Here is a 72,089-nt window from a genome sequence, read left to right on the forward strand (position 1 = left end):
GGTATGAAACAGAATTTGACTCTTAATTTGTTATACCTTCTTTTCAGGTGTGAGGTATAATTTAACTTTTAATATATAGGTCCTGAGTTTGAATTGTTTTGTTGATTCAGTTGACTAAGTTGTATTTTACCTTATGGGTTAATTCAAGTTTGTTGGTTTTCTCTTGGTTAAAAAAAAATTCTATTCAATGAATAAATTTTTTTTTTGTTTTTAGGAGGAGGAAGGTGTCATGTAAGTGTAAATAATTGTTTCATACAATCAACTTACCTGTCAGATATATACCTAGCTAAGACTCCGTCGTCCCCGACAGAAATTCAAATTTCGCGGCACACGCTGCAGGTAGGTCAGGTGATCTACCGTCCTGCCCTGGGTGGCAGGATTAGGAACCATTCCTGTTTTCCTATCATATTTTTTCTGTCGCTTGGAATGTAAACAACGGTTTGCAGTTATTCCTGACTTGATTTTGGATTTCATCGCCATCGATCTTCTGGGCTATCTTTTGCAGGGAAGTACTGGATCTTTGGTTCGGCTACGCATATTAATTTGTTTTGATAACTTTGGCTTCGAAAATTTCGAAGAATTGTTTACGTGTAACTACGAACTTTCGGTAGACAATCACATAGTTTGCAAGAAGGAAAATTTTAATATTTATTCATATAACGTGTAGTAAATGTTAGAATTGATTGAGCTAACTTCCTTCTGACGATGTAAGGAAAGAATAGTTACGCTTCCTTTAGAAGTTTATATAGCTCTCGTACTAACGAGCAGTTAGAGCAGTTGACATTACTAGTAGTGTGGTATCCTCATCTCCTTCTTACTTCACAGAATCTTCAAATTCATATTGCAATTTGAAGACAAAGGAATGTAGCTCAAAATACGAGCTATTGAAAGGTAAGAAGTGATTTTACTGTTAGTGCAGTGGAGGGTGCGTTCTGTTCGGCTCTGTTTCGCTCCCAGGCCTAGACCTCTTCCAAGCTCACATACCCAGAGGAGAAGGTAAAGTCGAAAGCCTTACGGAGGTTATGGAGAATCCCCACCGATCAGGCGTCCCCTCGGCAGGATCAGTTAGAACGTCCCAGACTGCCAAGTTCGCCATTGAAAGGCGTCCTAATTAGTAGAGGGTGCGTTCGATCGGCTCTGTCTCGCTCTCAGGCCTAGACCTCTTCCAAACTCACAAGCCCAGAGGAGAAGGAAAGTCTGAAAGCCTTACGGAGGCTATGGAGAATCCCACCGATCGGGCGTTCCCTCGGCAGGATCTGTAAAACGTCCCAGACTGCCAGGGATAGCCATTGCAAGGCAGCCTTTTAAAAAGTGCGTCTGTTCTTCCGTTTCTTCATCTTACATCCGAAAAGACGAAGAATGTACATGTTAGAAGTTCGGACGATCTGGCTCGTTCTCTGAATAAGAGAACACTGACTCACTAAGCGAGAGGCTGAGAGCCAGCCAGCAAGCTAGCGCGAGCCACGTTCCAACAGCCAGCAGCGAGCCGCGTTCCAACAGACTAGCGCGAGCCGCGTTCCAACAGACTAGCGCGAGCCTCGTTCATACAGATAAACGCGAGCCGCGTTCCAGCAAACTGAGTGCGAGCCGCGTTTCCAGAACTTTTTCTTGGCGCAAGGCGCCTTCAAAGAGAAAACAGACGGCTTAACTAAGGAGCCTTATAGTAGAATGGCAATCAGAAGGATGCTTCCATTGAACGTTATTTTTCTGGCAAGAGGCTCGTATAACAAGACTAGAGGCGCTCGGATCTATTAGGGCGCACGGGACCTTCCACGCAAGCGGAACGTTCAGGAGCGAGTCTCCTGTCTAGCGTGCGGAACATTCCAGGCGCGCGGAACTATCCAGACGCTAGGCGCAAGGATCCAGACGCCAGGCGTCAGAAGATTTCAAAAATCTTCATTAGAGAGAGAGGTCAGTCGCGAGACTCCTCTTTGAATTTTTAACTTGAACAACTTTCCCTGGCAAATGTGCAAGATGTCGCACAGGCGGCCGTTGCTTTTGTCAGAAGGATTCTGATACTAAGAGAAGCCCCTTTTCATTTATTCAGAAGACTTCTTTGTTAGGCAGTTCCTCTCAATGCGGACTCTCTCCTTCATCCATGCTCTTCCCTCGTTTTGAGGAGGCAAAGCTTTGGAGTTTTTTCTTATAAGATCTCATCGATGTTTGGGTATGATGGCGGATAGAAAATATCTACTTCCTTCCGTAAACCCTAGTGATGAACAGGAATTCTGTCTCTTCCGCGATTTATGAAGAAATCACGAAGATATAAAGAGTTCCTTGATTAACTTCGTTCCTTAAGGATATATATATATATATATATATATATATATATATATATATATATATATATATATATATATATATATATATATATATATATATATACTCTTTCTATCGTTCTATTAACGAAAAGAACGAAGATAGTAGAAGGTAGTAGAGTTTCTGCTGGTATGAGATACGATACGGTCAATTCATAAACACATACCGTAGTTACTTCTTTTCTGTGGCAACTCAATTACAAGTATCCTTCTACGTCTTTCCTAGGAAGGACTACGCTTAAAGGGAAAGATTGTTAAGACTACACCTACTTAGCTTATAGATTTATATCGAAGTCTTGTTTCGCTTAATATGCTTTAATAAGAACTTCCTGAAGTTCGATAATAATTTTATTAAATTCCTTTATTAATTGAGTAGCTGGCAACTCTGGAAGAGTAAGCGGGGATGACTGCTTTCGCTGAGAGCCTGAGACCAACGCAGTACGCCTATGCCAGTTACTGTCAGTACCATGTATTTTTGGTGTCAGTCATGAGCGGTCGGGCGAATCTCTCTCCTGCGGGATGGAATAAAACTTTCCGTATCTCTCCCCTACAATCGCGGTCTTAACCTCGGATTGAGGGGATAGTTAGCTAACATAAATAAATATTGTATGGCCTTTTGCTAAGAAGCTTTCAATAAGAGAGATAGTACAACCTTTCAATGCGGTTTACCGTAGGTAACATTATTAAAGGATTCTATCGCAGCAGAAAAACAGATTATATTATGTAATGCCTCTCAAGGCTTACGAAAGCATAGCTTATTAGAGTAACCTGCTCAGAAGAAGATGGATGAGTCGGATGGGAAACATTCTCTTTGGGGCAGAACAACTTGTTCCCTGAATGGACTATACTACGTATATAAAGTTTTTTTTCCTACTAAGAACGGAATTGAACATGTGAAAGGATGTCGGGTACCATAAAGGCACAGGTGTTCTGGCACATAACATAAAAAGAATTAGAAGAAAGCGCCAGTCTGGCGCAACGCGCCAGAAGTACCAACCTGGCGCAATGCTCCAGAAGCGCCAGCCTGGCGCAAAATTTGCGCCAGAAGCGCCAGCCTGGCGCCAGTGAGCCAAGAGCACCATCCAAGATTTTCTCGTTTTAGCGAGTTATTAACCTAGGAGTCCAGTAGACTCTCGGACACCAAGCTCGGTAACGGCAAGATTTGTTCCTGATTTCGTTACCCATTTAATCACTTAGGCCATTTTCCACGACACACTCATATCGCATAGAGCATCGAGAATCTCTTTTTTTTGCTCCTATTCGCGTTAACAAAGAGATCCTTCTCGATCGACGATAATAACTGTTAACATGTTTAACATTTATTGGAAAGAGTTGTGAGAAGACGAACAGGCTTCTATAGACTGCTTCCTTTTCCTACTTCTCCCCGATTGAAGATGACGTGGGAAAAGCTTCAAGGAAGATTATCTTGCCGGTACAAGAGCAACTGGCCTCTTTGGTGGGAGTGTTAGCGCCTCGTAGGAAGGACGTTGCGCTTTCCAATCAAGAAGTCTCGTCCTCTCTCCCCTGCGAAGCGAGAGGCATCATGCAGACGTGAAGCTTCGAAACATATCGCAGAGGCTTCGGTTTCGAGAGCGAGATCGGGAGAATCTTACGGAAGACACGTAACGCCAGAGAGACGTGAGACGTCGTCAAGACATGAATAGTCATTTAAAGCTGCTTTTAGACGCGAGGCTCCAACCAAAATTTTGGCGCCAGTTAGGACGCCTTTTGAGAGCAAAGCGGCTTCCAGGCGCGAGGCGTCATCCAGATGTCAGCAGCCACACAAACAAACGGGAGGCGTCAGCCAGGACGCTTGGCTGACTACAAGCGTCAATCCAAGCGGGAAGCGTCATCCATTTATGGAGAGAAGCCTGGGCTGTTGGCGCCTTCCAGGACTATTAAAGCAGGGAAGAGGAAGGAATATCATTCCCTTAGCCCTCTCCTATTAGGAGTTTGTCTCCTCCAGAGGAAAGACGTACTGAATTAGCAGCGGAGACTCATCTAGACCCGAGTTAGAAGTAAACTCGGAGGAGGAGTATCAAGGAAGAGAAGGACTGTCGAACTATAATGTTTTGACAGCCTTGCTTCTAGAGGAGTATGGAGAACGACTTGACTCCTGCCTCTCCTCCTTCTCCGCGCTCATCTCTTTTCTCGAGTGCAAAGACGAAGAAATCTTCGTCTTTTTCTTAGAATGAAGCCCGCCATTTCGATGAAGAGGGCTCTTCAGTCTTTAGACTCTTGGATGAAGTCGAAGAAGGAGTTAGTTAGAACGGTCTTCTGCATGCCTCCAGCGAGACGAGCTGGTAAAAGAGGCATTTGATATCAGACGGAGAGAATATGGGTATTTCTCTTCCGTCTACGTCAGAAGCGGACTTTTCGACCTTAGTTGACGCTTCACGTAGACAAGGTTTGAACTCTGCCCGTATAACTTGGGGCATTTCAGAACTGGGACCATCTCCTCAAGGGACTCTTTCATGTATTGGAAGTTTTCAACTTCTTAGAATTGGTCCCCTTGGTGGGGTGATGTCCAAGAAAGCCCATGATTCTGAAGGACTCGAACCAGAAAGTCCTTCTGTGTATGTCTTGTATAGACAAAGCGGTTCAGGATGGCTCGGTTGAGATCTCCTCTTTGTTTGGAGCAGGTCTTCTTAAAAAGAGGACAGTATATAGTGTCTTTTTAACCAAAGCGGTCTCCCACGCTCAGAGGGCAGCGCTTCTGTACTCGCCTTTGTCTGACTTTTTGTTCCCTTCTCAGTAGTGAAGGACATTTCTCGTTCATTAACTGAGAAGGCGACTCAAGACCTTCTGACACAGTCAGTAAGGAAGAAGAAACCTGCAGACAGCCCCAAGAACACTGTCATTGTCTGATGAGAGAAAGACCGGGCCTACAACCTGACTCAGATGCGCTAGATGCGAACATATAGGAACAGATCAGAGTGTCCGATGTGGACATTGCCAGACATCCTCGAGACTCTACCAAGCTCGAAGCTCCGGCAAGTGGGGAGGAGCCACCCAGGCGCGAGGCGCCAGGCAGGAGCGAGGCGCCAGGCAGGCGCGAGGTACCAGCCAGCGGCGAAGCTCCAGGCAGGCGCAAGGCGCCACTCCAACCGGGGCGAGACGCCAGCCAGGCGCGAAGCTCCAGGCAGGCGCAAGGCGCCAGGCAGGCACAAAGCGCCAACCTGGCGCGAGACACCAGCCAGGCGCGAGGCGCCAGGCAGGCACAAAGCGCCAACCTGGCGCGAGACGCCAGCCAGGCGCGAGGTGCCAGCCAGCCGCGAAGCTCCAGGCAGGCGCAAGGCGCCACTCCAACCAGGAGCTAGACGCCAGCCAGGCGCAAGGCGCCAGCCAGGCGCAAGGCGCCAGCCAGGCGCAAGGCGCCAGCCAGGCGCAAGGCGCCAGCCAGGCGCGAAGCTCCAGGCAGGCGCGAGGCGCCAGGCAGGCACAAAGCGCCAGCCAGGCGCGAGCAGCCAGCCAGGCGCAAGCCAGGCTCTAGGCGCGAATCTCCAGCTAAGACGCGAAGCGTCATCCAGATGCGAGGCGCCAGTCAAGCGAAAGGTACCAGACAAGCGCTAGGCGCCAACCAAGAGCGAAGCACCAGCCAGGCGCGAGGTTCCTGCCAGGCTTCAGGCTTCAGTCGGGTGAGATCCATTTCAAGAAAGCCCTGGTCTTCTTTGAAACATGGAGATCTCCTAAGCACTTCATTAGTGAACTTGATTCCTTCAAACAACTGAGAATTAAAGCGCAGGAAGTGCGCGCTTTTGCAAATTCTTGTTCTTTACATAAACAATATGTCATATAAGACATATTAGCTGTGTTGTACGGTAGAGGCAACTCTGTGTTGACTTCTCATTACACAAAGGATGTCAAGTTAACCTACGAGAGATCCTTCTCTTTTTGTTTATACGTTTCTGCGGATACGTTACTGGATAAGGAGCCGACACTGATCCTTAACTTTGAGTTAAAGTTTTTTAACTTAGTGAAATTATTGGGGTTTTTGAAAGGAGTGTGGGGATAACTCTTTCCAATTTGAGCGCGAACCCTCGTGTTAGGATCAGGTGATCGGGATCGGTGTTGCGCTCCTTCATAAGTTATTGTCATATAAGTGGATCAGCACCCATTGACAAAGTCCTTTCAGGCTCTGCCGAGTAAGTGGATAAGGACCCCCTTCGGCAGACCCACAAGAACTCTTGGCCATAGATCACATATCTCGCTAAAGTTTCTTGAGGTGATGCAGACTACTGGGCAAACACCCACGAAGTCTACCACCTATCAGGTAGGAACCAAGTTTTTAATTATATACCTACATATGTTGTTTACCTGTCTATTCCATATAGTAGCGTCTCTTACCCTCCACCGAAGGGTGCCAATCAGCTATGTATATATCTGACAGGTAAGTTGATTGTATGAAAATGATATTGTTATGGATACAATAAAGTTTCATACATACTTACCTGGCAGTATATACGATTAGCCCACCAGCCTGCCCGCAAGGAGACAGGTGGAAGAGAAAAAATATGATAGAAACAGGAATGGTTCCTAATCCTGCCACCCAGGCAGGACGGTAGATCACCTGACCTACCTGCAGCGTGTGCCGCGAAATTTGAATTTCTGTCGGGGACGACGGAGTCTTAGCTATGTATATATCTGCCAGGTAAGTATGTATGAAACTTTATTGTATCATAACAATATCATTTTTATTTTCAGATCAACCTTGGACGAGTGTAATATTTTCTTTATTTTATGTTTAAGTATTAAGGTACATAGTTTCGTTGTGCATTACTTTGAATATTGTGATAGTGATGCTGTTGCTTCTTCCTCTAGTAGATAAGTTATCAAACCACCCTATTAACGCTTTGTTATTGTTTACTTTCATTGGAGAGTGAGTGACGGGGCGAGTGTTGCGCTGGAAAGTAACGTCGCCTTCCCAGAACAGTTCGGGCCGTATCGTCATCCCAGAAGGACTAGTGCAGCAGCCACCTTGGAATATTTTTTGTTGGAGGATTTACTTCATAATATTCCTCGTTTTGACCCGCCGGTGTATGAAGAGCCACCTGCGGCGGATTTACTGATCACGGCTTATATCTCTGCCTCGCAAGGACTTGTGTCACTTGCGACCTGCCCCCCTTGCTTTTTCACCCCCGTCGGAGGAGTCCCCGGGTAGACAGGGCTGGCGCTGGATCCCAGCTCTGTAGAGAGGCTTCTGCCGTGCCCCGGTGTACTGAGGGTCTTGGTGTTGCTCTGCACCGTCTGGGCTGTCGAGGCTCGTGAGGAGTTACGTAGGGAGGCTAACGCTAGGTAAGGTGTCGACCTTTGTATTTTCCTTCGGGAAACGTCTGCTGCTTATCGGTCTGACCTAGTGTTCAGTAGCTCCCTTAATGTAGCAGACTGGTGGTCCCCAGCGACTCCGTGGACACCTATCTACATCCTCCAAAGGAATGAGTAATTGGTTATTCCTTAACATAAGCGTATAGGATCTATATATAGCCTTACTCATATTGATATATTGTTTTATAATTTTTGATGGTATACCTTGTTATGATTGATTTGTGGTTGTGCGTAAATTTAGATTTATTATTAGTAGGTAATTTTAAGGTTTTCACTTTTATTGAACTCTTATTACTTCTTCTAGCTTTCTTTAGTTTTAGGCTAGTGTATTCATTTTGGGCCCGCTCTATTAGAGCTGTTTTATTTGCTAATTACAGAGTTTTCTATTTATATTACTGGTTTAGGGTTTAGCTTTTTAGTTTTAGGGAAACCTTGTGTTGAAGACATGTTAATCTGTCTTCTGGGCATATAATTGCCATTATAGCTCTCTGGATACTGGGTTCATTTGTACTTGCACAAGGTTGATTTAGTATTAAGTTTTGTTTTTATAATAAATATTGTTGGTTTTTCTTGGTGTTTGTTTACCACATTTCCCATTCATTGTGTTGCATTACTACTGCTACGATCCCTAAATAACATCTTTAAAGATTCTGCAGAACGGCCTCCTAGGGGTCGTAACAATATATATATAGATATATAGATGTATATATATACATATTATATATATATATATATATATATATATAGATATATATATAATAATATATTATCTATATATATATATATATATATATATATATATATATATATATATATAAAATTATATAACTGTAAACCCATCTCTCAATGTACATCGCAGTGCTTCATCTACAGTACTACCATACCAAGACATCTATTTGTCACTACTTTGACGTATGAACAAAAATAAAATGGACATTCTCCTCCTAACTCTTTTTCTTTCTCTACAAGCTTGTCCCTATTTGGGGTCGCTGTAATGGATCTTCAACACATTCTTCCATCTGCTTCGGTCCAGTGCATCCTCCTTGCTCAATCCGAACTCCCTCATATCTACTCTTCACTTATTCTCCTCCTAACTATAAACACAATTCCACGGAAAACTGGGAATTTATTAAAACATTCATGATTTAATAAATTCCCAGGTCATTGTTTCGAACCTCTAACTCCAATAAAAACTCAGACATCTCTGATCCCATGCTGCATATTTTTCTAGAGATATAAATACAGCAATAGGAGGGACTATAGCCGGTCTCCTTATATTCGTCCACCCATGGGTGAAGATGTAGTACTTGCGTATGTGTGTGCTCGAACTCGTGATTGGCTGAAAATCAACGCATTGAAACTTTCATTGGTTACTTATATGAACGTTTAAACAGGTTACAGTAAATACGTGATCCCTACGGAACTTGTGTAATGAGCAACTCGCATAGGAATGTTTGACCACAAGGGCTAGACTGAACACGACGGGACAGTGATTCATCTACAGTTTCGCCATGTTTAGCACTGGCCCCGGTGTTGGGGTGGGGGTTTGGGGGAGGGGGAGACGTCAGATGTATCTCGCTGTGTTCAGTACTATCCTCTTGGGGATCAAAGGACCATTAAACCTTTGTATATAAATCATGAATAAGCCCATTTGTATCGACAATATTCCTAGATCAGAACATGGAAGACGAGCTTGTATCAAGCTGTAAGATCCTGCGCAGGCCCCTCCCACTTACTTAAGTAACTTGTGATCATTTGAAAGTAAATTACTAGCTAAATTTAGTAACAATAGAAAAGTTTTATAAGTTCGCCATTTCACAATAAGTTTCTCGTTTTCTGTTAGGCTTGTGATCTTATGTATACAAAGAATTTCCGCGCATAGCGGACTTGAAAAGTTCGTTTTTTTTTTTTTATTGTTTTATTGTATTGTTTGTTCGAATGAGTTTGATTGCTTGTGTATGATTTGTGGAATGTGTCGGATGTTTAGAAGTATGTGTGTAAAATTTGCATTGTTATTAGTTGCGGGATTGTTGAGTGAAAGATGCTCGGAAGCAGTGAAGGGTTTCCATATCTGTCGCTGCCAGCCCGTCTGTGAGAAGGATTTGTTTTGTGTCGTTGACTAATTCATAAATAGACTTGTGTTTGGTCAAGGCTTTGGTTGTGTGTCCTTTGAATTTGGAGCTATCAACCAACACAGTGAGGTGAATCTACAGGGTGTGCCTTATGTCTTAGGGCTATGTTAATTAGCAACATTATGTACCTCGTGGGGCTAGTGGCGGGGCTGTTTAAAACACTTGGATGAATATTTCAGCCCTTTTTGGGGGCTACAGAAGCGAGCGTGGTGTTTAGTTGTGTATGATGTTATAATGCATGTAACATTTGCCATGATCGTAGCAATTTCATTTTGAGCATGGGACGAGAAGTCAATTTTTGTCATAGAAATTTTGGCCATTATTTCACACTGGGTTTATTTCTTAATTGGATTTATTTTGTGCTTTAGATATTTGGGCGGAGTGTTATCCTAGCGCCTATTTTGATTACGGGTAGCCTAAATGTGGATGCCGTATGTATCAGTGATTTGTGCGTGAATGAAACAATTTGTTTGTTATGGATTTCCTGTTTGTAGAACTAAGTATGAACTTTTTTTTTACAATAAACTGATGTAAGCTGTTTGTTTTCAGCAAATGTCTCTGAAAGTCATGAAGTATTATAAGAAGTTGAGAATTAGGACACTGAGGCTGAAGACATTATTTTGCTACCTAGTAGTCGAGACATAGACTCCTTCCTGCTGTTGATTGCGCTTATTATTATTGCCTACTGTTAGTCTTTTATTTTTAATTCTTAACTTCCATATTAGGCTAAAGAGCGTAGGTTTTTCTTCCACCAGATCACAATATATAATGTTTTTAAGTCTGCAGTTTGATTAAGGCATATTCAAGAATGCATAAAACGCATAATAATTACAAGTAGTTAAGTTCTGAGTGCAATTTGAACAAAGAACTTGTGAAACTCATATGAAAATAGTGGGAATGAGTGTGGAAAATGTTCTGAGTGAATTATCTATTCTTTTTTTTTTCTTTTTTTTCTTTTTACAGTTTATTACGGTTGGAGTATGTAAACCATAATTTTTATGACTATAAGAGAACATCTGCCACTCCGCATGCTCGGGAAAGATGTAATCGCACAACTTTTGAACAACATTCGAGTTCGGCAACGGCCACCCTGCATCTCTCCGGAACGAAAATATCAAAGGACTGCAACATGAAACGGATTTGTTGCTGCCGACACCAAAAAGCTTAAGTAAAAACGAACAGGTGTTACGTTTGACCTGAATCAAAAGCTTTTGAGTGTTTGTAGGGTTGTTTAAAAGCAGCAGTATTTCATACGATGCCATAAGATATCTGAGTAAGTAAACGTATATCTCAACTTCTTAATAAGAGCTTTAATCAAAATGAGATGCCGCATCGTTTAAGTGTTTGTCCACAGTGTCCCCCAAGGGAATCATAATTATGGTGTTATCAGCCACTGTGTCATCTGCGTAAATTCTAATGCTCGGGGGCCACGACTTATATCTACAAGACACTTCCATTATCAACCCACCCTTTATCCTCATTAGGCTTGTGTGAAAGATAAATGACCTTCCTGGCAGCACTCGCAGTTCGAGAGACGCTGGGGAACTAAGAATATATGGCAAAAGAACGTTTGCTCTCACATCAAAAATTTGAAGCTCCTCTGGCATTAATGGGCTTGAAGATCAAAGCAGAGAATAACATAAATTATGGAAACATCAAAATCAAGCTAGAGATGTCTCAAAAGGCCACGTAATAAAACTTGTATTTTTGCCTCGTACATCATGGTAGGAAGAGTATTACCTTCACAAACTAACTAGTGTTTATGAATTATGTTACTCGAGCAGTTTATAGTTCAAGAATATTTTAAACAAGATAATCCTCATCGATTTTAGGGCTAAAAGGACCAGTATTGTTTGCACTCGTTATAATTATTGGTATTGTTATCATCAATTCACTAACGAGTTGTGTTTTAGACCTAGAATAAAAATGAAAGAAAGAATGATGAAACTTTAAATGATGACGCATGAATACGCAAAATTTTATACATTGAAAATATTATTTGATGACGTAGGTCTTATGATATGACGGCCACAGTGGATTTGGCTGGGGCCTAAGACCTTTGGTAGAATATTTTTTTTTATTTTATTCTATTATATATATATATATATATATATATATATATATATATATATATATATATATATATATATATATATATACATATATATACACTATGTATAAAGGTAGAAGCCACGAGGAAAGGGAAACACGCCATTGTTTCACTTTCCTTCGTGGCTTCTACCTTTGTCTATATATTCATTACGTTCCAAATTTTCGTGATTCAATTACACACACACACACACACCACCATACACACACACACACACACACACATTACTATATATATATATATGTATATATATATATATATATATATATATATATATTATATATGTATATATATATATATATATATATATATATATATATATATATATGGTTTAATGCAATCTGAAATAAAATTAGCCGAGCGACCATCTTAATTCAGTCTTGACTAATTATTTGTAAAGTTTGTATAGATGGGCAAATGAGACCGATGACATTCAAATTTGACATGTCGGTTACCTGCTATAATTGTCCCGTAATAAGGTGGCTTCATTAGAAAACAGTGTCAAACTTTCTTGTATGGAATCTTCAAGGAAATAACTACACATATTTTGCATTTTGAGCTGCTCAGTGTATTTCTGGTGGTAGAAGTTCACTCTCGACATGGTTCGGAAGTCACGTAAAGCCGTTGGTCCTGTTGCTGAATAACCGCTTGTTCCATGCAACGTAAAAACACCATACAAACAAACAAACGAACAAATTTTGCATTTTTGTATGTGAATAAGGGAAAACGATATTTGTTAGTTTTGTTTCCCACAGTTTCAAATTAGGCAAGATTGGGTCACTGATTACCTTGCTACTTTTGAAGACCTTGATGTTTGGCCATTCCCACACTTGTCACACAAGTCCTGATAAGTACTAATAGTCTTCTAGTGGCATCAATAAAGAAGCTACTCGATAGGTGGTAAACCTAAACACGCTCATGGCAGACGCGAAATCTCCTAAATAACTTGAGCTCCAATATATCAGTGGACGGACTCCAGGAAATAGTCGTACCAAGCCTCGCATTTTCTCTGGTCACTAATCAGATATTTAGTAAATATCACTTTCCAATGAGAGTTCACATTCAATGTTTCAAGGGCGCTACTCCCGTAATGAAATCCATATAAGATTTTTTATTTATTTATTTATTTATTTTTTGGAATCCTGTATTTTTTAACTGAACGTTGGAAAACCTCTTTCAAACAATCAATCGTCCCATTGTGGTCGCCCTTTTAAGACGCTACACCTCTGTCCTACTGGAAAATGATATTGTGTCTCCGCACTGAACCTAATTTGCGATTTCGGTATACACTATTTATGAACGAGTTAATTCGCATTATCGATGCTAGAATGACCTGGATAACACAACAGGCCGTCTTAATTCTCTTCTGTTAATACACTTGTTCATGATACTGTGTCTGGCACTCATTCATACATAGCGTTATACTGCGTGTTAGGGGAAAATGCGTTAAACCCTTATACTGTTTCTGTACTTTTGGCGATTTAGTTATATATATATGTATATATGTATATATATATATATATAATATATATATATATTATTATGTATATATATATATATATATATATATATATATACATATATATATTATAATATATATCATATATATATATATATATATATATATATATATATATATATACATATATATATAACACGCAGTTATACGTTATGTATGAATGAGTGCCAGACACAGTATCATGAACAAGTGTATTTAACAGAAGAGAATTAAGACAGCCTGTTGTGTTATCCAGGTCATTCTAGCATCGGTAATGCTATAAATATATGAATATATAAATATATATATATATATATATATATATATATATATATATATATATATATATATATATATTATATATATATATATATATATCATATATATATATATATATATATATATATATATATATATATATATATTATACGTATAGATATATATATATATATATATATATATATATATATATATATATATATATATATATATATATATTATATATATATATATATATATGTAGTGTTTACATAATAAAAATATGGAATGTTAGTCCATATATATAAAATACTAAAACTAAAGAGGTCAACCAGATTGCTTGCAGGAATGTGATCAGACTAGAGACGCTAAAGATGACGTATACAATAAGTATGTAGGCTAAGTTGACATGCCGTCACCTGTAGTCATTCAATTGTTTATAAACATTAGTCCAAGCTCCCTGCTTGAGACAACTACCCCGACCTATTATTCAAACGGCCTACGTGATCTGTAGCGTGTCTCATTCGATTGTGTGTTCGTATGAAACTATGTCATCTGATAGTATGTTCATATGTTCGAACTACTGTCTGTTCCTTCATAACTTGTAACAGAGATGGTAGACAAGCAGAACAGAGTTAGCTATCGTCATTAGAAGACCTGTACCTCTTTACCTAAGCTTTATCATGTAGAGGAATAGGATTAGCCATTATCATGGGCAGAACAGAGTTAGCTATCGTCATTAGAAGACCTGTACCTCTTTACCTAAGCTTTATCATGTAGAGGAATAGGATTAGCCATCATCATTGGCAGAAGCGATCAAGCTATCGTCATAGAAGACTTGTACGATCATATCTGATCTTCATCATGTAAAACTTCAGAAGAATATATATATTTTTACCTTGTGTTTTCTACAAGAACCTCACCGAACCATGAGTTTAACACATCGTCGTAAAGATAATACCGACTTCGTAAGTGATCTACAAAACCCAGACACTCCATTGAAGATGGAAGTGCAATACCAACCGACTTAGCGTATAGATTATCGCTAGTCTAACATTACCTCATAGGGCGCCTTATCATACAAGGCAAAGCCCTAATAATTGGTGGCCAGCGGACCAGAAGAACTCTACAACGTCCTACGAAGAAAAAACAGAATAATAAATCATGAAGTCAACGACGACGAAAGCAGCAGATTCTTCAAGCAACCTAGTATATCATTAGTGAGCGACTTCAGAAAACAACAAGATTCGTCAAGCAACTTAGTATCATCGTTAGTGAATAACTTCAGAAACAAAACCGACGTGTCTTTTCTTACGACAATCCGGAAGCTTCGTCTCTCATTAGAATCATTCAAGAAAACATCGTTAGTGAGCGTTTCCGGCACTGCAAGAAACAAACCGAACGCGTCTGCAGCATCGGATTTTCAAGGGCTCGAATCATCGAAACAACGCGCACGGGGAAACTGAAGCCAAACCAGGTCGTCCGCTAAATAGAGGAGGACCGAGGGGCCGTGTGTCGTTATCGGAACACCGTGACTTCCCACAAAAGCAAGCTAAGTACAATTTTTTATTCATTTGGAGTAAACTTTGAGTGTTTCCCTTTACAGTCGAATTTCGTTATTCCTGTGGCTGAAGTTACGAGACATTCTTAATCTTACTTTTTACAGAAATTATCTACATCCATTGAGATTTCGCTACTGCGAGTTTTTATCTTTGAGTGTCTGTTTCCAGAAGTTCTACTGAAATATCATAATCATATACTATGTTTAATTTTATCATTTTGGGTGATTATTAATCCCTTACGTAACAAATCATATTAAACAGTGAATATGCGTTTACGCAGTGGACGTCTGTATTTATACAGATGCATGGATAGGGTCGTTAAGCACCGTAGTGATTAGAAAACACACAAAAACAAGTGGAACACCCGTACAAATCTATATAAATTAGAGGTAACACTATTTCGGGTCATGACAATAAATGCTCCTTTGCAAAGTCCCGATCGCAGTTTTAGCCTTGAGTTTTTTTGAGTTATATAAAATATCGAACCTCAATGACTCAACTTAACTTTAAAAATATGGCTGGATTGCAAGGAATAACATGTCTGTAAAAAACTTTCATCAGGCTAAACGCGCTGACCAGGATCCCTCACTATTTCAAATTTTAGCAAAGAATGAAGTACAAACAGTTAAAATTGAATACAGTAGAGATAACTTGTCTTATTAGTAATCGCTCAGTTCCTAATAGTTCATCATTCATTGCTTTATACGTAACCAGCAACATAATGCTAAAAACACAATATACGTTGCCGATGGTAATAAAGAGAAGGATCCTAATTATTACAAAAAGAAATAGAAACAGTAGCCGTTCAGAATCAACAAGCAAACTCGGTTACTGTGTCACCTAGTCAAGCGGTCAAGGTCAGTCGAAAAAAAACTGCCGAAGTGTTCAAGCAAAGCAAATTCCACACAATAAGCGACTCTAGCAGAGTGGGAAAAGCGATGTTGGTTCATACATACCGATATCTTTTTTGAACTAAAAAGGATTTTTCCTATGCATCACACGACAGTATCAAGTAATCAGAGCAGGTTCTAGTAATTTTAATACATTAAGTTATAATAAATACTGGTGGATTAAGCCCGACTGTACGCGCCGTAAAAATTAGAATATCTTATTTATTCCTTTAGTACAATTAATTACCAGTATTTACGGACTCACCGTCTGTTGTTCGAATTCTTCCCTAATGAGAAGTCGGATAAGCGAGCGTTTACAGATACCTCTATAGTTATAAAAAACGTTTGATCTGTGTAGTGTAATTGTAAGATTCATCTAGGGGTATACAAAATATTATCTTACATCCTGCAAAATAAGGCGTGTTTATCAAAGGAAAATCCTATAAACCTTCAAACATATTAAAATCCGTTTGAACAAAAATGAGACAGTTAATCAAATAATAACTTATATAAAGGAACTATACATTTGTCTCATAAATCGTAACATTGTTCAAATGACCCAACAGAATTCTCCCACAACCGCAGTCGTACTTTGCACGCAAAAATCTCGAGAAGCATGCACCCTCGAATGTCTTAGTGCGTGTAAAAAGACTTTGCTGGGAAATGAAATTTTTAATCCTTCCCGGACACTCTGAAATATAAACGATTTCCGCGAACAAAGCCCTAAAAGTATACATATCGTTGGATACGGAAGTTATAAATATCGCATTTTTATTGTTGCTAATTTTTAATCACGCCCAACCAGTCGTGGATGAATCTCTCTGATAATCTATCTAAAGTAATATCCGTAAAGTCATTCAAGCAGAGGTGATTCAGCAGAAATTTTTTTTTATCTTTTACCTGAATACCAGGAAGTTTCTCCACTGGCGAGTGATCTCTGGAAAAAACGGATGTAATTTAACACAAAATACGGTCTAAGGACAAACATAAAGCTATATACGTACCTTCGTGTAGACTCTCAATGAAATTTCAAAATAGAGATAAATGACGAAGTTGAAAAATGTTAGTAATAGGAGCCATTAGGAAATCAAATAAGCCCATATAATTGTTTTTCCCTCAAATGTCATGCCATACAAGATCGGACTTGGCGTATCTGCGTAGATTCTGTCGCTTAAACAAGGAAACGACTTCCGATAGTTTCCAGTGCGATGTACCGACGACATCTTATCTCTGTTAGGTTAGAATAAATTTTTTTCACCAACTTGGACTTACTTAAAAGTTTTTACCTGATACCATTACCTAAGTGATTGTACCTCATACACCGTTTTTTTCAGCACACTCAGGGGACATTATCAATTTTTACGTATGCCTCCGGCTTACGTTGCACCCCAATTACAATATAGTGTTTGGAGATTTTTAGGGGATACCCTACATGCCTATATGGATAATCTTGTAATCTTTTTCTAATACCTTAGAAGTACATTCACATAAAGTAGAGCTAGTGCTACAGAGACAAAGACAAATAATCCTCAGAGTAAAATACTAAATGTGGAGGTTTTTTTAAAACCGAACATGTTTATCTAGGTTAAATGTGTCTGGTCAAGGTCTTAAAAGTAGTCCATGGTAAGGTGTCGGCTATTCATAACTTTCCGGTACTTATTAACGTAAAAGGGGGATACAGCACTTTTGCGCTGTAGTGGGTATTACAATCGTATGTAAATATGTAACTCTTCAATCATGACAGCTCCCTTAACAGATCTTACGAAGAGAGCGTAGATTTATTATGGTCTGAAAAGCATCAACAGGCGTTCGATATCTTAAAAGCGGAAAATGCAGCTTACCTAACTTAAAAAATCCCTGATTTAAATAAGGAATTTTTTTTTATTGCAACAGACGCCTCAGACCAAGGGGTAAGAGGGATACTACTTCAGTAATATGATAAACAGTTCTTCCCTATAGCTTTTTATTCACGTAATTCATTGTTTTATATTTTATTAACTTGAATCAATTCATGTACACCATGAATTTTTATTTACTTATATATACTATATATTCACATAGTGTCTGTATCACACTCCTATAAAGTCAAATGCAAGTCAAGTTTGAGTATATTCAGTAGTTGGTTTTGGTAGCTGACCGAGCTAATGTTAAGTTGTTTACTAATAAAAATATGGAATGTTAGTCCATATATAAAATACTAAAAAACTAAAGAGGTCAACCAGATTGCTTGCAGGAATGTGATCAGACTAGAGACGCTAAAGATGACGTATACAATAAGTATGTAGGCTAAGTTGACATGCCGTCACCTGTAGTCATTCAATTGTTTATAAACATTAGTCCAAGCTCCCTGCTTGAGACAACTACCCCGACGATTATTCAAACGGCCTACGTGATCTGTAGCGTGTCTCATTCGATTGTGTGTTCGTATGAAACTATGTCATCTGATAGTATGTTTCATATGTTCGAACTACTGTCTGTTCCTTCATAACTTGTAACAGAGATGGTAGACAAGCAGAACAGAGTAGCTATCGTCATTAGAAGACCTGTACCTCTTACCTAAGCGTTATCATGTAGAGGAATAGGATTAGCCATTATCATGGCAGAACAGAGTTAGCTATCGTCATTAGAAGACCTGTACCTCTTTACCTAAGCTTTATCATGTAGAGGAATAGGATTAGCCATCATCATTGCAGAAGCGATCAAAGCTATCGTCATAGAAGACTTGTACGATCATACCTGATCTTCATCATGTAAAAACTTCAGAAGAATATACTATTTTATACCTTTGTGTTTTCTACAAGAACCTCACCGAACCATGAGTTTAACACATCGTCGTAAAGATAATACCGACTTCGTAAGTGATCTACAAAACCCCAGACACTCCATTGAAGATGGAAGTGCAATACCAACCGACTTAGCGTATAGATTATCGCTAGTCTAACATTACCTCATAGGGCGCCTTATCATACAAGGCAAAAGCCCTAATATATATATATATAATATATATATATATATATATATATATATATATATATATATATATATGACAAGCCTAGTCTTGCATCAGAAATGCTGTTCCAGGTGCAAATTGCTATATGAATCTCTCTCTCTCTCTCTCTCTCTCTCTCTCTCTCTCTCTCTCTCTCTCTCTCTCTCTCTTTATATATATATATATATATATATATATATATATATATATATATATATATATATATATATATAATATATATATATATATATATACATATATATATACATATATAATTATATATATATATATATATATATATATATATACTATATATATATATATATATATATATAGCTATATATATATATATGTGTGTGTGTGTGTGTGTGTGTGTGTGTGTGTGTGTGTGTACGTGTAGTGTGTAGCACATATAAAGTATTTTCGTGTTGAAAAGGGACTATATAAATTCACTCGTTAAAAGGACAGGAAACACTTCAGATCCACACACTCCTTTTCTCTTTCCTCTTTCATTCCACATATACCTTTTTCACGCAAAATCGTTCTATTCTGTGAAACGTCGTCATAAAGAAGCAGAGCTAAGAAACGGGACTTTGAATAGGTGAACGAGGGGCGAGGGATTACTTCCATTGAATTTCAGAAAAGATGTTAAAAGCAGTATGAAAGCTTCCATAATCATGTTATGCCACGACAGCTCTCTTTCTGGGTAAGCTGGTTGTCTTTGAGTACCACCGTGAAAATCTGTGGTCGGAATTTTTGCATCGATAGAAATTGAAAGTGTGAGATAAAAAAAAATCGAATGCTGTCTTTTATATATTTTTTTTCTGGTCTAGTCATCCTATTCGACTGAGTGGTTTTCATAGTGTGGGGTTCCGGGTTGCATCCTGCCTCCTTAGGAATCCATCAGTTGCTGACTATGTGCTCTTTCCAGGAGCACGCTCTTCTGCATTAGTCCTGGAGCTACTTCAGCATCTAGTTTTTCGAGGTTCCTTTTAAGTGATCTTATTATATTTATTATTATTATTATTATTATTTGGAATTTAATGAACATTGTAGAGACTTAGTATGTAAGAGTAGTTCTCTCGGTTCTGGACTTTAAAATATGAAATGTATTTAAGTGCAAAGGGAAACGAGTAATCTATGAAAACAATGATAGGAAATAGAGACCAATCTCGGAGTCATTTATTAAGTTTATAACCAACAGCAAAGGAAAACCAAACCTTTTCTTTTTTTTTCAGCCTAGGTAACAGTAACAAATTAGTTTTAAAGAGTTAGGTCTATTCTCATTAATTCTCATTGTCTCGTTGCTGTCTAACATCGTTTTTACCGAGGTTCAATACCTTATTGGTTGCAAGAAGTTAATACAAACTGTGACCAAATTATAGACTGATCTTACTTCGTCATGTAAGGTAATCGTTAGAATTTTAGAAGTTCAAAGTGGTTGCTGGCAGTGTTTTAGCCATCCACGTCGACTTACAGCTCCTCTCATGGTCCCTTTGGGCTTACTTGTCTTTTCTATTTGGTATTCCTCAATTTTTTTTTTTTTTTTTTTGTTTTTTTTTTTTTTTTTTTTTTTTTTTTTTTTTTTTTTTTGTCTTCATACCAGATCGCTCACTTATCAGGAACCGTTGGGTTTATAGCGTTTTCCATGACATTTAAAGGACAGGCCACTAATATTCTTTTTTATATGATGTCTTTAATTGAACCGTTGAGGGGAGTCAATTTGCCAGCAAAACAATGGAAACGGTAAACCAGAATCCGCTGAAATGAAATCTTATTTGCCTGGTCTGAAGGCAGCGAATCAAACGAAAATTAAGTTTCCTTGTAACGTAAAGCCTCTGATAGGCATCGCTGTGTGTTCAGGGAATTGGTAAAGGCTCTCAGCGAGCCTTTCATCTCTGAGACCCTGGCAAGCGTTTTTTTTCTGTTTCGTAGTTAATTTCCGGTTTGGATTTGATACACAAAACGCGGGAATTATTTGAATGCTGGATGTCTGTGAATGACAGACTTGCTATTGTTTTCCATATCAGAGATTAGTTGTAATCATTCCGTGCATTCTGCGTATACAATCAAGTTCTACGTGAATTTATAATTGCAGCTGTGCCTGCAATTATACGAACACTAAAACTGTATTTTTTACATTCTGATTCATTTCATGAAACAATGATCCAGTCTACAGCAGAAAAGAAGATTAAATGAAAGATCATTTTCAAAACTGTAGTACCTCGGGAAAATAGCAGCCATCGTGCCATAAAGTTATCTACAAAGGCACAATAGCAAGAAGTATTTGTCTGACATTTCAGTTAAGTGGATAAACTTCCGAAAAGGTTTCATTAGGCTTCATCCGGATGATTGTATAATCCTGTATAAAAAGAACCACAAAAACAAGTAAACAGCACAAAAGGTTTCATGTGGGAACATGTAAAGAATAAAGCTGTAGAGTTACAAATGTTCATGTATCGTAAAATCTTGGCAGGAATTACTTAATGATTTTGTATTTAATTAGTCAACTGATAATAAAATTAAAACTTTTAGACACCAGAAACTTAAAAGATAAGGAACACCCCCCAACCCTAAATACATTAATTCTAGAAAAACTTTTATCCTTGCTAGAGCTGATTTTCTGAGTCAAAGGCACTCTTGAAGTCGGCAATATGTTCTCATATTCTCTTTCTTCCAAAGTTTCTTCTCGTCCCCTTCTGTTCTTCTCTCGGCCTCCTCTTCAACCTCCTCTTCTTTCTCCCCTAAGTTTTTTTTTTTTTAATGCGTGAGATAACCAGCCACCAGCGTCTATTGTTGTGTCTTTACTCAAGGCCTAGGGCCTCCCCACCTTTCTTTCTTTTCATTTTTCTTTTTTTTTGCCCTTTTTTCTGACACCAATGGTGTAGAGCGATCCATAAGTTCTACGATCAGGACAACAGAGGTTTATTGTCTACGGGTGCGCTAAAGGACAGATTCCCCGTAGCCTTAGGGAATGCTGCTTTACAGCAGACGACCAGCCATTTCTAAACCAACTATCCCTGTAAGGCCTATCATGAAGTGAAGATGATTTATATTAGTTTAAAAACTTGTCTGGTACGCTGGTATGTTGGTTAGTGACGTGACATGCTGCTCAGATGTCTCGAGTTCGCCCCTCAACCAACATTCTTTGAAAGCTTGAATTTCAAATCAATGGCCCCCGTGGGTTTGTTCATTGTGAATAGGTTTCATCCACTGAAATAATAATGAGCATAACCTGACCTGCGCTAACGTCAAATCTACGAGGGTAGTACCGAGTTCTTCGACGGTCATGCTTTTCCCATTGTTGCTGGCTGCCTTTCACCATCTCATTGTCTGATTTCTACCAAGACACTGAAATGTTTTTATTTCAAACTATAGAAATTCGAATGCAGATTTCATTCCATATGCATTTCCATTTATTTAACCAGTCCACAAGTCTTTAGTCATTAATTTATACCAGAATATTACTATCCATAGAAAGATAAATGTTAGTTACTTAATTACAAATGGATATTTTCCAGCGTTGTCAGAAACTGCCGTATCTGAACTTGTGGAAAAGAGCAGTCAATTAAGGGTGCGTTCACACCAAATGCGTCGCGTCGAGTCGAGTCACATCAATTTGACTCTACCCTGTTCACACCAAATGCGTCAACTTCAGTCAAGTCTGTACTCATTTGCATTTTATTTCCGCGACAGTGGAACAGTAGCTTTTTATAAGAATGGGTGTAAACTCTCTTGGTGAAATTAATGCTTTGGTGTGACTTTGGCGTCGCAAACGTAAAAAAAGTAAACCTAGAACCTGGGTGCATCATTTGAACACCAAGAGGCAACAATTTGACATCGCGTATTCAAGAACATGACCTTTTTCCCCTTAAAGGAAATAGTCATGGCCACAGCTAAGAGTAAAAATAGATCGACGTGAAATGAAGGGCAACAGTGTGTATTTTATAACTACGAGTATCTGTTTATTTATTTATTTTGTCATTTATTTTTTTCTTTTCCAATACTGATCTTTTCTGTCTGTTTATCCTTTTACCTCTGTTACTTCTGTTACTTCTTTTTTTGAATGAACACCATAATATTCTTAGAAAGCTCGAATTTCAAGTCATTGGACCCTGTGGTGGGCTTGTTCCATATGAATACGGCTCATCTTCTCAATATAATAATAATAATTAATAATAATATAATAATAATAATAATAATAATAATAATATAATAATAATAATAATAATAATAATAATCAAACACAAACTTCTTTCAGTTTTCTTCTGAAGGTTGAAAAGAAACCCACAAAATCACTGTGTAACGTGTTATTTCTAAGTATTTACATTTAATTTTATCCACACTCGAGTACTTTCAGGCCCTATCTGGCCCATTTTCAAGAGATGTTTGGGTTGTCAGCCAGAAGACTGCTGGGCCTTGACCCAGGCTGACAACCCAAACATCTCTTGGAAATGGAGTGTGGAGTAAAATTAAATGTAAATACTTAGGAGTTAACACGTTACACAGTGTTTTGTGGGTTTCTTTTTCAATAATAATAGTAATAATAATAATAAGAATAGACATACATAAAAAAGTGAGGTTATAAACCCTATTCCTTTCTACCTTTTTTTTATTTTTTCAGGCCTGGTCAAGAACAGGACCTCTGGTTGCCCGTCCCAACTACCCCTAAGAATTCGCATGTCAGTCAACAATCATGGCATTGAGGAATGAGAATTATTGGCTAATAATAATTCACTGACACAAAACTCGTGCGTAACGTTGGCCATTTGTTTCTTCAGGGACCCGTAGGCAGGCTCAAGGTCCTGGGAGCTGTGGTGGGACTTACTGCCGTCCCGGGACCTGTGGCAGGCAGGCCCACTGTCCCAGGACTACTGCCAGGCTCCCCGCCGTCCTTGGACCCATGGTGGGCAGGCCCGCCGTCCTGGGACCCGTGGTGGGCAGGCCCACCATCCCGGGACCCGTGGCCGCAAGCCCGCCATCCTGGGACCTGTGGTGGGCCTCCCCGCCATCCCAGGACCTGAGGCTGGCCTCCCCGCCGTCCCGGGACCTGGGGCAGGCTCGCCGTCCTGGGACCCGTGGCAAGCCTCCCTGCCGTCACGGGACCTGTGGCAGGACTCCCTGCCGTCCTGGGACCTGTGGCGGGCCTCCCTGCCATCCCGGGATCCATGGCGGGCAGGCCCGCCGTCTCGGGACCCGTGGCGAACAGGCCCACCATCCCGTGACCACTCAACACCTTAACTTATCTTTAGGTTGGGAATATGCCACTTATTCCTCACATGGTTCCTGGAGCTCCCACAAATCTTATCGATTTCCTCGGCTTCTGGATTCCCCTGACTTTCCTAGGATTTTGTAGATTCTTGGCATTTTTATGTGGCTTCAAACGATAATAAAATATTTGATCATATTTATATCTGTACTATTTCAATATCCATCGAGAATTAACAAAGGAAAGTTATTTCAAAACAATCTTATCCTCAACTTACATGATCTGATCCGTCTTTATGAAGCCACCACAGACTTCATCTCGCCATTCCCTGAAGACGGACACCTGCCTCTGCCCTTTAAAGTTGTCCTCATCCAGGCATCTCTATTTCTCCTGGACGTTCTTCAGTTTCAAGACCAATTTCTCCTCGCTCCTCTCAGCTTTCGATTCTCGTCTTCCGGTTGGTCGTTCTGCTCGCCCTGGAAACGGTCTTCCTCTTCAGCGACTTGAGGCGACGATTTCGTTCCTCTAGAAGGCATGTCAGCTTGTTCCTCTTGAGTTTCAAAGCCTGAACTTCACACTGGAGTCCACACTTCGTCTGTGAGGTCTTCCACTTCTTTCTGCAGGCGCTGGATCCTGAGCTCGAGGTCTTTCCTGTCGGATTCGCGCTTTTTGGTCGCGTAGTTTTGTTCCTGGATGAGCCTCGTCATCCGCGCCGCTTCTTTGGTCTTTAGCTGCAGGTCTTTCTCCTCCTCTCATAGGAGTTTCTCTTGCCTCTCAACCTGGCAGTTTGTCTCTGCCAACTGCACTGTCAGTTCCTTTAGCTTCTCATATAGGGTATCGTTTCTCTGCCCGATTTTCTGTGTTGATCTTAAGGATCTTGTCTTCCAGCTGTCGTTTCTCCCTCTTCTCTTGACCGTTCTATTTCTTCAGAAACAACGTCTCAGCTTCGAGCGAGTGGGCCTTTTATTGCCAGACATGCTGTTGCAACACCTCCTCAGTAATTTGAATCACACGAGTGCGTTCTTCTCTTCCGCCCGCCTTCTGAATCTCTTCATGGTAGTCGACGAGCCTCTGTTGCAGTGAAGATTATCCTGTAAAGTTCACCTTCTGCTCTCTCTCTGGTATGGCCTGCAAGGCCGCAATTCTCTCCTTCAGTTCCTTTTCCTTGGGGTGTTCAGCTCCATCATCAGTAGTCAGGAGAAACCTCACCAGTGAATAGGCAGCCACAATAAGCAAGATGACTGACTATTCCTGCGTTGGAATTTTCTCCAGATGTTTCGAACAACATCTGGACAACAACGTCCCAACAACAGCTGCTGCCAAGGCCAAAATATAGCCACATTTTCATCCAACTGGAATCCATGTCTGAAGTGTGTTACCTGCAGGTTGCAGAAGCCATACGCAGTTCTCCTCTCTCTCTCTCTCTCTCTCTCTCTCTCTCTCTCTCTCTCTCTCTCTCGATTTTTCCTTGATTTTCTATATTTTACGGGAGATATTTCGATTTAACATAATATAGCTGCACATATTCTGATTTTTAATTATGCCTCGTCTCTTGGTGTTATAATCTGTTGAAATCTCTCTCTCTCTCTCTCTCTCTCTCTCTCTCTCTCTCTCTCTCTCTCTCTCTCTCTCTCTCTCTCTCTCTCTCTCCTGTACGGGATCTTTTTAGTTCTCAAGTTTGTACTAACATCAGGGATTTTTATGCAGTACGTATCTTTTCTCTCTCTCTCTCTCTCTCTCTCTCTCTCTCTCTCTCTCTCTCTCTCTCTCTCTGCCGCCTTGCGGGATTTTTTATTTTATCTATTAAAACAAATTTGGGGAATATCCTTTATTTACCTTTTTTTCTATAAATAATACAATACTAATTACAGGCGGGAAATGGGAACCAAGGAAAAAATTTCCATTTTTCTGAAGTAAGTTTTATTTTTATTCAATTTTAGAAGATAACTATAAGATACAATGCTAAATAAATTAGCCGAGGACATCAAGAGAAATAATATATATACAGTATATATATATTAATTATATAATCTATATTATATATATACATATTATATATATATATAGATATGATATATAACAATTAACTACTCAACCATAATGATTTTCAAAAACTATTAGGTAAGTTTAAGATTTAAATTTATATCATATAGATACAAGGAAAAGATAAAACGAAATTTAATCATATGAAATTTTGTCCTATATAAAAGTGAAAATAAGATATAAAGGGGTACAATTTGATGAGAACATAACTTGGTTCGTAAATTGAAATGCAATATAGAAATAAAGTACAAAATCCTAACAACCCCATTTCTATTTAAAGGCAAATGACACTAGACTATCTAAGACTGACGTCAAAAATGACTCGACGCGAGATGACGTCACTCGATGCATTCGATGTGAACGGTTTCTTTCAAAGGCCTATAGAAAGCAGACGTGGTTCGGAAGTCACGTAAAGCCGTTGGTCCCGTTTCTGAATAACCGTTGGTTCCATGCAACGTAAAAATACCATACAAACAAACAAACAAACCATAGAAAGCAGTGTAAAACTGGGTTGCGATTCACGGTGAGTCATGAATTAGCGTGACTCGACGCGACGCGAAGGACGCGACGTATTTGGAACTCAAGAGGAGCGCATTTTTCAGGTCTATGAATCATATACAGTATTACGATTTATGAATTTTAATTACGATGTTAAGTTTGGTATATTAATATATATTTATTTCGGAAGGACTGGAAAGGAAAATCAGGAAGTAATTAATTAAACACTGATATCCTGCATCAGTAGCCTCCAGTATTTCAGTTGAAAGTCATACGCATTTCATATTCTAACTTGTAAACTAGCCTTGTCATGATTTTTCTTGGCCGCAGTTTGTTTAATAAATTGAAAATGCTATATAACGAAATTATTCATTACTGTGTTCTCTAGCAAAAATGTACATCATTGAAATCAAATAATTTTTTGACAATGACCTCACAACATACGGTTTATGTCAAAGTTAGGCCTGGTCGGTGAAGTCGACATCAAACAAGTAACCATTGATAGCTATATCTATCTGTATGTCGTTGGCAAAAATGCAATTATCCATTGGGAGCCTATGAAGAATGAAGGAATGGATTCCAGGGTCAATTATAAGGAAGTAAATTAATGAGGAAAAAATTTATGCAGATTATGTAACTGAATGCGTGTATAACTCGCGCACTCTCTCATACCTGAAGCCAATGAGCATTGCGCAGGATTTATGTGCACGTTAAAAATAGAATACAGTTGTTATAACTGTAGCGTTAATAACGGTATATTATATTTAATCAGAAATAATGAACCTGCAATCCATTGCCACAGCCATTTAATCATCACTGCTTTAAAAACAATTTTTCCATTAATAAATTCACAAACAACTAAATACAAATTTACAATGGTTTCATAGTAGCGAGTGTCGATGAAGTGAATCATGAAAGGCGAGACTGAATTCCCTTCGGAATCATGTAATGACACGATGCCGTGCAAAATAACTCTTCGGCACGCGACTCTGAAATAATTAGTTAGTTGATATCTTGTTCCGACTACAGAAACTAATTGAAGTTCTTGGTATTCTGAAAACTTTGATAATCGTACCAAGAGATTAAAGAACATAGCTTCACTGTCAGCACCCATATTTCATACATATGATACTTGTGTTTTATGAATACTTCAACTTGGATACGTTTGGAGTGTAATGAATTCATTAAGTTTCCTATTCAGAAATTAATGTTATACGATAATAATGAAATGATCATTCATCATACTATTTTGCATTAGTGTTTTAGATACGATAGTTTTTTCTTTTTTCAGGTCTTGCTCCACTTTGATTTGAATACTTTACTTAAATTACTACGCTTATGATTTTGCGTTCTAAATTCTCTCCTCGGGACGAGTTCCATAAGCATGTGGTTTAACGGCTACTTTCAGAAGTTGAAATACTGCGTAACATTTCTCGTTTATCTCTGACACTGACACTCCAAAACCGGTATTTTCATCTCGCACTCCATTAGCTTTCTAAAGAGCGCAGCTTCAGCTGCTATTCCCGGAAAATCTTGCTCATAAAGTACAGTAGAATTAACCAAACATTTTTTTTCGTGGAAATTTCCCGCAAACAGGAAAGTAGATATCATATTTAGTCTGATCTGGGTCTTCTAAAATGAATGCGTGTTTGCATTCCACGCACTAGAACATAAGCACACTTCCATTAAATATAACTTTATGCGGCCGGATGGCGAAATTGCTTTCATTTACGTAAATGAACCGTGAGGGAAGAGAGCAATGTTTCCCATAGTTACTGGTTTCAAATATGCGGCGTTGAATTTTGCCTTTCTCGCTCAAATATACCGGCGGACGTGTCCTTTCTGTCATTTACCTCCACAGAGGTTGATCTTTAAATAGACAAACAAATACAAATATGGAGTAATGGACCGCCCTAAGTGATAAGGTATTCAGTTATTGAAAATTAACGAATAAATAAATAAACACCTGTAGAGCATAGGTATGAATGTAGTGAACATTTGTTTCAAAAAGGAATTTGGATATGTACAATCTACTGTAGACCATTCTTAGCCCCGTTAGTGTGTGAAGTTCTCATTCAATTTAATCTTGGGAACAAAGGCTTCCAGTTCATTTTTCATATTGTCACTTCGGGTCTTTGATAGCAAACACTCAAATTCTACTTACTGTCTGGGAATGAACACTGTGGGGTTAAGACATCACTGGCACCCAGGGAAGGTTGTGGGAAGGGGGAAAAAAAAGTAGAAATTACAGAAAACTACAGAATTAGTGTCTAATCCATAGTTTTTGAGGTTGCTGAGATAAATAGGACATTCAGCTGCAATAAGGAGGTGGGGTGAGAAGCAACTATCTTAACAGGAGTGAGAGAGAGAGAGAGAGTTTATCGGTTGTAATCTGAGAATTCCTGGGTATTGCCAGGTTGGTCAGGTAATATATATTATAATATATATATATATATATATATATATATATATATATATACTATGTATGTATGTATGTATGTATATATATATATATATATATATATAATATATATATATGTTAATATATATATATATATATATATATATATATATATATATATATATATATATATATTATTAGTGAATCAGTTTTAATAATATGGCTATGTATGTAAAACCTTTAACATTGTACATTTCTATTATATGAAGAAGATAATACTGAACAATAAGTAAATCGATCTAAATGAATACTGCTTTTCTTGTGTAGCTAACCACCTACTTGCTATATACTACACATGTGTAATTTGTGTCTCAGTCCATTCATTTTTTTTAACTCTCTGGTAGATGGCCGCCCAGAGCATGTCGACAGCTGAAACGTCAAAGCAAATAAAACTAAGCTAACAGAAAACCAAAAAACCCTGATATACTATTGTAGATTCACATCAGCCGTGCAATTGACGTCTAGGCCAGTCCCTTACGACGCTCCTGATTGGCTGTTAAGCCAAGCCCTGTGATTGGCTTTATCAACGGCCAATCAGGAACGTCGTAAGGGACTAGCCTAGATAGCAATTGCACGGTTGATGTGAATCTACTATAGACTCACGCTGCTGAAAGATTATAAGTTAACCCTTAAACGCCGGAGCAGTAAATAAAAAAATGACTCCCGTATGCGGAGGGGTTTGGGGGGTTTGGAAGTGAGCGCGTAAGCGGAAAAAATATTTTTTCAAAAAATCACAGCGCGCTTAGTTTTCAAGATTAAGAGTTCATTTTTGGCTCCTTTTTTTGTCATTGCTTGAAGTTTAGTATGCAACCATCAGAAATGAAAAAAGTTATCATTATCATATATAAATAATGCGATATATGATAGCGCAAAAACGAAATTTCATATATAGAATTGTATTCAAATCGCGCTGTGCGCAAAACGGTTGAAGGTAACAAGTTACTTTTTTTTTCGTTGTAATGTGCACTAAATTGCAATCATTTTGATATATAACACATTGTAAAACGATAAAAGCACACAGAGAAAATATTATCACAAAATAATGCATGAATTCGTAACGCGCTTACGTAAACACATATTTTTTTCAAAAAATTCACCATAAATCTAAATATTGTCCTAGAGACTTCCAATATGTTTCAGAATGAAGACAAATGATTGAATATTACTATACTGTAAGAATATTAGCTTACAAATGCAGTTTTCGGCCATATCTGACGAGCTAAAGTTGACCGAATGTCGAATTTTTTATATATATATTTTTTATATGCAATTATTTCGGAAATAAGAAAAGCTACAACTTTCAAATATTTTTCGTTTTATTCTACATGAAATTGCGCACATTTTCATATATAAAACTCTATGAAATGCCTAATATGAAACGGAGCAAATATTCCGAGAATGGGACTTACGCATTTCGGAGATTTGTGGCGGAGAATCCGCGCGCGGAGGGAAGGAAAGTTTTTTAAAAATTCACCATAAATTTAAATATTGTGCTAGAGACTTCGAATTTGTTTCACGATGAAGATAAATGACTGAATATTACTAGACTGTAAGAGTTTTATCTTACAATTGCGTTTTCGACCATTTCGGTAGAGTCAAATTTGACCGAACGTGGTTTTTTTTCTATTTATCGTGATTTATATGCAAATATTTCGGAAATGAGAATAGCTACAACCTTCAACTATTTATTGTTGTATTATACATGAAATTGCGCACATTTTCATATATAAAACGTTATGTAACGGCTAATTTAAAATGGTGCAAACATTACCACAATCGCACGTATGATTTTTTCGGAAGAGTTACCGCGCGGACGTAAAGAAAATGTTATTTTTTTCATAAATTCACCATAAATCGAAATATTGTGCTAGAGACTTCCAATTTGTTGCAAAATGAAGGTAAATGCTTGAATATTACTAGAATATAGGCGTTTTAGCTTACAATGCGTTTTTTCGACCATTTCGGTAGAGTCAAAATTGACCGAAGGTTGAAAAATTTGTCACTTATCATTTTTATATGAAAATATTTCAAAATTGATAAAAGCTACAACCATGGGTTGTTTTTAGGTTGGTATTGTGCATGAAATTGCGCACATTTTGCATATATAAAACTTTATGTAAGGCTAAAAACTTTAAAAATGGGTGCAAACATTACCACAATCGCATGTATGATTATTTTCGGAAGAGTTACCGCGCGGACGTAAGGAAAAAGTTTTTTCATAAATTCACCATAAATCGAAATATTGTGCTAGACACTTCCAATTAGTTGCAAAATTAAGATAAATGATTGAATATTACTAAAATATAAGAGTTTTAGCTTACAATTGCGTTTTTCGACATTTCGGTAGAGTCAAAGTTGACCGAAGGTTGAAATTTTGGCACTTATCGTTTATTTATATGAAAATATCTTAAAACTGATAAAAGCTACAATCATGAGTATTTTTTTGTTGTATTCTACATACAAATGCGCACATTTTCATATATAATACTCTATGTAACGGCTAATTTAAAATGGTACAAAAATTATGTCAAAGTGACGAAATAATTTCAGAGATGTGTCACAGATACTTTTTAGTGCGGCAAGAAAGAAATTCGCGCTTGCGCGCCTGCGTAACGATTGTAAACAAAACAACACCTTGATCCGTGAACTCCCAGCATCCCCCAAGGCGCGTGATTCAAGAGTTTTCGGCTGGTAGGCCTAAAAGTATTTTTCCGCGAATTTTTAAAAAAACTTTTGTATGTCGACGTAAAATACGTCCAGTCGGCACCCGAGAGACAAAAAATGTCGACGTAAAATACGTCCAGTCGGCGTTTTAAGGGTTAAATAGAGATGACTATAAAAACTAAGTGCCTGATGAGAATTAGTATTTCTTTCATAAATCTGCTAATCGATTTCCGATTTCTATGCACGAACTTGCATGAAGTGCAGTACGTTACTTTCTCCGTGTGTAGGATAATAATTTCTTATTTAGGCGCTAGATCCGCTGAATAGCCTGAAGCAGAATCCAAATAGAATGAAGAGCTTATTAATATAAAGACCTAAAAGATACACATCTACCACGCGAGAAAGGGAGAGAGAGGGAGAGTGTCCAATAAGTGCTTTTGAAACACTTCCTCTGGAGTGCAAAACGGACTTAACGTGTGGTTAAAGGAGACGGACAGGGGTCCTCATGAGGGGAAGCGTCATGCCCTCTGCAGTGTCCTTCATCAAGACAAAAGATATTTGCAACACTACTAAGGAACCCTTTAGTGTTTAGATAATCACTGAAACTTCTCGAAAAGTGTTCGTTGTATGACGCCTGTTTTCCGTCCCAGTGACCTTGATGCATCTGGAGGCATTGTTTCCTTTGAGTAGATACGCTCTATGTCGCTCTTCTCCAACAGCTCAGTCTGACTTTGTTGCTCATCTCCAATAGCTGAGTCTGTCTTTGTTGCTCTTCTCCAACAGCTGAGTCTAACTTAGTCTCTCTTCTCCAACAGCTAAGTCTGACTTTGTCTCTCTTCTCCAACAGCTGAGTCTGACTTTGTTGCTCTTCTCCAACAGCTGAGTCTGTCTTTGTTGCTCTTCTCCAACAGCTGAGTCTGACTTTGTCTCTCTTCTCCAACAGCTGAATCTGACTTTGTTGCTCATCTCCAACAGCTGAGTCTGTCTTTGTTGCTCTTCTCCAACAGCTGAGTCTGACTTTGTTGCTCTTCTCCAACAGCTGAGTCTGTCTTTGTTGCTCTTCTCCAACAGCTGAGTCTGACTTAGTCTCTCTTCTCCAACAGCTGAGGCTGTCTTTGTCACTCTTCTCCAACAGCTAAGTCTGCCTTTGTCGCTCTTCTCCAACATCTGAGTCTGATTTTGTAGCTCTTCTCCAACAGCTAAGTCTGACTTTGTCGCTCTTCTGCAACATCTGAGTCTGCCTTTGTCGCTCTTCTCCAACACCAGATTCTGACTTTGTCTCTCTTCGCCAACAGCCAAGTCTGACTGTCTCTCTTCTCCAAAAGCTGAGTCAGAAACCATTTCTGCTGCTGAAGTTCGACGTTGCTGAGCTATTCAGCACTAGATGATTAATCTTCGTTCCCCCGTAAACGATGAATTAGTCTTCCTAAAAAATGTCGATGGTGTTGCTTCTAATTTCAAGAGATGAGTCAATGATGCTTAAATGCTCGATGGTTCCATTCCATATTCAATCTGATTGATGAATTCCCAGGTGCTAATCAGTCATGGTTCTATCTCATATTTTTTTATCTATTAGTTTATATCATTATCTATATTCTATATTCCTCTTTACGTCTCTAGCCTTGTTTTTTTACGCTTTATTACAATGTGTAGTATAATCATTTTAGACTTTAGAAGTGATTCGTTGTCTTGGTTCGAGGGAAGAACAAAGAGAAAGTTACCCTCAGCCCATGTTATGATCAGGGGAGGTCCTCCCCACTTGTTGAAGAAATTTAATTAGTCCCAGTTCCAAGTTTCACCCAACTTGACCTCCAGGCATGATTGGCTTTGTTACCTCGCATTGATTGTCGTGTACGAGAGTTTTCTTCTTTTGTTTTAGGAAACTCGATGCGTTGTGTAGTTATTTGAAATATGATAGAATTCTAATCAAGCCCTTCTGATGACTCATTGTAATTCTCGTTTGTTTTGTCTAAATATAAATATGCAATTGATACTTATTGATATATTTATATTTTCATACTTATGGATATAGTCATACTTTTACACTTATGTGGTACATATCTGATCTATTTTAGCACACCTGAAATGTACCTTATATTTTGAATGAATATACCTGTTAGTGAGCGTGTTACCGTTTTTCTCTGAAACTAGCTTATCCCAGAGATTAATGTACGATGAAGAATATAATGATAATTTCAGTTCATTTTTAGTTCACGAGTAACATTACCTACCTGGCTACAACATCGTTTTAAGAGAGTAGAGAGAGAGAGAGAGAGAGAGAGAGACGAGAGAGGGAGAGCGAGAGAGAGAGAGGGAGGGGGGAGAGAGAGAGAGAGCAGTCTATGATGAAAAAAGATATAGTATATATCTGAAGAGCTAGAGAGATTTTGAACGTGTTAAAGTAGATCTTCCTCGTTTCTGTAATGATCTTGAAAGTCAAGCCAACCTAAAGGGTCTTCAGGACGCATAAACAACCGACTAAAAAAAATATTGAACGTGTTTACACGGAAAGCCGTAGACGAGCCTCAAGCACTGGACGCGACTATAAGAGAGTGGCTAGGAAGTGGCTACTCGGTCTATTTTCTGGCCACACCACAGTCGCTCACCACCAGTGGCCAAGGATAAAAAAACGTTATTTCAAATCAGAGTGCGCACACGAAAGATTTTGTTCGAGATACTTTGGCTGCAGTAGGTGATTGACCGGTTGAGGGCACATGCCAATAGTGTCACAATGACATCTAGAGAGATAATTGCCTGTGAATCTTTGATTACGGAGGTGCAGAAAAGACAAGCTCTCTATGATTTTACAGTAGAGGTATATAGTTATAAGCATATAAATGATAGATTATGGGCAGAATATAATGCTACTTCATACATTTAATACGTGTATCACAAAAGCTATATGTACTATCTACATACTATACATGTTGAAAAAAATATCGACATATTCTCTTCCCTTCTCCTCCTAATCAATTATCAATTCCTTTGCATTAAAGAATATATAACATAAAGTACAGTATACAATTGCATAACATATCGTCGTATGTAAGAAGATTATCAATATATTGTGACGAAGTGCCAAGTATCTGGTTACTACACTTACCATTCATTAATTGTTACCTCACAACAGCCAGACACCCGAACCTTCATCACAGGTACTAAACGACTGAATACTCTAAAGGCAACAGTGATCCCTTAAATAACTTACCAGTATTGCAGAAAATCAGATTAAGTTCATCAAAAACAGGTGTGAGGTAATCTCTGGTAATTAAATTAATTAAAGGGCATCACTCCATCAACAACTTTAAAAGTCTAAGTATTTCCCTGATTTCAGAAGTCTAAGTTCTTCCCTGGTTCTAAGTAACTTCAAGTAAATTGAAGGAAAACAGATCAATCACCACTCTATGTTTCTACCTAAACTAATCATAAAAATATACTGGTATAAAGAAACACTTATAAAATTTTAAATACAAAAATTTATTATTAAACCCAAAATTATGAGTGAAATTCAACAATATCAGGGAAAATTACTGTTGCTTGAAAACAAAGTAAAGTTTAATTGATTCTTGAATCAATTAAGTAAATTAAATCAAAATTAATTTATCACAAAATTCAAGAAAATTAATTCAATCAAAATTCAAGTTGTTTAGGTAAAAACTAAAATTTGGAAGTTAATTCACAAGTGCTAAACAACAATGAAACTTGAAAAGAATTCTAAGTAAATGCAAATTAATTCATAAGTGTTAAATTCAATTAAATGTGCAATGATTAATTAATGAAAACAACTAAGTTAATCAAATTGTGAATACAAATGAAAAAACAGAAAAATGTGAAAAATACCAAAATTGTAAAACACTAATCACACAGAATATAAATAAAACACACACTTCAATAAGAAAATGGATAAATGAACTTCAAATGAAACAAACACAAAAGAAAAATTTGCAATGTGTAAAAATGTAGATTGTTTTTTCAGCCAATTGTAAATATTAGTTGCAACAAATAAAAAATAAAACACTATACCTTGGTACCAAATTTTCTTTCTTTCTGCTGCAGCCTGTTCCAAAAAATTCAAAAAAATTCACAATTCATATTTCACCAAAATAGGTGCTGTGCTTTCTTCAGATTCCACAAAACGCACCAAATAATACTAAATAACTCTAAGAAATATCAAATCTGAAAGTTTACGAGTTACGAGTGACCAATTTACATTACGTTAATGTAATCTCAAGTGTGTCGGGAGAGAGAGAGAGAGAGAGAGAGAGAGAGAGAGAGAGAGAGAGAGAGAGGGAGATGTCTGAACGCAATGCAATTCTAAGTAACAATGAAATCTTTTGCTCTCGGAAACTGAACAGTGGAGATGGCACAAAACGTTTTGGGCATGAGAAAGATGATGCAATCCTTCTAGAAGTTTCTAATATGATGTAACTTTACAGGAAAATCGTGAAATCTACACATGGCATTCGGCAAAGACGTATGCATATGAAACGAGTCATGAACGTATTAGCTCAACAAAGACACGTATTCAAACTCGATCGAAGCAAAAGTCCTTATCAGACGCGATGACAGAATTCCCAAACACAACAAAGACCTCGAGATCTCTTTAATCAAACATGTTGATAGATTAGGAAAGCAAATCAGAGACTTTGGGGTCTCTTATCAGCAGGGCGTTTAACATAATAGGGAAACAATTCTAGTTCAGAATGGACAAAGATAATCTCTCTCTCTTTTCATTCTAACGTTATATACTTTCTTTTACATTATGTATTGCGAAATCTGAACAACACATTTTAAGACATCCTAACTCCAAGCTAGCTAAGGAATCTGAAAAATGTTGCAAAACTCTTTATATAACATTTTTTACAGTCTAGGAAAAGATATATGCATTTTGAAAGTAGCAACATATAATAATATAAAATAATAATAATAATATATATATATATATATATATATATACATATATATATATATATAAAATATATATATAGACCTATTATATATATATATACATATATATATATAGAAAAATAATAAATATATATATCATAAATATATATAGTATCACCTCTATATAATATATATATAAGATATATATAGATATATATATATTATACATATATATATAGTAGGTATATATATATATATATATATGATATATATATATATAATATAAAAATATATCATATATACATTATATATACATATATATATATATATAGATATATATATATATATCTATATATATATATATATATATATATATAGATATAGAATATATATATATATATATATATATATATAGCTATATATGTATATATATATATATATATATATATATATATATATATATATATATATATATATGATTATTATTATTATTATTATATGTTGCTACTTTCAAAATGCATATATCTTTTTCCTAGACTGTAAAAAAATGTTATATAAAGAGTTTTGCAACATTTTTCAGATTCCTTAGCTAGCTTGGAGTTAGGATGTCTTAAAATGTGTGTTCAGATTTCGCAATACATAATGTAAAAGAAAGTATATAACGTAGAATGAAAAGAGAGAGAGATTATCTTTGTCATTCTGAACTAGAATTGTTTCCCTATTATGTTAACGCCCTGCGATAAGAGACCCCAAAGTCTCTGATTTGCTTTCCTAATCTATCAACATGTTTGATTAAAGAGATCTCGAGGTCTTTGTTGTGTTTGGGAATTCTGTCATCGCGTCTGATAAGAACTTTGCTTCGATCGAGTCGAATACGTGTCTTTGTTGAGCTAATACGTTCATGACTCGTTTCATATGCATACGTCTTTGCCGAATGCCATGTGTAGATTTCACGATTTTCCTGTAAAGTTACATCATATTAGAAAACTTCTAGAAGGATTGCATCATCTTTCTCATGCCCAAAACGTTTTGTGCCATCTCCACTGTTCAGTTTCCGAGAGAGCAAAAGATTTCATTGTTACTTAGAATTGCATTGCGTTCAGACATCTCCCTCTCTCTCTCTCTCTCTCTCTCTCTCTCTCTCTCTCCCACGCACACTTGAGATTACATTAACGTAATGTAAATTGGTCACTCGTAACTCGTAAGTGTCAACATGGATAACTACTGTTGATGTTGCATGTGTTTGCGCTTTGCTACTGAAGAGAAAAGAAACCGCTGAGGATATTTATAAAATGATCAGCTTTATATTTCACTAACGCTGCAAGGGGTAGTATAATAAGATTTAGAAATATAAATGATTTATTAATTTGTATAAGGAAAAAGAAACAAAGAGGGCACTGTGTATGTGTATGCGTGCATACGTACATATATATATACATATATATATATATATATATATATATATATATATATATATATATATATATCTATACATATATATATATATATATATATATATATATATATATATATATATATATATATATATATATATATATATATATATATATATATATATATATATGTATATATATATATATGTACGTATGCACGCATACACATACACAGTGCCCTCTTTGTTTCTTTTTCCTTATACAAATTAATAAATCATTTATATTTCTAAATCTATTATACTACCCTTGCAGCGTAGTGAATAAATATAAAGCTGATCATTTTATAAATATCCTCAGCGGTTTCTTTCTCTTCAGTAGCAAAGCGCAAACACATGCAACATCAACAGTAGTTATCCATGTTGACACTTAGAAATCCAGCTGTCGCGGGCAGAAATAGTCTCGTTTGCGGGTACACATCAGTTGGTCACTAAGTATGTTGGTCACTTCGTTGCCAACTACTTTCCACTGAAAGTGCCCCGTGTACGGACAGCCTTAAAGTATAACGACGAACATTTCATTCTGGTACTCATTCATTTTAGGGACTTTTCACTCCTCCGTTCATACCCTGAGCGGTCTGGTCAGCCAATCAATTGAACTATTACACCTTGGAACCATTTAGCGACAATTTATTTGCTATCCCGATAAACACTTGACTCTCTTTTCTGAAAGCCTCGAACTGCCATTCTGCATACTCAAAACTGTTTACTTCACCACACAGAACAGTCTCCTCATACGGCATATTACCTCATTTGAATCTTTTAGACTAAGTTTCATTTGTTCATTAAACTTTTCACTCTTACATAACGTCAGCGCAACACCATAATCTAGTTATACTTGCTGAAATTCTCCCTCCCCCACATCCGGTCATCATTTATTTATGCCAGGGTATCATTTCCCCCTTGTTTAAATTCGCCCAAGCCTGCCTGCAGTCATTTATCGGTTTTTTATGTCTTTTGACATGGTGTGCGGAGTTTTGTGTTTAAAGTTTTAATGTGACATTTGTCAACAGAAGCTCAGGTCGTCTTCTGTTCCATCAGGCGACAAGAATATCTTCAATTAAGCCGAACTCTAAAATCTCTCGGAAAACTTGAACACACTTTCTGTTTGAGTTGGGATCATAAAAAAAACAAGTAAATAATGAGCAGAAGTTTCTTCGCTGCAATCGAGTTTTCTTTACAGCGTGTAGTGCTGAATGTGCAGTGGCCCATGAAACGTATGGCTAAGTTTTTAACCTTAATAAAATAATAACTACAGAGGATATAGGGCTGCAATTTGGTATGTTTGATGACTGGAGGGTGGATGGTCAGCACGCCAATTTGTAGCCGCCTAGCCTCAGTAGTTTTTAAGATCTGAGGACGACGGACAGAAAAAGTGCGGACGGACAACCAAAGCCGCCACGAAAGTTTCCTTTCACAAAAAAAAAAAAAAAAAAAAAAAAAAAAAAAAACAAAAACGGCAGAGGAGGTAATGTAACGAAACAGAAATAATCCGCGTCCCTTAGTGCAGAAGACGAGCCTTGCAACGTATTTACCAATTTCTCGCTCCTCTAATCCGCTTTTCCTAACAAGACTTATTCCAGAAATCTTTCTTCATTCGATGCTTACATTTATATCGGTCATCGATACCTGCCACTTCAGATCACTCGGTTTTAACGAGTTTTCATGCGCGATTTTTCTACCTTTAATTGTTCTTTCATTTTTTTATTCGTTCCTCTTAAACGTTCTTTGTCCAATTTTGATTTTGAGGTTTAAAGTCTAAGTAAACAGACTGATTACAATATTGCCATCATAAGGAATATAAACGTCTCTTGTTGTAGGATATTAGAAATTTGTATCTGAAGATTATATTAGTGGTGATGTTCTAGAATGTTCCTTCAAACATGCATTATTTAGCATGACTTAATTTTTTTTATTATATATATACCTACAATTGAATTCGGGGGACTATGCTGATATATCAAGAATAAAATCAAACTTTTTAAACACAGTCAGTCAGAAATGTGTGCATTTTATTCTAGGAGTCAATAAGTTCTGGCATGCGGTGGTAGTAGACCTACTAATTTTTTTTTTTTTTCGAACAGTAAGACGAAAAAACTCTGTCTTATTTTCAAAACAACAGTTGCAAATCCTTTTTTAAGCTTGATTTTTTGTGGGCGAATTCGCATACGAAATGGAAAACAGGGTAAATCCTGGTAATCCGTCACAGTTGTTCAGTTTTTTTTTTCTTAACGAGTAAATATTAAACGGACAGTCGTTACTGGTTGAATATATATGGATCTGTTGTTTTATGAAGCACTCAAGGCCAACTATAAAAGGAAAGTGACGGGCATGAATTAAACAAAAATCCAGCATTTCATAGGTAAAGTTTTAAAACTGTTAAAATCAGCTATGATGATACGCATATTGTGCTGCATAGAGTACAACCTACTTCCACTTGGGTCATGCAGAACGAGTGTACAGCATTTTATAACTAATTCCCTTTATCGCATTTCTATTGTTGTGCCTCAAATAAAGTGAAGGAATTGTTGAAACAAAAATCATCTGAACGGTAACGTTTCAAACTGCATTCTTTTTCAACAAAAAGTTATCGTGCAGCCAAGTCCTAATCAAATTCACGACCTGTACGGAAGGAGTATGATGAAATAATGGATAGGAAAAGGGAAAAATGAAACTATGCAATTATGCACTGGACTACAAAATGTTATATACACATTATACAATATGGAGTGGTTCAGACTGAAAATTTCTCGCTGGGATTCAAAAACCAACTTTTGTGCAAGAACGCTGAGAAAATTGTAGCAGCACGTAACCGCAAAACTCTCTGGAGCAATGTGGTGGGTAATATGATATGAAGGGAGATTGGTGCCACAACTATAAAGTAGAAGGAATTAAAGCTGGAGAGAGAACTTTGGCCAATGAATACATAGAAATCATCTACTGCAATTCGTTTATTAAGATTAATACGCGCACATCCCTCCTTTACATTGAAGTAACGCCTCACAGATGGGAAGTTGATCAGATGCAAAATCGAAAAAGGTTCTGGATAATAATGTGCCATGTAAATGGACCACCACATCGTAGTACATATTAAGTATGGTTAAAGTTGAGTATATCTTAGTTTAACCAGACCACTGACCTGATTAACAGCTCTCTATGGCTGGCCCGAAGGATTGGATATTTTTTACGTGGCTAGGAACCAATTGGTTGCTCAGCAACGGACCTACAGCTTATTGTGGGACCCGAACTACATCGAGAAAATGAATTTCTATCGCCAGAAATAAATTCCTCTTGTTCCTTATTGGCAGAGCGGGAAATCGAACCCGGACCCTGAGATCGGGTTTTTTTTTTTTTAGTCGAGCACGTAACCCCCTAGTTCAACGAGAAACTATTAAGTATGGTAAGATCCCTTGAAGACGTGCTCTGTAATCTTCTTTGTTTAAGATTTTGAAATTCTCGAGCATTAGTATGTAAAAAAAACTACAAGACAAACAGGTAGGAAGCAAACTAGACTTGAAACTTTAGGTGCACCAGTATTTTCCTTCTAGTTAGAAGGCACGACTGAGCTCATCTCAGGCAACATCATAGATATTGAAAAGCAGTTTCCAACTCTGGTAGAGAAGGAAAGGGAGATGATTTTTCGGTTTTTTAATGTTCGTATATGAGTCCCTAGTGTAACGGGTGATATAATCTATGTCATTTATGAAGTCAATGAAAAGGAAAGGCAAGAAAAAAGTGGCCATTGGCAAATCACTTAGGATTAGGAAAAAGCTCCACTCAAGACCATCGATAACCCAGGTCAAAGAGTTAATAAATAAAGGCAATTGTCATAATTTCGATGCCTTTCATCAGAAGACCTGATTGTTGGGGTTCCATTAATCAATTCAGATGATAGAAATCTGCACTGCTAACTTATGAGCCAATGTAGTAGATGAATTGAATCAATACAGATAACTGAAGAGAAAACTGTGTGAGTGTATTAATTCGAAAACAAACAATATGGACCATCTTTACCTCGTATGGCACCCGCCCCTACAGAGAAAAGAAAAAGAAAATGAAAACCCTCCAAAAAATGTGGGTTTCAAAACTTTAAATTGCTGGTAACGAGAATTCAATAGAGGGTGACACGCATGTTGATTTCATTTCAGGAAAGCGATTTTCCATTTATTGCCATATGGCAAAACTTTATTGAATTTGCAACTTTTGGGGGAATGACTGTCTTTAGCCGTGAGTGTTTATGCGTAAGTTCATTAAGACTTTTATTTTCTCTATGACACTGAACTTTTTCTATTTTATTTCATTTTCTATGCATAACAAACACAGACTTATCACGGATCAAGACAAGAAAGCGTCTTTCTCAAATGCCAATCTTTCCTGAATAGATTTTTGTTGTTTGTAAAGAATGAAAAAAGTGGGTTAAGAAAAAGAAGATAAAATAGAAAAAATAATACAAAAAGTTAGAAAAAATAAATATCTATACATAAAAAAGGCACTATATTAATTATGGCCAAAAATTCGTTGCAATAAATTACCGGATTCAATCCCGAAGATTGATGTATTTTTATCTGTGCCATATTTTTCATCAGATCCTAGAAGATTTAGCCAGTATCACATTAAAGTAGTAGTGATATTTCATTCTTATGGCAATTGCTTACCACACATAAATGATTTAAACGGTATGGTCATTTTTGGTGTACATATAACTGTTATAATGTCAATTTAGTGTTTGTGCTAGGTTGTAGTTAGTGGAAAATGCCCTCTAGCTGTCAGTTAAAATCATAGATTTCATTTTCACTTTATAATTTATTGACTGATCATGCACAGTAATAGTAAATACAGCTTTGACTATTGAAACACTGAGAATGATTTGTATGTGAACACTAAAACAATTTATATATAGAAGTCCATGTGTGACTACAGGCATTTCCAAACACCTCACTGCATAAGCAACCGCTGCTTTTAATTTCCTGTTCATATATTCGAGCCTAGATTACACCACCAATTGGCCATGACAGGTTCCGATCTTACTTGTCGCGTCAGAGTCTAGGCACAGATTCGGAATTTGACAGGAGGAGGATATACTACAGTGGAATCGAAATTAACTTAGGTCTCTCGTTGGTGGCTGAATGGAGACGTCTCCGCCATTCGTGAATCAAACCCCAAAAGGCAGAGGCTTGAATCCTGTTCAGAGAATGAATCAGTGAATCGTGAAATTGGGTTCTCTGAATAACGTTAAATAAAACTGGTGCAAAAGATAGATTTATCTATATTAGGTGTCTATAATGATATTCTATGTATTAGTGATGTAGGGAGACCATTTCTGGAAGCTGATTTTCCTCGTTGTTAATTCTAGTTGGGTAAACTTAGAATTATAATTATTCAAAATTTGGGCAATTGGTACGGTATTTTGATATTGCCTATATGCATAATACTTATTTCTGCTTAGCTAAAGTAAACTGCAGTAAAAAATAATAAAATGTAATCCTGTGCATTGTTGAGAGCAAATACGTATTTTGATAGATATCTGGATAGCACAAAAAATGTAGTTTTCTTCCTTTGTTTCAGGCTGTTGTCTTTGGAATTTTAGTCGCTCCAGCTGGAACAAAATTCGATGTGAAAGGATGACCCAAATACGGAACTGAGACGACTTTGCTGTTTTTCATAGAAAAAGTTTGTCCAAGTACCTATTTTTTCTTTGAAAATGTTAAGAATACTAGTTAATTGAGAAAAATGCTTGAGTAGAAGAATAATTCAGTTTAATGACGTACAACTGCTGATACTAAGAAAGTAATGATATTATGGATTTTTCCAGTAAAAGAAAGTGAAAATAATTTTTATCTCTTCTGACTAATTAGTTGGGTAATTTTTTCCCTTGAAAATCCTGGAATTGGACTAAACTTTAGGCAAAGTTTTTATGGCCAGGCCTCGTAGGCGTAGGTGAAGTGTTTGGCACGTGCATTGTAGGCGTAGTATTTTTAGCCATGCAGTGTTGGTTTATGGGAAATGTTTTTAGGGCAATCTTCAGTCGTTAAATTAAGTATGGAATGACTTATAAGTGTATATCTAGATTTTGTAACAGTTTGAATTTTGATGTGTAATTTTGATTTCATTGGATAATAGGTGAGAAAGAGAGGGGGTAAATTCCAGATATTTTGGCCTGGTCCTCTGGTATAGTAGAGTGGTAATTTCGTGGCATGCCACACAGATGTCCGTGTGGGGTCTGCGGTGGGAGGTTGAAACCAACATTCTTTGGAAGCTTGAATTTCAAGTCAATGACCCCTGTGTACTTGTTCCATGTGTATAGGTTTCATCTATTGAAATAATGATAATAATAATGATAATAACAATTATTACTGATATATGTGGAAAACATAGCTGAAGCCTTCAGCCAAACACACTTACTAACAGTGGTAAGGGCTCAGAGCATAAATAGCCTCCTACTTCCAGTTCCTTTGTCTCTCTCCTCTGCCTGGGTCAGTTACAATGTTGAACGCTTCGAATTGGTTCCTGGCTGTTTCTGTGACCCTGTCTCGATGGCCAGACAATGACATTATGGCTACACGTGCCAACGCATGACTACCTTAGGTTCGCTTTGAGTGAGCAAAGAAAGTGAAATTATGTGGCAATTCTTGCTTATTTTCTAGGCCAAGAAATTTGTTGTTTGCATGGCCATGAGAAAAAAAAAAAAATATGGATCTTTCCTAGATAGTGACTCTCAAGGGAAAATTTGGCGGGGTCGTTATCTGGGACTAATATTTTCTTGGGGTCATTACCTTTATGATATTTACAGTCTTTTGTTTATGTTTTGGCGGTCATCCCCGCGGGGCTTGTACTAAACACGCCACAAAGATTCCTAATTGTTTTTCCAGATCATTTACCTGCGGAGCATCTGGCCTCATTCACGCGGGCAATTTTGATCGTACCTTATTAAACTTTATGCTTTGAAAATTTACTAATGTTTCATCCGGAGAATTAAAGAGTTCTTATCACAAACGAGCCGGATGAGAACTGAAAAGACGCGAAGAGGAACCAACAACCTACTTCAGTCTTTTCCTATTTTTCCTCATGCACGAATGTGTTGCCACGAATTAATGTGAAACTAGCAGTGAGTTAGTGTAAAAGAAAACAATATAATAAAGAATTTTTTGCTCCTTGCATTACCAATGGACTCAGGAAAAACCTTGAAAGTGCTATTATTCTATAGATTAATCTATTCTTTTATTATTATTATTATTACCTACTAATAAACTTGATACTAAGTCCTGGGTTATATTCATTGGTCATATAATATATTTTTGTAAGAGATGTTTGGATATTTAGACATGATGTCATAGTTTTAAAAAATTTAGTGCCAACAATGCATTAATCTTATATATTGTTTATGAATAATGCACTATTCATGATACAATTTATATTTTTCGCATCTTTGTAAAGTTCATAGAAGATATCAATAACTCGAAGACCATATTTTCTGTTGGAGGCCAATATGAAAGGTGTCGCTTACTATTTACTTATTATCATTATAATTATTTTCTTTAATAAACTGATCTCTTCTTTCTGTATACCTTATTACCTTATGTTACTTCTTTCAAATGAACACCATATTCTTTGGAAGCTTGAATTTCAAGTCAGTGGCCCTTGTGGCCTTGTTCCATATGCATAGGTTTCATGTTCTAAATAATTAATTCATTAATAATAATTATAATAATAATAATAATAAATTAATAATAATAATAATAATAGATAATATAATATAATAATTGAATAATAATAATAATAAATAATATGATAAAATAAATAATAATAATAATGACGATGATGATGATGGAGAAACAAATCCGCAATATATATATGCACGTATATCTTATTTAAAGATGAATCCACAGATTTACTTTAGATACACGTACATAGGTATGTAATGACAATTACATAAAAAAGGGAAATGTTATACATTCCCTATAATAAAAACAATGTTCTGATCCAGGTCACAGGTCGATCAGGAAAGTCTCCCAAAAATACAGTTCTCAGGCTGCGCGCGAATGCTAGATAATCGTAACAACAAACACACGAACGAACATCCTAGTAGGTTCGGCTCTTACGAGAACTAAATAAGATTGTCGAATCAGCATGTCCTAAAAGAGGGAGTTCGTGTATTCGTAACCTAACTATGTTATCTATTTGAATGTACATTCTAAAACATTGTATCACTTCCTCTCCGACTCTCTTACAATAACGTCCTTCCTGAACGTCTATCTCAAGACGTAAGACTACTTCAAGAAATATATCTATTTTATATAAGTTCAAGAGTTTCCGACATCCTTCTATATTACTGATATGTGAACTAAGAATCGAACTAAGAATCTGACGAAGTCTCTGCGTTACTTGCCTGCCGAGAGAGAGATGGAGAGAGAAAGAGACTGCTATGTCTCAAACACACCGCTGTTCGCTCTTTTGCGAATCTTTAAAACAAGACGACTGTCTCTGATATTTAAACAAAAGTGGGTCCAGTCGTCCACACATATACATAACTGCGGATTTGTTTCTCCATTATTAATATTAGCATTATTATTATCATTATCAATTATTATCATTAATTATGAATCTGTACATATTTATCTTTAGATACGTGCACATATAAATAACTGTGGATTTGCTTCTCCATTTATTATTATTATTATTATTATTATTTTTTTTTTTTTTTTTTTTTTTGCTCTATCACAGTCCTCCAATTCGACTGGGTGGTATTTATAGTGTGGGGTTCCGGGTTGCATCCTGCCTCCTTAGGAGTCCATCATTTTTCTTACTGATGTGTGCCGTTTCTAGGATCACACTCTTCTGCATGAGTCCTGGAGCTACTTCAGCCTCTAGTTTTTCTAGATTCCTTTTCAGGGATCTTGGGATCGTGCCTAGTGCTCCTATGATTATGGGTACGATTTCCACTGGCATATCCATATCCTTCTTATTTCTATTTTCAGATCTTGATACTTATCCATTTTTTCCCTCTCTTTCTCTTCAACTCTGGTGTCCCATGGTATTGCGACATCAATGAGTGATACTTTCTTCTTGACTTTGTCAATCAACGTCACGTCTGGTCTGTTTGCACGTATCACCCTATCCGTTCTGATACCATAATCCCAGAGGATCTTTGCCTGATCGTTTTCTATCACTCCTTCAGGTTGGTGCTCGTACCACTTATTACTGCAAGGTAGCTGATGTTTCTTGCACAGGCTCCAGTATTCACTTGCTATGTGGTTTATGGTTTCATTTTTCGTATTGCACTTCCTACATATGGGAGAGATGTTATTTCCGTCTATCGTACTTTGAACATATCTGGTTCTTAGGCCTGATCTTGTGCCGCTGTTATCATTCCTTCAGTTTCCTTCTTTAGCTCTCCCCTCTGTAGCCATTGCCAATTGTCATCGCTGGCTAGTTTCTTTAGTCTGTCTCATGTATTGTCCGTGCATTGGTTTGTTGTGCCAGTCCTCTGTTCTTTCTGCCTTTCTCCTGTCTCTGTATATTTCTGGGTCTTCGTCTACTTTATTAGTCCTTCTTCCCATGCACTCTTTAGCCACTCGTCTTCACTGGTTTTCAGATATTGCCCCAGTGTCTGTTTTCGATGTTGACGCAGTCCTCTATACTTAGTAGTCCTCTCCCTCCTTCCTTTCGTGTTATGTATAGTCTGTCCGTATTTGCTCTTGGGTGTAGTGCTTTGTGTATTGTCCATTTGTTTCCTGGTTTCTGATCTATGCTGCGGAGTTCTGCCTTCGTCCATTCCACTATTCCTGCGCTGTATCTGATTACTGGCACTGCCCATGTGTAGGATTTATCATATTTCCGGCGTTGAGTTTTGACTTGAGTATCGCCTTGAGTCTCTGCATATATTCTTTCCTTTCCTGATCGTGTCCTTAATCTCTTGGTGTTCTATATCTCCTCCTTCCATTATTCCCAGGTATTTGTATCCTGTCTCATCTATGTGTTTGATGTTGCTCCCATCTGGTAGCTTTATCCCTTCAGTTCTCGTTACTTTTGCCTTTTTGTATGTTGACTAAGGCGCATTTTTCTATTCCAAACTCCATCCTGATTTCCCCAGATACAATCCTTACAGTCTTACCATACAGCTTGATGTCGTCCATGAACATCAGATGGTTGATTTTGTTGCCTCTTTTCTTGAGTTGGTACCCGGCATCCATCTTCTGTAGTACTTTTTGTCATGGGAATCATGGCTACTACGAAGAGTAGTGGGGACAGTGAGTCGCCCTGGAAGATCCCTCTCCTGATATTAACCTCTGCTAGTCTTATTCAAGAGCTTGTAAGTATTGTATTTCCAGTTTGCGCATTGTATTTTTGAGGAAGCTGATGGTATTTTCCTCTGCCCCATATATTTTCAGGCATTCTATTAGCCATATGTGTGGTATCATGTCGAAGGCTTTCTTATAGTCTATCCATGCCATGCTTAGGTTGGTTTTCCTTCTCCTACTGTTCTTCATTACCATTTTGTCTATCAGGAGCTGGTCTTTTGTGCCCCTACACTTCCTTCTGCAGCCTTTCTGTTGGTGGGGGATGGTGTTTGTCTCCTCTAGGTAGTTGTATAGCCTTCACTGATGATACCTGTTAGTAACTTCCACATTATTGGTAGGACAGGTGAATAGGCCTGTAGTTACTAGCTATATTTCCCTTACTCTTGTCTTTTGTACTAAGGATGTTCTTCCTGTGGTCATCCATTTGGGTGCTTGGTGATTTGAGATACAATGCTGGAGTTGTTCTGCTATTCGTGGGTGTAGGGCCTTGAAGTTTTTGAGCCAGTATCCATGGACTTCATCGGGACCTGGGGCTTTCCAGTTTGCATTTTCTTTAGTTGGTGTCTGACTGTGTCTGTCGGTGATCTCTGTGAATCTTTGTTTTATTCTCCCTGTTTCTTCTTCCTTGACTTCCTGGAGCCATGTTGCATGTTTGTTGTGTGATACCGGATTGCTCCATATGTTTTTCCCACAGTCTCTTACTTGGTTCGGCTTCAGGAATTTCTGGGTGGTTGTCTTCCCCTCTTAGTTGGCTGTATAGTCTTTTCTGGTTGATTCCGAATAGTTTGTTCTGTTGGTATCCCTTGTTCCTGTTCATGTACCGTTGGATCTTGTGTGCTTTGGCCTTAAGCCTCTGTTTTACATCTTCTATTGTGTTGGTTTAGTCCCCTCTCTTGTACTTTGTATTTCTCGTTGAGTTCCTCCCTTGTTTTCTTGCTTCTTAGCCTTTTTCTGCCACCTCTTTCAGTTTACTCAAGTCAGATCTCATCACCATGATTTGCTTTTCCAGGCGCCTTTTCCAAGGAGGTTGCTGTTTTGGTTTCTGTTGGGTTGTGACGGTGATGTTTGAATCCCCATGCAGTTCTGCTACTAATCTTGCTCCTGCATATGTCAAGTTATTTGTTTCTGTGATACTGGTGTGTGTATTAGGCCATTATTTCATTGACCTCACTTGTTTTCTCCCTTAATTTCTTGGTGTTGTAGGCTTTCATGGAGGGGATCTTTGTTCTTTCTGTATCTGGCTCCATCCATTGTCTAATCTTTTCTACCCATTCCGTCCTCTCTGTTACTTCGTCGGTGTTTCTTCGTGTGTCGTTGTTTGATACTTCATCCTCCCTGTCATCTTCTGTGGCATCGTCTCTCAGTTCGTCTTCGCTGTAATTCTTTGTCGTGTGACATTTCCCTTTCCAGTTCTTCTCTTTCTGTTGGGGAGAGCCAGTTCTTTTTCTTGGTCTGCCAGCCTCTGCTCTGTTTGGGGGGGTGTTATTCCTCTCATTCCAGATGTTGATCAATCTTCTTCTATATCCTCTCTCCGTCGGGTTGCTTCTGATGTAGCATCTCCATATTTCCTTATTTTCTTCTCTTGTCCATTTCTTCCTTTTGCCTCTGTAGCTTAATCTCAGGCTGTGATTACTGTCGTTGTGGTGATCAGTTGCTGGATGACGACCTCCAAGTACCTGACCGTCTTTCCCTACAATGGGTTGAATACCTGGTTGCCGGACGAGGCTCCTCTGTTGCCAGAGAGGTTCCATTTACGTCGTTGTCGTTTATTCCTTCATTTCTTTCCCATCATTGCTGAGTTTTTTGCTATTTAACCCATCAGGGATAGTACTCATTTACGGCTGAGTAGACTGAGGAAATTATGGTAAAGATCCTTTCCCAAGGAATCAACGCCGAGGAGAGCGGTCACCCATCCAACGACTGACGCCAGCCCCAATGTTGCTTAACTTGGACTTAAGTCTATTGACGACCTAACCAACTCCTCCACGGCGCCACACATTATTTTTATTATTATTATTATTTATTATTATATTATTATTATTATTATTATTATTATTATTATTTATATTATTATTATTATCTTATATTATATTATTATTATTATTATTATTATCTTTGAAATATATATAGGCTATATACATATACATAACTGGGGATGTTTTTCCATTTTAAGACTCATGCTGCTATGAGTGTTTTCTTTAAATAGTTATGTAAAGCCTCTTTAAATATGTCAATATCGACTGAGCAGGGACCTTGTAGTATTCTAATTTCTCTCCCAAACTATGTTGTAAATCAGAGGGGACGTTTTCATTAAAAAGCTATTGTTACGTTTTCCTATATGAAGCCATTGCTACTTATATTTCCGTTCCAAATATATTATTATCAACATAGTAAGTGCTGACTGTAACCATTCTTCCTCCAGAGCCATCTCAATATAATTGGTAGGTATGTATGTAGGCTACTTACTGAATGAGAGAGAGAGAGAGAGAGAGAGAGATGAGAGAGAGAGAGAGAGAGAGAGAAAAACTCCTAATACATTTAGTATGTTGACTTTCCTCTTTTATGAATGAGTTTTAACAAGTAAGGTCACTTGCTTTATTTTTGACGCCTCGATTTGAATCTTACTGATGATGGGAAGTACATTTGCAAATAAACCTTTGTCGATTGTAAAAATGCCGGTTTTAAAAATTTAGAGTTTACAAAAAAAAAAAAAAAGTAAAATTTATATGCACAGGGCGTACAATTCCTGTATATCTTCCCTAACGTTGCGCATCAATCAATGCATAAATAACAGGCATCGGAATTATAAAAAAAAACTCAGAAAAGTAGTTCCTGGTTCCGGGAATTCTTGAAATTTTCCAGCGTAAATTATTTCCTGTTTTTATAGTTATGCAAAGACAGTTACCGAATTACCGAATGGGTTTTTCTATATTTTTTATGAATCTATTCATATAGGGCCCATTAAAATACAACTTGATTACTAAGGAATGTTAGCATGTTCCAGTGTTGCCATGCGTAAATGGATTCCCCTAAGGTAGGTGAAATCTGGTGTCCATAGGGGGTAGGGAAACTTACAGGGAAAATGACCATTGTGGGGGGGATGTAGGGGAATTTCACTTATTTCCCCTATAAATATGTTTTTTCTTCTCGCGAGAAAAACAAAATGAAATATTATTAGTATCGTTGAAAAATATTAGACAGCCCAGCATAACAATAACTCAGTACTTGCTAATGTGTTCCAGGTTCAGAAAGTGAATCTCAGTATAGTTTCAGTCTAGCCAGTTCCTGATAAGGGCTGAGAGAGAACTTTATTATAATTACATAGACGATATAGTTGGATTTTTATAATTATGCCTACCGTGCCCAAAGATATAGGAAGATATAGGAAGAAATGTGAGAAGGAGAGCAGTGCTTTAGGCTTGGTTATCTGGTGAAAGCAAGACAGGAAGCAGGATGGAATGTTGTTGCAATGGGAGCTAGGAAAGCTTTCTTTCAATTGCCTTGCAAGGTGAGGGAACTTTGATATCTAAGTACACAGGCAGTGAAACTCGTGAAATTCTCAGTGATTAAAGGCATTTTAAAATGTTAATCAATGCTTCTTTTGTGATAGAAAAATCTAACGCATATTTACGTTTACTATAAAAGTATTAACATTTGTCTAGGAAATGTATTTTCATAGGTTAATGAGTAGAGTAGACAACACTATTGTTACATGCATGGATTTTATCAATATAACAATGAAAATGTTTTGTTCATTTATATGTTTATGATTTTGCTTGTAATATTTAGGTTTTCCTCTTTAGAGTTAACAAAGTTTTGTGACTAATTCTTAGTATTGAATCGATATTTTTGTAATAAGATAATTTTCCATTTATTTACTTTTACTATAAATTTATTAAATTTTCATACATATTTTCTTTAACTGATTTTCATTTGTCTGTGCCTAAAATTTGGAATGTTTATTGTTGGTAGGAACTGAGACTAAAATGCAAATAATGGGCCTACTTTATTTTCATTTATCCTTATTATATTTGGTGCGTAAGGGGGGGAAAGTAGGGAAAATCACCTCTGATGTAGGGGGAAATGATCTTAGTGGCGTGGCAGCACTGGTAACTGGTAAGTTCCCAAGTTTCCAAGTTCCTAACTTCCCATGTTCCAATTCAGTTGTATTCTATTCTGCCGTGTAGGTCATAGAAGGAAGATAGGAGGGCTCAAAATAGAAATGTTAATATACTAGTTGCCAACTCCAAAGTGAACACAATAGTTTGCCGCTCAGTGTTCAGATGGCGTTGTAGGTATATCGCATGTTGTCTGTTTGTTTATATTTTAGAATTTGACAGTAGACAAGCGAAATCATGGCGCCAACAGTGAATAAGTCACACAAATGTGTTGTTTGCAATAAACGAAAAGAAACCGATCCTCATTTGGTGTTTCACAGGTTCCCTAAGGATAAAGAACGGTGATTGATAACAATATAATAAACATGTGCTACTAATCAGTAAGCCCCACTGATATTGGATATAAGATTAAGACAAGGCATCCGCAGTACATATTTTTGTTTCAAAACTTTTTTTTTTTTTTTTTTTTTTTTTTTTTTTTTTTTTTTTTTTTTTAAGTTTACTGAGTAACTTTATGACTTCATCACACTCAAACCAGCAACCAAGCAGTTGCTGTGCCAATTCAGGAGTGGTAAGAGAATAAAAAAAGTGTTGTTTAGAGAGTAAAAGTGTTCAAGCTATGTCAATGACAATAAGCCTACAAGGTTAGAAAGGTTAGAAAAAACTTCCAAATTCCTAGCCTAACCGAAACTGATTAGTATCACAGCAAACATGCCGATAGATGTCCAAAGGTTATACAGATTTAATATCGGTGATGATCCAAAATCAGCGGATGAAAGATCGAAAAAGTGGAGAAGCAGCTTCCAAATTTATTTAGAAGCACTAGGGAAAATGGATAAAAAAAAAACAGCAGAAACCATTGTTACTTCATATTGAAGGTTTAGAGTTCAGGAAGTTTACAGATAATTGAAGGGCTCACAAATCCATTTGCTCCTCAAGCAAATATGTACTTTGAATGTTATTAGCTCATCGAAGCCTCACAGGAATCAGGTGAGACAGTAGATTCATTTGTGACTAGGTTAAGGAAATTAGCTTCAACTTGTGAATTTGGAGATCTAGACCAGAGGTTAATAGAGCAAATTATAGTAAAGACTAACTCACAAGAGCTTAGGAAGACATTGCTACAAGAAAAGAAGCTAACCTTGCAGAAAGTTCAAGAAATAGCAAGAGCTCATATTTCCCAGGTCTAAACAAGTAGCTGAGTCATAGCCAAGGAAATACATTTTGCTGTAAGCTCCAAAAATAGCCATAGGATTTTTTCAAAAATAATCTCAAATGTGATTCCCACAAAAAGTTACCTTCCATTGCTTAACGTAACCTAACCCAACCTAACCTAACCTAAACTAACTTTTAAAGTGATACGCTCAAGAGTGATTATATTTTCTCTGCAACATGCTATAAATCAAAACTATAGAATAGTAGAAGTTTTTTTTTGTATGTTGGTGAAATAGGATGGCATAACATATAGTATTATATCACCTAGATGCTTGATATGGACGAACCTCATCCAAATTCCGGAGTTGAGGCAAAAAACCTCACGACAACTAAATTCAAGCTATTGTGTGTGCAGCAGGCATTTCTCCACCAATAAATACCTTCATCCAGCTTCTGACAACCTTTGGCCACAATGCCTGCCCAGACCCAACATGTAGAAGGTATGGTGTTATCTATTTTATTCGTGTTTAGTTATTACATATCATCAACTGATTTTTCATCAGTGAGACATATTTTTCTACATAAAAAGCCTGCATGTACTGCACATTACAGGTTCTACTAGCTTCACCAGATCAGATGTTGACCCTATAAAGACAAGTGAGTTATTGAAAATGCTGATTTAATTGTAGCCATATAAAGCTTAGATGCCTTTTTACATGTTGGTATGCTACAAAGGAAAATGAAAGGTGCGTATACTCACAAGCACTTTTGCCATACTTTATTCTGATAGCAGAATAAAGTACACAGAAAGCACTTGCCAGTATTCTCACCATTCATTTTCCTTCATGACATTCTGTTTCATCCTATTTATATTTTGTCCATGTGTAATTTTGGTGGATATATCTATTCATATATTTATGTGTCTTTAATAATTTATATAACTGCAGTACATATTTTAGTAAAATGATTTTTGTGTGCTATATTTTTGTGTATATATTTATATACATATATTTTGTATAATGCACTTATTGTTGAAATACATATTTTCAGATACATCAATAGATTTACACCACCAAGCAAATTATACATCAAATTGGTTGCTGGCTTATCCACACGAGAATTTGCACAACCTTGAATATGGTGTGTATTTGATGTGTAGTTTGTATATGTTTAGATTTTCTGAAATGGTAAGTGCATCACAATTATTTTGAATATACTTAATCTTGTAGGTACCATTCCTGCTCTGGAGAATAGATCATCTGAGATAGGAGCTTCATCCTTGAAACAAGGTAAATGGTCTATGCTTTTTGGTAGATATTACAGTTTTGCTTTTACTAATTAGAATTCATATCGTAGGTAAAGATTAACTTTAAGATTATGCTATATTATGCTACATATATATTCACTTTGTCTTCAGTGAAAAAGTTTTAGACTAATAGTTGTATTATGGCTATAGGTTCATCTATCAACCGACCAGGACGGAAAAATCAGATATTGGTAAGAAAAAATTTGTTTAGTAGTGTTTTTGTATATATTTATGCATAAAATACTTATGATTTTACCAGCCAAATGATAAAGTATAATATGGCATTTGTTTCATTTCATATTATTTGCGTTTCCAGAATTTACTGATGGTTATCCAAAGGATACTGGCAGTGAAGTGTACAGTAATGCCACTGTAACAAGCATTATGGATGGTATTAGTAGTATTGCTACAAAGTGTTAGTCCTACTACCAACTATTATGACTGCTAGACCTACATTACTGCTACTACTGCAACCCCTCCTCCTACTGCTGCTACTACTACAACTGCTATTAATGATGATGTTGATGTAGCATTCTCAATGGAAATGATAATTTACAAAAGCCTGAAATACAGGATGAGACCATACAATTAGGGTTACACGAAGAAGGAGACAAACATTCACAACCATGAAATCAAATGGTAAGATGATACCATGAATAATTTTTTTAAGAGATCAAAACAAAATATTTTTCCCCAATAAATGGTCAGTTCTTCTGAAATATAATTAAATAAAATAAATAAATTTAAAAATTTTCATACATATATGATATATTATATATATATATATCCAACATATACATATAAATATATATAATATATATATATATATATATATATATATATATAATTTAATAGTTATTCTTATGTTTGACTAACTATGGTATCTTAGTTCTTGAAGAAAAGCATTTTTTTAGTATTATATTTTCATATATACATATATATTTTATATATATATAGTATATATATCATTATACAATTAAAATTAATATATTATATAAGTATATATATATATATAATATAGGTATTATAATTTACTAGTTTTCTTTTTGTTTTCACTATGTACTTAGTTCTTGAAGAAAACATTTTTTAGTATTATATTTTCTCATATTTATAATTATATTAGAGTTTATTAATTGCATGTAATTCATAATGCAATTTTGGTTTGCTTGTAGTTATTTTTTTGGTTTACATGTTTTTTGTATGTTATTTTTTTTCTTATGTATAATTTATTAAAGTTCATTTGCATGTGATTTATCTTGGATTTTTGTTTGGCTTGTATGCTACCTTACTTCTATTTCCAACCCTCTTTTGATTATTGATATGTGTGATACAATTTAGTGAGTTATTTTGTTCCTTTTGTTTTGTATATTTATACATTATTTATTAGTTTATATTACTAAAGATATATATGAGTGCATCATGCATTTCCGTTTCAATAAAAAAAATTACAATTGTGTTTTATATACACCTATATTACAAACTGTAATTAAATGTATGCCTACACATATCCACTTGTGGCTAAGTTTAACAAATCAAATATACGGTATGTTTTACTTTATTCGAACATGATTTATATAGGACATTTAATAATGACTGTAATATACAATACTTAAATTTGCAAGAAGATTAACTAAATCATAAGAGATATTGCTATTAAGTTTTTCTGAACAAAATACGCTGAGAAACATAAGGATATGTATTCTTAATCTATGTATGTACCTATTTGTAAATTTGCAGTTTAGTTATCTAAAATTTAAGAATGTCATAAACATAAGAATAAAAATATTGACGTAGTAATTGCAAATTATGAACCAATTTTTACCCCAAATATTCCCGTAAGCATTACCGCTCTGAATGTTTAACCGTTCGCTCGATAGATGGAGTCATTCGTTTCGCATGGGAGTATCTGGCATCATTTTTTCGCGCATTCATTTGAGTGACAACAGGCTCAGCCTTCCTATCTTCATTCAGTTCAGTAGTCTTTGGTGTAGCCTTGTAGGTCTTCCCTTTCTGGTCCGGTGTTTCACGGAAAGTTGAAGATTCGGTAAATTTCAAGTTGTAGACCTGTAGTTTCTCATTTCCGTTTTGAAGGGATCCACATTCCACAGGTCAAGACTGGTAATGTTACTTTTGCCTCGATTAGATCATGAACAATCAGATAGGTAGTAAGAGTAGTTTTCCTGAAAAAATAACCCAAGATGTATTTTGACACAAGTAACATCCCACAGCCCATAGTACCTATGGGAAGGATAAGTATCATGCAGGGTGCAAGTTGTTTTATGAGTAAAGTAACAATGTAGGAAGAACTGCTAGGTAACTGTTTTTGATAATGTAGCAAGATATCTTAACTGTCTATGATGGGTTATGCAATGAAATAATTACAGAAATATTGGCTAAAAGACTTCTAGGTAGGTAATAGTGTAGCCTATATCTGCCCCATAGGCCATAGTTCAGTACTACCTATAGCCTAGTAGGCCTTGTCGTGATTTTCGTTAAGTAGTAGAGATACGGCAGGTATTTTTTGGAAATTGCAGTTTCCTACTTATAGTATTTTGGTTGCTAATTAACAATGTAACTTTAGTTTTTGTCGGTCGACTGTAATTAACCTGGGTCGGAACTGATACGTTATTGTATGCTGGCAATCCTGGAATGCAGTCGCGAGTTTGCTGTTTTGTAGGGAACCTTATGGTAGACAGTTAGGTAATTCTAAAAAATAGTTTCCGCACGGACTGCAATGAACGTAACCGCAGATACGACATCTGCTAGGGATGGGGCGTCCAATGTATTTCGCTGTGTTTTGTACTGGCCCCGGGGGGTTAATTAAAGGAAGGTAATCTTAGAAGTGTAACGTAGAGGTTAGGATCGTAACCTAACCTAATAGAACAAGAAATTGTTATGGGTCAGACAGGCATGTAAAGGTGAATATAGAAAAAAAAGAAGGGAGAAAAAGTGCATGTGTAAATTGGAATGTCTGTAAAATGAAAAGATGTAATACCAATTTCACGAAAAATGTAATACCATCAATTTCAAAAAATGTAATACCATCAATTTCATGTCATTGACAGAAAGATCTTGAAACGTCCTAAAACCGCCTTCTAGTCCCATCCCTCAGGAGACTTTCAGTGGCCTGCCCTCAATTGTAACGTAATAACGTAAGATATATAAGGCAACATTATGAAGTGAGAACAAGTCAGCGCACATATTAAACAATACTATGATAAACGGAACAGAAATAAAAGCTTGAAAAAATATTACACAATTACAAAACAAATGAGGAAAAGGAATATATGTAACAATGGATGAATCCTCCCCAAACCCTCCTATCGCAACGTAGGGTTAATAATGCAACATGATTGGTTAAATACATGTAACCCCCTACAATACCCCCATCATTTATCTCCTTAGGAAGTTTGTGTCTGAACTAAAAGCTCCCTTATATCTCGGTGCATGCACAGTAGGACTGGCACATGCGTAGTAGGATTCGGCTCCATTATTGGTTTATCACTTTATTTAAGCTTGTATTTCGTGTTTCAAATGTCTTTAATAAGAGGAAATGACACAATAACACTACAAACCTTCCCCCAAGTGTTTTACCCCACCCAAAACCCCGCATTCCCATCGGACCCCCTTACAGTAGGATAGAGTTCAAAGGTAAATTACACGTTAATTACAGCCGGCCGAAAAAATATCTTCAATTCTTGTTCAGGAGGTAAAACTGTATAGAAAAATGTCAACTGGCATAGTCTAGTTCGCCGCGGAATAAGGGCTTGGATACTAAATTTTCCTAATTTTCTTTCGTGAGTTCTGGGTGTGGCTGGACCCCCTAGGTAAGTTACACTGCCTACTACATTAGGGTAGCTTAGGTTTAGTATTTTTTACTTTTATAATAGGTTTCAGCAGCCAATCCCTTCTTAACCTTATGGCTCCATTATGACAGCCAGTGAGGCCATCATAATAACATGTCCCTCTCTCTCCCTGTGTTTTTACCTCACATAAAAACCCCCGTTTCAAAGTTTCATGGTAAAAATGTGAGGTTAATAATAGACTGATAGTAAACACCACCACCTTCAGGGTTGTCCATGAGTAAAAAAAAAAGGCACAGGATATTGGTACAGCAGCCATATCCCGGTCGCGGTAGATATTGGGGTATTTCTACAGAAGCAATCCGCGGTTGCCTAGAATATGGCAATTGACGTTTTCCTGTGTTATTTTACTTGCTGTACAAGATTTGAAACTAATATTTATTCGGACAACTGTAACTAGCAGTAATTTACCTTTGTAGACTACATGACGGTACCAACAGGTCGACGTACGAGTCCAAAGGTAAATTAAAGTTTAGTTCCAGGAGAACGAAAAAAATATTTCCTTCAACTCTTGTAAAGCAAGTAAAATAACATAGGTAGACGTCAACTGCCATAGTCTAGATTGCCGTGGAATAGTTCTATAGATCGATCTACCAAGTGTTTAGCGAAGTGTAAATACAGCCGCCATGTTTGAATTCCGCAACCACCACGGAGCCATATGTTTCCACGGGGGGGGGGGGGGAGGGCAATTGGGGGTTCACTGGGGGGAAGGCTGGGTACTGGGGGCACAGGAGGTACGAGTTGGCTAAATGACGATGGGTCGTTGGGTGGTGGGTGGATGTGGCAAATAATGATACTAACCAACAAAAACCTAACACTTCTAACTGAAAATTACTAAACTACGATTGTTCTAACAATAGGGGAATATAGTTTGGGAACTTTACCTTAAGAGGGGCAGATGGTACAATCCAGATACGCACTTAGCATGCCGAATCCCTTCCTCGTCTCAGATTCTTGAAAGTCTGCCCATCTTGAATCTTGAACAGATTTTCGGCCAAATACCAAAACGAATCACGAACACAGATAGGTTTCCCAAAATTATATTACGATGTCCGTATATTGTAACAGAATATTTAACACTATTACTGTGAAACACGGTCACTTGAGAGTATTGGGTGTGGGTTGTTAACACTGTGAATGTTTCTTGCTAAATGATTTTAAAACGCAAATTACACAATCTGTTGAATGTAGGTATCGGCAGCGCATTGGTGACAATGCCCTCTGATTGGTTTTTAGAAGAATGTGGGCGGTACAGTGGGGGGGATGATTTCATACGGATGTGGAAACTAACACTGTATTTTCAGGAAAGGAAAAAAAAAATTTTCAATAATGTGTAACACATACGTGAATAGGATATTGTAATGAACGGTCAGTGAAATAAATCAGAGGGGTCAGTTGAAGAGACAATGAGAAACTCTGTAAAAATTGTAAAATGTAGTGTCTTTAATTTCTATGAACCCTAAGGTATTGTGTATATTATTAAAGGAAATAATATGCAATGAAATGTTGTTTAACCTAACCTAGTAGAACATATTACTTGGCCGGGGGGGCAGAGCCCTCCCCCACCCGTCTCCCCCCCCCAGTAAAAGATGACAAATTTGAAGGTAGACTAAGATATAACCAACCTAACCTAACCTAACCTAGTAGAACGTGTTACCTGATCGGGGCTTCCCCCCCCCCCCCCCACACTGTAAAGGAAGACAAACTTGAAGGTAGCCTAAGATATAACCAATGAAAATGTTCTAATAATTAGTAAAATTTTATCCAAAAATTTTTTATGGGTGAGAAAAGATTGTAAAATTGAACGTAAATAGACAGAGGTGGATAATGGAAAGAGAAGGGAGAAAAGGTGTAAAATGAAAAGTGTGTAAAAGGATATAATGGAATATATATAAGTAGATGTTCCAATAAGGTCAAATTTTCATACATTCAACTTCCTGTCAGATATATACTTAGCTATTGACTCTGTCGTCCCCGACAGAAATTCAAATTCGCGGCACTCACTACAGGTAGGTCAGGTGATCTACCGCCCTGCTCTGGGTGGCAGGACTAGGAACCATTCCCGTTTTCTATCAGATTTTCTCTGTCGCCGGTGGTGTCAACATTGTTGTTACTACCTCCTGACTGGAATTCTTTTTTCAACGCTTTTGATCTTCTTTCGACCGATTTTTGGTGACGTACTTGGATCGTTGTTTGTATTTGCTATCGTGGAACTGTTTTTGGATTTGGCTTTGGATTTTTCTTGAATATGTCTGACTAGTGTTGGTTTCAGAGTGTGTGTGAATGAGGGCTGTAAGGTGAAGATTCCGAAGGCTTCGGTAGATCCTCACACTGCATGCTGTGGATGTAGAGTTGTTGAGTGTTCTTTAGAGAACACATGTAATGAGTGTGAAAGATTGAGTGCTCAGGAATGGAGGACTCTAACTTCTTACTTGAAGAAGTTAGAGAAAGATAGAGAGAGGAAGGCGGCTTACAAAAGCCGTAGCAGATCTAGATCTCATGAACCCCTGCCTAGTTCTGTAGCTTCTTCTTCTCATAATTATTCTCCTTCTTTATCAGGCCGATCACAGATTGCTAATCTCTCTGATTCGGCTTCTGAAATTGCAGAACTCAAAGCTTCCCTTCAAAAAATGCAGGAAAAAATGGCAGCATTGGAGGGTAAGCAAAGTGAAGGTGATTTTTCAAGTGATATAAGTGTCCCCAGTGTAGTGGAGCCTGGTTGTCTCTGCGACGCTCCCAGGCCTAGACCTCTTCCAAGCTCCCTGGCCCAGAGGAGAAGGAAAGTTGAAAGCCGTACGGAGGTTGTGGAGAATCCCCAACGATCAGGCGTCCCTTCGGCAGAATCTGTTACATCTCAGACTGCCAGGGATCGCTACAGAAAAAGCATCCTACGAGAGTGCTTTTCGTCATCAGGATCGCCTTCACCGAAAAGAGGATGGAAAGATACGAAGCTTTCCCATCCGCTGAAGAGAAACTGGAAAGAGCCTGAATTGAACTCTAGCCCCGAGCGCTTTTCTGAAGAAGCGCCTTCGGTAGTAAAGAGAGCTAGAAAGGAGTTAACTCCCTGGGCGGTAAGGGAGTCTCTAGCGCCTTCCAGATTTCCCTCTCCTGCTTTGGATGAAGAAGAGTCCTCTACCAGGAAGATTTTAATAAATATGCAGGAACAACTAGCGTCATTGGTAGGAGTCCTCTCCAAGGAGCCTTCTCGCAGAAAGGACGATAAGCTTCCTGTAAAAAGATCTAGACACCGATCACCTGTCAGGAGCAACAAGCCTTCCAGGGGAAATTGTCGCACAGGCGGCCATCTCTGGGGGGAGCGAAGCACCAGGCAGGCGAGAAGTGGAAAAGGAAGAAACTCCTGCCAAGCGCCTGGCGCCAACCAGAAGCCAGGCGCCAAGTAGGCGCCAGAGAACACCTGATAGTGGGATGACTTTGAAGTACTCACAGAAAGAGAGGAGTCTTCCAGGCGCAAAGAGCCTGATTATTCTCAAGATCGTTCGAGGCCCAGAACGCCAACCAAGCGCCAGGCGCCAGCTAGAGTAGAGGAAGCGCCTGCTAGGAGCGAAGCGCCTGCCAGGCGCAGTGCGCCTACCAGGCACCAGGAGTATTCCCGAGCGTGATGCGCCCCTGCCAGGCGCCAGGAGTATTCCGAGCGAGATGCGCCTGCTAAGCGCCAGGCGACTATACAAGAAGATCCTGACAAGCGCCAGGAGTCAATTAGGCGCCAGGCGCAAATTATCCAAGACTCTCCTAAGGATAGGCGTAGGGAGGAAATAGCCCTTAGTCCCTCGCCTGTTAGAAGTTTTTCTTTTACGGAAAGGAAGAAGTCAAAGGAGGAGACAGACGAAAGAAGGGAGCTTTCTCCTTCTGATCCTCTCAACTTAGAGGACCTTTCGGAAGACGAGGTAACGAAAATAAAGAAGGACTTTCGAACTATAAAGTTCTTTTTTCTCTCCTTCTAGAAGAGTATGGAGATTCGTTGACTCCAGCTGCTCCTCCTTCTCCGCGCGCTCTTTTTTCGAGCACGAAATCACACAAGTCTTCGTCCTTCCTTAAAATGAAACCGGCCATATCCATGAAGAGGGCCCTACAGTCGCTAGATTCCAAGTCTGGAAGAGGCAAAATCAACCTTTTGTTTTGTGGTTTTAGAAAACCTAGCTGTCTTTGCCAGTGGTTAAGCTTGAAAGCTAAGTTAAGCTTGAAGGTAAAGTTAACTTTTTTTGTGGTTTTAAAACCTAGAATGTATTTGTGAAGGTTTTAGAAAACCTAGAGGCCTTTGCCAATGGTTAAGCTTGAAGGCAAAGTTAACTTTATATTTTGTTGTTTTAGAAAACCTAGAATGTATTTGTAAAGGTTAAACCTGGAAGAGGCAAAGATAACCTTTTGTGAAACTTATAACATCTTTGTCAAGGAAAATAGTTCCCCTGTGACGTATTGAATAGGCTAATGCATGAGAACTAGCTCTATATCTTCTACCTTTATTGAAGGTAAACATTCATAATATCAGCAGCAGTTGTAACTTCATTTAGAGTTAGGTCAATTTGTCGCTCCAGAATAGGATTGATGTGGCACAGAAGAAGTACAATTTGGTTTTTACCCACTCGCTACCTTAAGTATACAGAATTGTGTTTGAAAACAGTGAAGCCCTTTAATCCACTACTAAGTAGTGGGTAGTCTTTTCCTGAACCGAAAAAAAGCAGTTCTTTAGGATCTTTTGTTTAAATCCTGGGTTTTAATATTTTGGGGAGCGTGAAGGTACAAATTTGTATAGGAGCGTATCTTTATGTCGTAAAGGTATTTATCTTAAATGACTGTCATTTTATAGGGCTTTGGACCCAGGCACAGGTCCCTCATACCGCTTGCGTTTCATTCTGGGTGAATCAAAGTGGTTTTCTCCGCAAGGCTACTCTTTGCTGCAAATGTATGAGAGCCTTGCTCCCTGAATGGAATCCAACTTCTGGTGGTAGTAAAATCCACCAAGGATTCCAGATCAGTTGAGTGTGATTTGGGTTTCATGCAAGAAACCTTTAGCTCGAATGGCTGAGTGGATTTTTGTCTAGCTGCACTTCCCACCATCCTCTTCCTAATGTGGGAATCGGGTAACTTTAACAGTAGGTAAGATTCATCTCAAATAATATAAATTTTCATAATAAAATTTATTATTTGGATACTTACCTGCTGTTAAAGTAGACCCACCCAGCCTCCTCACAACTTAGTGGGCTGTCAAGGAGAATTCTGACTAGAGCTAGAAAATTCGAAACACACCTGGTGGAGAACAGGTAAATTAGACAGTCATATGGGCAGCCATTCGATTTTTTGTTTGAATGCCGACTTGCTTAAATCGGCGCAGAGATATAGCTAACTTTAATAATTGCTAAGTATCTAAATAATAAATTTTATTATGAAAATTCTGAGTTATGCGCTGGTTATGTTTTCATTTGCTCTCCAAATATCATCTCCATGCAAACAATATCCATCCCTCCCTCCCTCTTTCTGATTCCACACAACACCCACTGTTGGCGAGGTTATGTGGTGGCACCATACAAAATTTTCCTCTCCCTCTCCACTTGAATAACCCGTTAACCCCTTCCCTCTGTCTCCCGGCATTCTGTGTTGGCGTCATTGCTGATGTTCTGGTGTGTTCTCCTCTTCTGTCTCCGTTCAGGACTTTGGGGGTTGCAAAATTCCCATACAGTTTATTCTAGTTGTAGGGGGCAATCTGTTCCTTCATTTTAACATGTCAAAGAGTGTAAGGACTGAGATCAGGGGAAGTGGGAGACCCCTTAGGCACATTTAGATAGCTAGAACATGACAGGAAAAGAAAGGCAGCTCTAGAGCTGAAACTATAAATGTTACTAATTTGCAAGTTTCTCCTAAATTGGATGTAACTGTTATGCCTTCTACCTTTTCTGCTTTTTCTCCCCTCCCCAGTCCTCCATCTAATACAACCTCTCCCTTACTAGACCCCCTTGGTTTCTAGACTAATGCTATTGCCTGCCTCAAAGCCCGCATAGATCATAAGATTGGGCTCATATTAAGTATACTATGGAGCATTGGAAGTGCCTCAGTGAGTCTTTATGGACAAAAATGTTCACGTAACACCCGTTATAAAGTTCCAGGATGCAGCGGATAAGACCCGTTATAAAGTTCCAGGATGCAGCGGACAACCATTGGAAATGTGTCTGGAAATCAGTCCACGACCTTTCCTCTGGATCATCAAGCTCAGATGTAAACGTGAAGTGCCGTATATGCTATTTTGAAGGTTCACGCCCTTTGAAGAGGCAAGCTGAATATCTGAGGAGTAATTCTCCCCTTCCCTACAAACGTAGCAAAGAGGTGAAACATACCCCTATTCCTTCATGTAGAGAAGCCCTGATCACACCTTTAAGCCTCGAGCGCCCTCATTCTATGCATGCAGATGTTGCTGACAAACACTTAGTGCCCCATAAGCGTCTGTACCCGAGCGCCTGTCCACCCTGATATGCCTGCTGATTTACTGATGTTGGACTCACTGCCTCATGACTTGTCCCTGAATCTTATTCAACAACGTTTGGATGAAATCACGAGTTTATTGAAGAATTTTTCTGCTATACAAAACCCTCAGGACTTAGCTCCTTCAGATATTTCTTCAGGTGAAGAGGCTTTGGAGCAACAACTTGCTACTCCTTTTGCGAGCTTACTAAGATATTTCATTGTAGCATTCCTGTCTTTTATTCACCCCTGCAACTCCAACTTCTTGTGCTTTGGCTTTTTACATGAGGAACCAGCAGATGGTGTCTTCCAGGCTTCCGAAGATGGTGCTATCCTCCTCCTCTAGGAAAGCGTTAAGAGAGTTACACAGGTGGCTGTCAGACGAGTGAGCTATGTGAGGCGGCCTTTTGCACTTTGCCTTCTCGTTTGGTGAGGATGAGGTGTGTATAATTTTTATGTTACTGGAGAAGCTCCTTCCAGGGAGTAGCTGCCTCATCCTAGGGGACTTCTTTTGCTTATAGACTCATCTCGATGCTCGGCGTTCTCTTCAGCTGAAATGATGTTTTCAACAACAAAGGTGGATCATTTAGTGCGAAATATTTTCAAGACTTTCGAAGTTGTAAGTTTTTTGGACTGGACAGTCGGAGCACTTGCCAAGAAACTACAGAACCACAGATCTGTCAGAAGAGTTTTCACTGGACTTTTGGGAACTCTTTCTTATGCTGATGAAGCCATTAGAGAGGGCTCTATGGAGTTGGCCTCGTTGTTTGCAACAGGAGTCCTGAAGAAAAGGGAACTTTGGTGTTCCTTCGCCTCTAAGGGTGTAACGGTATCTCAAGTTTGCCTTGCTCTTTGCACCCTTAGACTGCAATCAGTTGTTCAAGAGATAACGTCTGCATTTCGGAAGAAGTCAGCGCAGGACTTGTTGGCGAAGTAGACCAAGTGTCCTAACACTAGAATGGCAGCCAAGGTCCTGCACCTACCATTAATGGCCGAGCAGTCATTTTGACTGCTTCTATAAAAAGGGTATCTAATCTCCCAACAAAATCTGTTTAATAGTTCTCTCATGGCTTTATATCATTAAGTAGATAATTTATAGTGAAATAGAGAGAAATTACATGATTATGTCCAAATAGTTTAGAAGTTCATAAAGTGCTGTTCATACATACAGATTTAATAAATTCTAAACTTCTTTATGAATGAAAGAAATTTTTCATTGCCTTATTCATTTTTTCATGACGTTACATTAGGCAAAAAAAATCAACTTCCAGTTTTGGTTCTCTAATAGAAAATAGTAATAATTAGCAAAATGCATTAGGAAAGTCAAAGCAGATACTGAAATGTACTGTATATTATATTATGGGAAGGTTTTACTTGATATCAGGCAACCTAGCTATGAGTAAAATTAACTATACTGATTGTTGAAATATGCTGTATTAAGTAGAATATAGTTATTAGAATTACAAATACAAGTAGTAGGACAAAATATGATGTTTGGTTACAACAGTGCATTTTCCACACGTTTCTGATTTATTTTATTTCTATTTTTTGTTTTGTTGTTGAATCACATACAGGTCTGGCACTGCTTGTTTCTTATTGGCTTTACTACTAGCCTCTTCCAAATTCTTATCAAAATGCTCATCACTTTCAGCCATCTTTGAATTTGTAAAAGAAGCCGCCATCTTCTGCTAATCCATAACCTCTGAGTACAATATCCATGCAGTGATACCTGCAAGATCAAGAATATTGTAAAACACATGCAGAGGCCAACGTTTGGAAGGGCACCTCATGGAATAATGACATTCCAAGTAATTACAGAATCAAAGCCCTCCCTCCTTCCCTCTTATGGGCATAAGACAAACAAATTTAGCTGTTCAGCTGTGTTGTACGTACCTATCCTTCCCGATAGTGGGCATAGCCATGTCTCCTACACAAAAACAAAAGAAGCGCTACCGCGATTTTTAATTTTTAGTTGCCACGCCAGTTTGAAAGTGTAGCTGTGTAATTACTTGGTATGTGTTTATAAAACTTTTATTATGAAAATGTAATTTTCTTACTTGCATAATAGTAATTCGTTTAACAAAAATATGAATTGTATAATGTAGCAAGTCTGAAACTGTTGCATTAGAATGAGGCTGAAAATTCCTTAAGGTATTTTGTCAGGCAAGGAAAGTGAACATTAAGGAATAATCTGACATGAGAAAGGCATATGAAGGTTTTATCATCAAAATAAATCTCACTTTTCCCAATAACACACATTCATCAGCCATTATTTTAATAAAGTTGTTTGCAAAATTGTCTTGTAAACTTGGTAGTATGTAGTTCTTTAAACAAGTTGTCAAAATGTTCGACTGACTTTGAAGCTGTTAATTTTCATTCAGTTGACATGTCTTCGTGCAACTGTGAAGTGTACCTATATATACAACTGTGCTGTACCTTGCATTTTATTCCACTTAACTATCATTCCCTTCATAACTTCTTTAGAGGTTTCTACTTTATCTAAATATTTTGTAAAATTTTGTAGATTTTTATACCTTTTTGTCCCTTCTATAAAACTGATAGTTAATTTGCCATTTACTGTATTTACTATTTATTGCTTCATGTGACTGTAAAACTGCTCCAAGGCAAATGCATCTCAAAAGTACAGTGGTGGCTCGCGGCTATCATTCATAGGGGTGCTAATTTTAAATAATTTTTTTTCTTCAATTCCAATTCCTTATATTAACACTCTCTCTCTCTCTCTCTCTCTCTCTCTCTCTCTCTCTCTCTCTCTCTCTCTCTCTCTCTCTCCTCTCTCTCTCACTGAGTGATTATTCTGCATCACAATACATATCAGTATTATCATAATTTGGTCACTATCACTATTAGTACATATTGATTAAGCATTGACAATTTCAAAACACACATACAGCTAGACTGACACTGCTTGAGAGTGCAGTGCTCCCGTCACCATTAGTGGTCTGGCTACCGCATTATCACCCCTGCTAGCAAAATTATAACTACTGAGCACTGCAGTTCCACACATTGCTTCCATTCTTTGTTTTTATAAATATAAAAACAAGAGAATGGTAATAATTTTTTAAGGATTATTGATATTCTATACTTAATTCCTCATATTCATTTATATATTCATAATTTTGTAAGTATATATGAAAATCTAAGGGGGGGGGGGGGGTGGGGGGGGGGGGTGTGCTGCAGTACTGATTAAGTAGCTATTGGTCAGGAAAATGTTTGCCGTCATTGTTTTTTCAACTACCACTCTTCAATCTGGTTCAGTCGTTTTTGGGGAGAAATACATTGTCATTTGGGAAATAAACAGGGAAATGTATCAAATTCAAGCAGTGATTATAGGAAGTAGGTAAGTATGTTGAGCGAATCCCTATGAATAGTGAAATAAATTAAATTTTTCGAATATTTACGAAAGTCAGATTATTGAATTACATTTATATTAACTATTAATTGTAAGACAGAAAACTGAACTAGTAGTACTACTGTAAAAAATTTTAAAGGGCAGCTGGGGTTTTGTGGTGAGGTGAGGCTGATATGCATGTTACAAAGGTGTCGTAAAAGCTCTATAATTGTTGCTATCCATGTTAGAGGTTGGAAATTGATTCTCTCTCTCTCTCTCTCTCTCTCTCTCTCTCTCTCTCTCTCTCTCTCTCTCTCTCTCTCGTTTTGCCTCTATTTTCTCCAAGTTTAATCCAAGTTGCTCATTCCAGTCACACTTGAACATGGCAAGTACTTGTTTAAATTTTTTTTCTTTAATTTTTTTTGCCCGACTACCTCGACAGTCACTAAATAATTAATCATAGCCACATAATAAAAGAATAAACTGAAAATGGCGCACAAATTCTGAGCACCAATTGTCTACTTATCAAAGTTATATAGTTGGATAGGCAAAGACTACTAATAATTGTGCTTCATACGCCTATCTGTTATATGTGCAGTGTGCAAGGTTTTCAAGCAGATTAACCCTCTTAGTTTAAAATAGTTTTCAGTCGAAAAGGTTTGGCAAATAAAAGAATAGTGTTACGGAAGGAATTGGTTTTGAAGGAAAGGCTTGAGGGAAGCTTAGTTCAAGGAGGGTGTAGTTTTTAAAGGATGTGTTAGAGAAATAGTTCTTAAGACTTAAAGGAATAAATTTGATTAAGGAGTAATCCTTATCAAATGTTTAGAAGAGTTTCAATACTAGGTACGAGGACTGAAAATGAATACAGTACTTTGCAAATTAAGTAACAATTTAATTCGAGGGTTTGAGAAAGGTTACTTCTAGGTAGAAAGGTAAACTCAAGTTGGATCACTTTTTCGAGAAAGCACCAATGAAATGATCTTGAAAGTAAACCATTCGCAAGATTAATTTTTAAAAATCCAGCTTAAGAATATTTTTTTAAGAAAATTGGGTGCATGTTATGAGTAGGAAATAACAATGGCTAAATTTGTCTCTACTGGTTTCAAAGGGGTGGGATTAAATTGTAATGCTGGAGGAAAGCGTCAGAGATTTTAAATGAAGTACTTATAGAATGGTAATTTTTAATGGCATTAGTGACGAATAAATAGTAATAAGATTAAATTTGTGATCCAGATTTAGAAATTTTGACTACAATAGAAATTTCAGTGCAATTTAAAATTTTCTGTCAAGTCCTTCCTTTGGTAAAATGAAATTATGTCAAAGGCTACACAACAAGTAGACACCTTGAGTTACATAAAAATTAGATTAGCTGACTTTCACAGCAATCAGTAGCATAGGTTGTAAGTGCTTAAAACTAGTAGTTTCATGACTATTTCAGTGGTGTAAATATTATTGTTGTCATTCCAAGGTAAATGTAAACAAAAAAAAGAATTCAAATATGTGGAAGTAGTGATCAGAGATTGTGTGTACAACTTATTGCATTGGTTAAAGCTTTGTAAGGAGAAGCAGCAGCCTGATGATTATTATGTAGCCAACAGAAAGTTAATTTCTCACCAAAAGTTTATTGGTACAATGTATTCTCTGTTTATTGCATTGTGTTGTATGTTGCAACTAGTATCAGAGCTTTCCTGAAAAGGTCCATTTCTTATGGCAAATGGGTCAAAGAAATGAGCTGTAAATTACTTAATTAAGTACAGCCTTGCCATAGAAAATGTTTGAGTTCCCTTGTTCCTTCTCGTGTACGGATACAAAATACTTTAAATCTCCGAACAATGACCATGAATGATACTGAACTATAGTAAAGTGTCTAATAGGAATGGTTTAAGTCTGTGAAGAAAGAAAGCAAAAAATGGTAACTGGCCTAGCAGTCGACGTGAGTGGTATGTCATCTCTGCATTTCTTACAACAGCAGCTTCATTTTCTGGATTGGTCATCTTCCAAGATGTTAATTGCGCCAGCCACAGAAATTACCCTTTTTGAATATAATGCTGAAATTACACACCGGTCCTCTCAAGTTCTAGCCTTTACTTTTCAGTTCCTTATTTTCTGCATGCACTTAATAAGGCATTCATACAAAACATTTGTCCTGTAATCTTGCATCAATTCATGGTTTTTTGTTCAGAGATTTCTCCAAGCATTTGTATCCGTACACACAGACCAACAAGTCGCTAAAATATTGTATATCATGAGGTGTAACATGCTGAGTTTCCTCTTATCAAAATACCATAAGAAATAGACATTTACAACTAAGTAAAATTGGATAATATTAGAGAATGCTAAAAATATCTTCCTCCAAGAGCAGTGAAACATAAATTTTTCCTGCCTGTCTTCCGTGATATGAGATTGTTAATTGTTCATCGGGTTAAGAAATGAAATGCAAAGTAAGTTCATGAATTGTTTTATTTAAACTTGTGGTACAGTTTAGAAGAGAAAGAGTAGCAAAGAAAGAAACACGCAACAGCAGGGAAGTAAATATATCTTCCTTTACCAATAGTCATACGACAGTGTGTTCGCCCCAAATGCCCCCCCCCCCCCCCCCAATCCCTTTTTCTAGCCCAACAAAAAACCTTGTACCTCACCGCAAAAACGGCCAAGGTCTCGTGTAATAGACTAGACTTTTAACTATACCCGAGTTCGTTTAGCCTGTTACAATTGTTTCCCGTATACAGAGCTTGGATAGTCTCCTACTGATGGGATGAGAGCTGAACACCAGTGTGTTTATGAATATATTATGAATATATTAGTACTGTGCCAAATGGCTGATCAGTAACCTGGTAACTCGATTTGGATCCTTGTCCACTTTTCAAATCCAGCAGTCTGTCAAACAGATTTTTAGTTGGTCATGTAATAAATTGTGTTGGCGTTTCCTTGCCGTTAAATTACTTTTTGCGCACTCTTAACTCGGAATGAAGTACAAGATGTATATTTACTGTTCATGAGCATGTCGGTTAAGGAAAACTTTTAGTTGGCGTTATATAGGTACTTGGACTCTTACCAGCAAAATATGGCTTTAGAAAAAACTAGAAAATTTGACAATCTTTATTGTAGGAGACTGAATGCTAGACATCAGACAGGTTTTATGTAGTACCACAACGTTAGTTATAACTTGAAATGTAAGACACGAGCCAGTGACAACTGTTAACAAGTAAAAAAAAAAAAAAAAAAAAAAAAAAAA

At 37.4% G+C, this 72,089-nt stretch overlaps 3 protein-coding genes across 3 annotated transcripts; 1 reads left to right on the plus strand and 2 right to left on the minus strand.

The window, feature by feature from the left end:
* Window positions 1–23,859: 23,859 nt before the first annotated feature.
* LOC135221198 (cuticle collagen 7-like) lies at window positions 23,860–24,300 on the minus strand. The gene has a single exon (XM_064259020.1). It carries the CDS (start codon window positions 24,298–24,300, stop codon window positions 23,860–23,862), a length of 441 nt encoding a protein of 146 aa, XP_064115090.1.
* A 563-nt stretch (window positions 24,301–24,863) lies between these two features.
* LOC135221200 (uncharacterized) lies at window positions 24,864–33,298 on the minus strand. The gene is made up of 3 exons (XM_064259021.1): window positions 32,816–33,298; window positions 25,267–25,362; window positions 24,864–25,037 (listed from the first exon to the last, which is right to left on the minus strand). The coding sequence occupies exons 1-3, from the start codon at window positions 33,296–33,298 to the stop codon at window positions 24,864–24,866; spliced, it is 753 nt and encodes a 250-aa protein (XP_064115091.1).
* A 21,039-nt stretch (window positions 33,299–54,337) lies between these two features.
* On the plus strand, window positions 54,338–64,977 carry LOC135221201 (serine/arginine repetitive matrix protein 1-like). Its single transcript, XM_064259022.1, has 8 exons — window positions 54,338–54,365; window positions 54,478–54,522; window positions 55,095–55,154; window positions 55,488–55,586; window positions 61,357–61,827; window positions 61,876–62,431; window positions 62,669–62,939; window positions 64,966–64,977. The coding sequence occupies exons 1-8, from the start codon at window positions 54,338–54,340 to the stop codon at window positions 64,975–64,977; spliced, it is 1,542 nt and encodes a 513-aa protein (XP_064115092.1).
* Window positions 64,978–72,089: the final 7,112 nt, after the last annotated feature.

The sequence above is a fragment of the Macrobrachium nipponense genome, chromosome 2, assembly GCF_015104395.2.
Source record: "Macrobrachium nipponense isolate FS-2020 chromosome 2, ASM1510439v2, whole genome shotgun sequence".
NCBI lineage: Eukaryota > Metazoa > Arthropoda > Malacostraca > Decapoda > Palaemonidae > Macrobrachium > Macrobrachium nipponense.

Bases quoted from the DNA above. Each gene is read 5' to 3' on its own strand.
- LOC135221201 (XM_064259022.1), top strand. From the start codon at position 54,338: ATGCCTGCCCAGACCCAACATGTAGAAG. The intron at 54,523-55,094 runs GTGAGTTATTGA...TTAATCTTGTAG, and splicing joins TGTTGACCCTATAAAGACAA to GTACCATTCCTGCTCTGGAG. The intron at 61,828-61,875 runs GTACGGAGGTTG...TCCCTTCGGCAG, and splicing joins GAGAAGGAAAGTTGAAAGCC to AATCTGTTACATCTCAGACT.
- LOC135221198 (XM_064259020.1), bottom strand. From the start codon at position 24,300: ATGGTGGGCCTGTTCGCCACGGGTCCCGAGACGGCGGGCCTGCCCGCC.
- LOC135221200 (XM_064259021.1), bottom strand. From the start codon at position 33,298: ATGGTTTCTGACTCAGCTTTTGGAGAAGAGAGACAGTCAGACTTGGCT. The intron at 25,363-32,815 runs GTCAGACTCAGC...TCACTGCAACAG, and splicing joins TGTTGGAGAAGAGCAACAAA to AGGCTCGTCGACTACCATGA. The intron at 25,038-25,266 runs GTCTGGCAATAA...CTATGAGAGGAG, and splicing joins AGGAGGTGTTGCAACAGCAT to GAGAAAGACCTGCAGCTAAA.